Below are 72,089 nucleotides of genomic sequence, written 5' to 3' on the forward strand. Positions count from 1 at the left end.
TGACCCATACTGCCCTGCTTCTTTATTCTTTATCCCACAGATACCCCAAGCCCCTTGCCTTCGGGAAGGAGGATTTGACACATATTCTCACGTCAATTCCTCACTTGGCTGCACTGTGAATAAACCTCCTCTTTGCTTCAAACCTCAGCATCTCAGTGTTTTGGCTTGCTGCACCTCAGACGCAATGGTTGGGAGCAGTGGTAAAGGTCCCTTGCCTGTAAGGGAAGCTGGTGCCTAGTAGTCACTTTGCGGATGTTTTCTCCTCCCGGGGTGCAGACGTCCTGCTCTTCCAGAAAGGGAGAAATGCAGGAGCTGGACCCTTGCCCTCAGCATCACCATCACCTAGGAGCTTCTTAGAAGCACAAAATCCAGGCCCCACCCAGAACTACTGAATACCAGCCTGCATTTAACAAGATCCCCAAGAGAGGCACACCCATATGAAAGTTGGAGAGGCACCAAGCTGTCATCCTCTTCTCCGCAGCTAATGAAAACCAAGCAAAGATTCATCCCGAGCCTACTCTGCCTCAGTCACTTGGATATCACATGAGCTCATTTAATCCTACCCAGAACCTGCAAATGAGACTGCCCATGCCACGGAGCAATTAAGACCATGCACCACAACTATTGAGCCTGCGTTCTAGAGCCCGTGAACCACAACTACTGAAGCCCACACATATACACTCCATGCTCAGCAACAACGAGAAGCCACCCCAATGAGAAGCCTGTGCACTGCAACAAAGAGTAGCCCCCACTCACTGCAACTAGAGAAAGCCCGTGCACAGCAATGAAGAGCCTATGCAGCCAAAAATAAATAAATACATAAAGCTGTTAAAAATAAATAGTGTTTTAGTAACTTACTAAAAGGCACACAATCAGTAAATTTGAGCAAGAATTCAATCCCAAATCTGTCACACTGAAGTTTAAGCTAGTACTTGAGATTAATAAAAACAGCACTAAATTAAAAGTTCAGATATATATATATATATATATATATATATATATATATATATATATATATATATATATATATATATATATATATATATATATATTCATACTCTTTCACTAACACTCTTTGGAGATAAATCATTTCATTTATATGGGCCTTAGTTTTTACAACTATAATAGTTGGAAGTTTGACTAGATGATCTGTATGTAGTCTTCCAATTCTAAAATGTTCCACTAATTTGGATTCCTACAATAATTGCTCTTGCAATACATGCATGCGGCCACCAAGTAGCAGTAGAGACTACTAGTTCCTTTTTTATCCCTAGTGGGGAGTGCATTTTGACATCAGACTTATCCGTCAATAGTACAACCTGTTAGTATAACTATAAAATAACAGAATAATCTGGTATTCTTTCCTGCAAAGCAGAAGCTTTACATTGTGTCTGTGAGTCGTATCACAATCACTTGTAGGTTTTGAAACATAGAGGAAATCCAGAACCCATTGAATGAGAATCTTCAGAGACAGGATTTGGGCATCTGGATTGTTGGGCTCCCATCATTTATATATTTTATTTCATTATATTTTTTGCCTAGGTACAATATTAGTCACATCCTTTTGAATCTTTAAAAGTTTCTTTTTGTTTTAAAATTTAGAATATTCCATAATCTTCACCTACTTGTCCTAAGGTGTTATCTGTTATGTGTATTCGATCTTGTGCTTCTCCTGGTTAAGACTTCATTATTTACTTTTTTTTTCCAGGGCCCTGCCTCATGTCTTGCAGGATCTTAGTTCCCTGACCTGGGATTGGACTCAAGGGCCACAGCAGTGAAAGCGCCAAGTTCTAACCACTGGACCACCAGGGAATTCCCAAGGCTTCTGTTTTAAATGACTTTTTTCCCACTCTAATTCATTCCTGGGATGAATTTCATGCTTGAACATTAAAGCAACCTGGCATTACCAAAATAAAGCTACTTTGATTGGTGATAGATGTCACGGGGGCCGTGCCAACTGTGACAGTGCCCACGCTGACAAAGCCCATGGTGATACTTCCCATTGTGACAGAGCCCATGGTGACGGTGCCCAAGATCACAGTGCCCATGGTGAGAGTGCTAACGGTGACTGTGCCCATGGTGACAGTGCCCAGTGTGACAACGCCCATTGTGACAGTGCTCACAGTGTACGTGATGATGATGACAGTGCCGATGGTGATAGTCCCAACAGTGAGAGTGCTCACGGTGAAACTGCCCATGGAGACACTGCCCATGGTGATAGTGCTCATCGTGACAACCCCTCGGAGGCAGTGCCAATGGTGAGAGACCCCGTGGTGACTGTTCTCACAGTGAAAGTGACCCTGTTGAAATATCTCATGGTGACAGTGCTCATGGTGACAGTGCTCATAGTGACAGTGCTCAAGGTGATAGTCTCCATGTTGACAGTGCACATGCTGACTGTTCTCACGGTGACAGTGCCTATGGTGATAATGCTCTTAGTGACAGTGCTCATGGTGACAGTACCCATGGTGACAGTGACCACGGTGAATGTTCTCACCGTGATAGTGCCCCTGGTGACAGTGTTCATGGTGACAGTCCGCATTGAGGCTGTGCCCGTGGTGACAGTGCTCAGTGTGATAGTGCTCACGGTGATAGTACTCACGTTGACAGGGCCAAGGTGACAATACCCACGGTGACAGCAATCATGGTGAAAGTGCCCATGGTGGCAGTTCTCATAGTGACAGTTGTGACAGTGCTCGTGGTGAGAGTGCTCTCAGTGACAGTGCTCATGGTGGCAGTGCCCATGGTGAGACTACCCATGGTGACACTGCCCATGGTGACAGGGCACATGGTCATGGTGCATCTGGTGGCAATGCAAAATAGTGACAGTGCCCATGGTGATATTGCTCATGGTGATAGTGCCCATGGTGAGAGTGCCCATGGTTACAGTGCTCATGGTGACAGTGCCCATGGTGACAGTGCCCCTGGTGACAGTGCACACCATGAGAGTGCCCATGGTGGCCGTGCCCATGTTGACCGTTCTTATCATGATAGTGCTCACGGTAGCAGTGTTCATGGTAATAGTGCTGATGGTGGCAGTGCCCACAATGAGACTGCCAATGGTGAGAATACTGTGACAGTGCACATGGTGACTTTTCTCTCTGTGACAGTGCCCTTGGGGACAGTTAGCATGCTGAGATTTCTCACGGTGATAGTGTCTATTGTTTCAGTGCTCATGGTGACAAGAACCATGGCGCCAGTGCCCATCATGGCATTGCTCACAGTGATAGTTCTCTCTGTGACAGTGCCCATGGTGCTATTACCCATGGTGACAGTACTCAGTGATAAAGTGCTCATGGTGACAGTGCCTAAGGTGATACTGCACATGGTGGCAGTGCAAAATGGTGACAGTGCCCATGGTGACATTGCTTAATGTGATAGTCCTTGTGGTGATAGTTCGCATGGTGACACTGCCCACCGTAACACTGCTCACGGTGATAGTGCCAATGTTGGAAGTGCCCATCGTTAAAATGCCCATGGTGACAGTTCTTATGGTGAGAGTGGTCAGAGTGGCAGTGCTCATGGTGAAATTGCCCATGGTGACAGAGCTCACGGTGACAGTGCCCATAATTATAGTGTCCATGGTGACAGTACTAACAGTGAAATTGTCCATGGGGTCACTGCCCATGGTGACAGTGCCCATGGTCACAACCCTCAGGGTGATAGTGCTCACCGTGACAGTGCCCATGGTGACAGTGACCATGGTGACAGTTCTAACGGTAATAGTGCCCATGATGACAGTGCTCATGGTGACAGTCCACATATTGCCAGTGCCCAAGGTGACAGTGCTCATGGTGACAGTGCCCAAAGTCACAATACCCATGGTGACAGTTCCCAGGCTGACAGTTCTCATGTTGATAGTGCCCATGGTGACAGTGCACATGGTGATACTGAGAATGGTGACAGTGCTTATGTTGACAGTGGTCATCGTTGCAGTACCCATGGTGATAGTGCAGAAACTGACAGTGCCCTTGGTGATAGTGCCCATGGTGAGTGTGCTCATGTTAATAGTGACCATGGTGGCAGTACCCATTGTGAAAGTGCTCATGGTGACAGTGCCCATGTCGGTAGTTCCCATGGTGACAGTGCTCACGGTGATAGTGACCATGGTAACAGTGCACATGGTAGCTGTGCCCTTGGTGACAGTGCCCATGATGACAGTACTCATGGTGACAGTGCTCACGGTGATAGTGCCCATGGTGACAGTGCACATGGTGGTAGTGCACATTGTGGCAGTGAAAAATGGTGACAGTGCCCATGCTGACAGTTCTCATGTTGACAGTGCACACAGTCACAACCCATGCTGACAGTGCTCATGGTAGAAGTACCCGTGGTGACAGTGCTCACAGTGATAGTGCCCATGGTGGCAGTGCCCATGGAGACACTGCCAACAGTGACAATGCCCATGATGACAGTGCCCATGGTGAGAGTGCCCACAGTGCCATTTTCTTTGGTGACAGTGCTCACAGTGACAGTACCCATGGTAACAGTGACCACGGTGAGAGTGCTCATGGTGGTAGTGTCTATGGTGACAGGGCTCATTGTGACAGTCCGCATTGTGCCAGTCCCCAGAGTGAAAATACTCACGGTGAGAGTGCCCATGGTGAGAGTGCTCACACTGGTAGTGCTCACAGTAATAGTGCTCATGATGACAGTGCCGAAGTTGAAAGTGCTCACGGTGACAGTGCTCATGGTGATAGTGCCCATGGTAAGAGTCCGCACGTTTATAGTGCCCATGGTGGCAGTTCCCATTGTGAAAGTGCTCATGATGACATTGCCCATGTTGGTAGTTCCCATGGTGACAGTGCTCACGGTGATAGTGACCATGGTAACAGTGCAGATGGTGGCTGTGCCCTTGGTGACAGTGCCCATGATGACAGGACTCATGGTGAGTTCTTATTGTGATAGTGCCCACGGTGACATTGCATATGGTGGCAGTGAGAAATGGTGACAGTGCCCATGTTGACTGTTCTCATTGTGACAGTGCACATGGTGACAACCCATGCAGACAGTACTCACAGTGACAGTTCTCTTTGTTGCAGTACCCATGGTGACAGTGCTCACAGTCATATTGCCCATGATGACAGTGCCCATGGTGAGAGTGCCCACGGCGCCATTGCCTATGGTGAAAGTGCTCATGGTAACAGTTCCCATGGTGACAGTGACCAAGGAGACTGTGCTCACAGTGATAGTGCCCATGGTGTCAGGGCTTATGGTGCCAGTCCGCATTGTGCCACTACCCATGGCAACAGTGCTCATGGTGACAGTGACCACAGTGAGAGTGCTCACAGTGATAGTGCTCACGGTAATAGTGCTCATGGTGACAGTGCAAATGGTGACAATACCCATGGTGACAGTACTCATGTTGAAAATACCCATGGTGAACAGTTCTCATAGCGACAGTTTTCATGGTGACAGTACTCATAATAGCAGTGCCCAAGGTTGCAGTGTTCGTGGTGAGAGTGCTAATGCTGACACTGCACTTGGTGGCAGTTCCTATGGGGACAGTACCGTTGGGGACACTGCACATTGTTACAGTGCCCATGGTAACTGTGCTCACAGTGATAGTGCACATCGTGACAGTGCCCATGGTGGTAGTTCACCTGGTGACAGTGCTAAATAGTGACAGTGCACATGCTGACAGTGCTCATGGTGATAGTGCCCATGGTGACAGTGCAGACGGTGATAATGGACATTGTTACAGTGTTCATGGTGACAGAACCCAAGGTGGCAGTGGCCATGGTGACAGTGCCCACAATGAGAGTGCCCATGGTGACAGTGCCAACAGTGACAGTGCCCATGGTGACACTTCTCACGGTGACAGTGCCCATGGGGACAGTTAGCAAGGTGAGATTTCTCACGGTGATAGTGCCCGTTGTGATGGTGCTCACAGTGACCTTGCCCTTGGTGCCAGTTCCCATAGAGACATTCTGCAAGGTCACATTTCTCACGGTGAAAATGCTTATGGTGATATTACCCATGGTGACACTGCACATGGTGGCAATGCAAAATGGTGACAGTGCCCATGGTGACATTGCTCATGGTGACTTTTCTTACTGTGATAGTCCTTATGGTGACAGTGCACATGGGGACACTGCACACAGTGACAGTGTTCATGGTGACAGTGTTCACGGTAATAGTTCCCATGGTGAGAGTGTCCATGGTGACATTGCCCATAGTCACAAATCTCATAGTGTAGTGCTCACAGTGACAGTGCCCATGGTGAAAGTACCCTCGGTGACAGTACTCACGGTGACAGTGTTCATGGTGATAGTGCCCATGGTGACAGTGCCCATGTTCACAATTCTCACAGTGATAATGCCTATAATGAGAGTACCTAGGGTGACAATGCCCATGGTGACAGTGCCCATGGTGTCATGCACATGGTGACAGTGCTCATGGTGATAGTGCTCATGTTGGCAGTGCCATAGATAACAGTGCTCATTGTGGCAGTACTCATGGTGACCATGCTCATTGTGACAGTGCCCCTGTTTACAGTGTTTATGGTGATAGATGTCATGGTGGCAGTTCCCACGGCGAAAGTGCCCATGCTGACAAAGCCCATGCTCATTCTTCCCATTGTGACAGTGCCCACGGTGACATTGCCCATGGTGACAGTGCCCAGTGTGACAAGGCCCATGGTGACAGTCCTCACGTTGACCGTGCCCATGGTGACAGTGTTGATGGTGAGAGTGACAATAGTGACAGTGCTCATGGTGAAACTGCCCATGGAGATATTTTCCATGATGATAGTGCTCATGGTGACAACCCCATGGTGACAGTGCCAATGGTGATAGTCCCCGTGGTGACAGTTCTTACATTGAATGTGACCATGGTGACATTGATGATGGTGACAGTGCTCAAGGTGATGGTCTCCATGTTGACAGTGCCCATGGTGACATTTCTCACGGTGACAGTGCCTATGTTGAAAATTCTCATAGTGAGAGTGCTCATGGTGACAGTGCCCATGGTGATATTACCCATGGTGACAGTACTCATGGTAAAAGTGCCCATGGTGACACTGCACATGGTGGCAGTGCAAAATGGTGACAGTGCCCTTGGTGATATTGCTCATTGTGACATTGCTTATTGTGATAGTCCTTACAGTCATAGTGTGTATGGTGAAACTGCACACAGTGACAGAACTCATGGTGACAGTGTTCACGGCGATAGTGCCGATGGTGAATGTGCCCATGGTGACAGTGCCCATAGTCACAATTCTCACGGTGTAGTGCTCATGGTGACAGTGCCCATGGTGACAATACACAGGTTGAGAGTATTCATGGTGACATTGCTCATGGTGATAGTGTCCACGGTGAGAGTGCCAATGTTCACAACTCTCAAGGTGATAGTGCCCATGTTCACAACTCTCAAGTTGATAGTGCCCATGGTGATAATACCCAGGGTGACAGAGCTCATGGTAAAAGTGCTCAAGGTGACAGTGCCCATGGTGACAGTACCTAAGGTGAGAATTCCCATGGTGAGTGTGCTCATGGTGATATTGCCCATGGTGACAATACCCTGTGTGTCCTGCCCAAGGTGACAGTGATCATGGTGACACTACTCATGTGGACAGTGCCATAAGTGACAGTGCTCATTGTGGAAGTGCTCTTGGTGACCGTGCTCATGGTGACAGTGCCCATGGTTACAGTGCTTAAAGTGATACATGTCATGGTGGCCATGCCCACCGTGAAAGTGCCCATACTGACAAAGCCCATGGTGATACTTCCCATTGTGACAGCGCCCACGGTTACAGAGCCTATGGTGACAGTGCCCAAGATTACAGTGCCCATGGTGACTGTGCCCATGGTGACAGTGCTCAGTGTGACAACGCACATTGTGACAGTGCTCACGGTGACTGTGCCGATGCTGACAGTGCCAATGGTGATAATGCCAATAGTGAGTGCTCATGGTGAAACTGCCCATGGAGACACTGCCCATGTTGATAGTGCTCATCGTGACAAACCCTCGGAGGCAGTGCCAATGGTGAGAGTCCCCGTGGTAACAGTTCTCATGGTGAAAGTGACCCTGTTGAAATTGCTCATGGTGACTGTGCTCATGGTGACAGTGCTCAAGGTGATAGTCTCCATGTTGACAGTACCCATGGTGACTGTTCTAATGGTGACAGTGCCTATGGTGATAATTCCCTTAATGACAGTGCTCATGGTGACAGTGCCCATGGTGACAGTGACCATGGTGACTGTTCTCACCATGATAGTGCCCATGGTGACACTGTTCATGGTGACAGTCTGCATTGAGGCTGTGCCCGTGGTGACAGGGCTCAGGGTGATAGTGCTCACAGTGATAGTACTCACATTGACAGTGCCCAAGGTGACAATAACCACGGTGACATTAATCATGGTGAAAGTGCCCATGGTGGCAATTCTCATAGTGACAGTTCTTGTGACAGTGCTCATGGGAGCAGTGCTCGTGGTGAAAGTGCTTTTGGTGACAGTGCTCATGGTGGCAGTGCTCACGGTGAGACTACCGATGGTGACACTGCCCCTGGTGACACTGCACATGGTCATGGTGCATCTGGTGGCAGTGCAAAATTGTGAAAGTGCCGGTGGTGATATTGCTCATGGTGATAATGCCCATGGTGAGATTGACCATGGTTACAGTGCTCATGGTGACAGTGCCCATGGTGACATTGCTTAATGTGATAGTCCTTGAGGTGATTGTGTGCATGGTGATACTGCCCAGCATGACAGTGCTCTTGTTGACAGTGCTTACGGTGATAGTGCCATTGCTGGAAGGGCCCATCGTGAAAGTGCCCATGGTGACATTTCTTATGTTGAGAATGGTCACAGTGGCAGTGCTCATGATGAAAGTGTCCATTGTGACAGAGCTCATGGTGACAGTCCCCATAGTTATAGTGTCCATGGTGACAGTACTAACAGTGAAATGTTCCATGGGGACCCTGCCATGGTGACAGTGCATATGGTCACTACCCTCATGGTGATAGTGCTCACGGTGACAGTGCCCATGGTGACAGTGACCACGGTGACAGTTCTAACGGTAATAGTGCCCATGATGACAGTGCTCATGGTGACAGTCCACATATTGCCAGTGCCCAAGGTGACACTGCTCATGGTGACAGTGCCCTAAGTCACAATACCCATGGCAACAGTGCCCAGGCTGACAGTTCTCATGGTGATAGTGCCCATGGTGACAGTGCACATGGTGATACTGAGAATGGTGACAGTGCTTATGGTGACAATGGTCATGGTTGCAGTACCTATGGTGATAGTGCTGAAACTGACAGTGCCCTTGGTGATACTGCCCATGGTGAGTGTGCTCACGTTAATAGTGCCCATGGTGGAAGTGCTCATGGTGACCGTGCCCAAGTTGGTAGTTCCCATGGTGACAGTGCTCATGGTGATAGTGACCATGGTAACAGTGCACATGGTAGCTGTGCCCTTGGTGACAGTGCCCATGATGACAGTACTCATGGTGACAGTGCTCACAGTCAGAGTGCCCATGATGACAGTGCTCATGGTGGTAGTGCATATGGTGGCAGTGAAAAATGGTGACAGCACCCATGCTGACACTTCTCATTGTGACAGTGCACATGGTGACAACCCATGCTGGCAGTGCTCATGGTAGCAGTAAGCGTGGTGACAGTGCTCACAGTGACAGTGCTCATGGTAGCAGTACCCGTGGAGATACAGCTCACAGTGATAGTGCCCATGGTTGCAGTGCCCATGGTGACACTGCCCATGGTGACAATGCCCATGATGACAGTGCCCATGGTGACAGTGCCCACAGTGCCATTCCCTATGGTGACAGTGCTCACAGTGACAGTACCCATGGTAACAGTGACCACGGTGAGAGTGCTCATGATGATAGAGTCCATGGTGACAGGCCTCATTGTGATAGTCCGCATTGTGCCAGTACCCATAGTGAAAGTGGCCACGGTGACAGTGCCCATGTTGACAGTGACCATGGTGAGAGTGCTCACGGTGGTAGTACTCACAGTAATATTGCTCATGATGACAGTGCCGACAGTGACAGTGCTCACGGTGACAGTGCCCATGTTGGTAGTTCCCATGGTGAGAGTGCTCAAGGTGATAGTGACCATGGTAACAGTGCACATGGTGGCCATGCCCTTGGTGACAGTGCCCGTGATGACAGGACTCATGGTGACAGTTCTCATGGTGATAGTGCCCACGGTGACATTTCACATGGTGACAGTGAAAACTGGTGACAGTGCCCATGTTGACAGTTCTCATGGTGACAGTGCACACGGTGACAACCCATGCAGACAGTACTCACGGTGACAGTTATCTTTGTTGCAGTACCCATGGTGACAGTGCTCACAGTGATATTGCCCATGGTGGCAGTGCCCATGGTTACAGTTCCCATGGTGACACTGCCCATGATGACAGTGCCCATGGTGACCGTGCCCATGGCGCCATTGCCTATGGTGAAAGTACTCATGGTAACAGTGCCCATGGTGACAGTGACCACAGTGAGAGTGCTCACAGTGATAGTGCCCATGGTGACAGGGCTCATGGTGCCAGTCCACATTGCATCAGTACCCATGGCAACAGTGCTCATCGTGACAGTGACCACAGTGAGAGTGCTCATGGTGAGAGTGCTGACGGTAATAGTGCTCATGGTGACAGTGCAAATGGTGACAATACCCATGGTGACAGTACTCATGTTGAAAATACCCATGGTGGCAGTTCTCATATCGACAGTTTTCATGGTGACAGTGCTCATAATAGCAGTGCCCAAGGTGGCACTGCTCGTGGTGACAGTGTTCTTGGTGGCAGTTCCCATGGGGACAGTACCCATGGTGACACTGAGCATTGTTACATTGCCCATGGTAACCGTGCTCACGGTGATAGTGCACATTGTGACAGTGCCCATGGTGGTAGTTCACCTGGTGACAGTGCTAAGTAGTGACAGTGCACATGCTGACAGTGCTCATGGTGAGAGAGCCCATGGTGACAGTGCACACGGTGATAATGGGCATTGTTACAGTGTTCATGGTGACAGAGCCCAAGGTGGCAGTGGCCATGGTGACAGTGCCCACAATGACAGTGCCCATGGCGACACTTCTGACGGTGACAGTGCCCAAGGGGACAGTTAGCATGGTGAGATTTCTCATGGTGACAGTGCCCGTTGTGACAGTGCTCACAGTGACAATGCCCATGGTGCCACTGCCCATAGAGACATTCTGCACGGTCACATTTCTCACGGTGAAAGTGCCTATGGTGATATTACCCATGGTGACACTGCACATGGTGGCAGTGCAAAATGGTGACATTGCTCATGGTGACTTTTCTTAGGGTGATAGTCATTACAGTGAGAGTGCGCATGGTGACACTGCACACAGTGACAGTGTTCATGGTGACAGTGTTAACGGTGATAGTTCCCATGGTGAGAGTGTCCATGGTGACAGTGCCCATAGTCACAATTCTCATGGTGTAGTGCTAACACTGACAGTGCCAATGGTGAAAATACCCAGGGTGACATTAGTCATGGTGACAGTGCTCATGGTGACAGTGCCCATGTTCACAATTCTCACAGTGATAATGACTATGGTGAGAGTACCTAGGGTGACAATGCCCATGGTGACAGTGCCCCTTGTGTCATGCCTATCGTGACAGTGCTCATGGTGATAGTGCTCATGTTGGCAGTGCCATAAATAACAGTGATCATTGTGGCAGTGCTTATGGTGACCATGCTCATGGTGACAGTGCCCATGTTTACAGTGTTTATGGTGATAGATGTCACGGTGTCAGTGTCCATGGGGACAGTGCCCAGGGTGACAAAGCCCATGGTGATACTTCCCATTGTGACAGTGCACACGGTGACAGTGCCCATGGTGACAGCGCCCATTGTGACAAGGCCCATGGTGACAGTACTCATGGTGACCGTGCTCATTGTGACAGTGCCCACGTTTACAGTGTTTATGCTAATAGATGTCATGGTGTCAGTATCCACCGGGACAGTGCCCACACTGACAAAGCCCATGGTGATAATTCCCATTGTGAAAGTGCCCATGGTGAGAGCGCCCAGTGTGACAAGGCCCATGGTGACACTGCTCACGTTGACCGTGCCCATGGTGACAGTGCCAATGGTGAGAGTGCCAATAGTGACAGTGCTCATGGTGAAACTGCCCATGGAGATATTGCCCATGGTGATACTGCTCATGGTGACAACCCCACGGTGACAGTGCCAATGGTGATAGTCCCCGTGGTGACAGTTCTTACGTTGAATGTGACCATAGTGACAGTTCTCATGGTGTCAGTGCCTATGGTGAAAATTCTCATAGTGACAGTGCTCATGGTGAGAGTGCCCATGGTGATATTACCCATGGTGACAGTACTCATGGTAAAAGTGTCCATGGTGATACTGCACATGGTGGCAGTGCAAAATGGTGACAGTGCCCATGGTGATATTGCTCATGGTGACATTGCTTATGGTGATAGTGTGTATGGTGAAACTGCACAGTGACAGTGCTAATGGTGACAGTGCCCTTGGTGGCAGTTCCCATGGGAACAGTACCGATGGAGACACTTTGCATTGTTACAGTGCCCATGGTAAGCATGCTCACCGTGATAGTGCACATCATGACAGTGCCCATGGTGGTAGTTCACCTGGTGACAGTGCTAAATAGTGAGAGTGCACATGCTGACAGTGCTCATGGTGATAGTGCCCCTGGTGACAGTGCACACAGTGATAATGGGCATTGTAACAGTGTTCATGGTGACAGAGCCCAAGGTGGCAGTGGCCATGGTGACAGTGCCCAAAATGACAGTGCCCAAAGTGACAGTGCTGACAGTGACAGTACCCATGGTGAATCTTCTCCCGGTGACAGTGCCTATGGGGACAGTTAGCATGGTGAGATTTCTCACGGTGATTGTGCCCTTTTTGACAGTGCTCTCAGTGAGAAGGCCCATGGTGCCAGTGCCCATAGAGACATTCCCCACAGTCACATTTCTAATGGTGAAAGTGCCTATAGTGATATTACCCATGGTGACACTGCACATGGTGGCAGTGCAAGATTGTGACAGTGCCCATGGTGACATTGCTCATGGTGACTTTGCTTACAGTGATAGTCCTTATGGTGACAGTGTGCATGGTGACACTGCACACGGTGACAGTGTTCATGGTGACAGTGTTCACGGTGATAGTTGCCATGGTGAGAGTGTCCATAGTAACAGTGCCCATAGTCACAATTCTCATGGTGTAGTGCTCACAGCGACAGTGTCCATGGTGAAAATACCCAGGGTGACAGTACTCATGGTGACAGTGCTCATGGTGATAGTGCTTATGGTGACCATGCTCATGGTGACAGTGTGCATGGTGACACTGCCCACCGTGACAGTGCTCTTGATGACATTGCTCACAGTGATAGTGCCAATGTTGGAAGTGCCCATCATTAAAGTGCCCACGGTGACAGTTCTTAGGGTGAGAGTGCCCATGATGACAGTGCTCATGGTGACAGTCCACATTGTGCCACTGCCCAATGTGACAGTGCTCACGGTGACAGTGCACCAAGTCACAATACCCATGGTGACAGTGCCCAGGCTGACAGTTCTCATGGTGATAGTGCCCATGGTGACAGTGCCCATGGTGATACTGAGAATGGTAACAGTGCTAATGGTGACAGTGGTCATGGTTGCAGTACCCATGGTGATAGTCCTGAAACTGAGAGTGCCCTGGGTGATAGTGCCCATGGTGAGTGTGCTCACGTTAATAGTGCCGTGGTGGCAGTTCCCATTGTGAAAGTGCTCATGATGATAGTGCCCATGTTGGTAGTTCCCATGGTGATAGTGACCATGGTAACAGTGCACATGGTGGCTGTGCCCTTGGTGACGGTGCCCATGATGACAGTACTCATGGTGACAGTGCTCATGGTGACAGTGCCCATGGTGAGAGTGCACATGGTGGTAGTGCACATGGTGGCAGTGAAAAATGGTGACAGTGTCCATGCTGACAGTTCTCATGGTGACAGTGCACACGGTGACAACCCATGCTGACATTGCTCACAGTGACAGTGCACATGGTAGCAGTACCCATGGTGACAGTGCTCACAGTGCTAGTGCCCATGGTGGCCATGCCCATGGTGACAGCCCACAGTGACAATACCCATGATGACAGTGCCCATGGTGACAGTAACCACGGTGCCATTGCCTATGGTGACAGTGCTCACAGTGACGGTACCCATGGTAACAGTGACCACAGTGAGAGTGCTCATGGTGATAGTGTCCATGGTGATAAGGCTCATTGTGACAGCCCGCATTGTGCCAGTACACATAGTGACAGTGCTCAGAGTGACAGTTCCCATGGTGACAGTTACCACGGTAAGAGTGCTCATGGTGCTAGTGCTCACAGTAATAGTGCTCATGGTGACAGGGCCAACGGTGACAGTGCTCACAGTGATAGTGCCTATGTTGATAGTGCCAATGGTGAGAGTCTGCACGTTGATAGTGCCCATGGTGGCAGTTCCCACTGTGAAAGTGCTCATGATGACATTGCTCAAGTTGGTAGTTCCCATGGTGACAGTGCTCACTGAGAAAGTGACCATGGTAACAGTACACGTGGTGGCTGTGCCCTTGGTGACAGTGCCCATGATGACAGTACTCATGGTGACAGTGCTCATAATAGCAGTGTCCAGGGTGGCAGTGCTCATGGTGACAGTGCTAATGGTGACAGTGCTCTTGGTGGCAGTTCCCATGGGGACAGCCACCGATGATAACACTGCACATTGTTACAGTGCCAATGGTAACAGTGCTCACGGTGATAGTGTACATTGTGACAGTGCCCATGGTGGTAGTTCACCTGGTGACAGTGCTAAATAGTGACAGTGCACATGCTGACAGTGCTCATGGTGATAGTGCCCATGGTGACAATGCACATGGGGATAATGGGCATTGTTACAGTGTTCATGGTGACAGAGACCAAGGTGGCAGTAACCATGGTGACCGTTCCCAAAATGACAGTACCCATGGTGACAGTGCCGACAGTGACAGTGCCATGGTGACCCTTCTCATGATGACAGTGCCCATGGGGACACTTAGCATGGTGAGATTTCTCACGGTGATAGTGCCCGTTGTGACAGTACTCACAGTGACAAGGCCTATGTTGCCAGTGCCCATCGAGACATTCCGGACAGTCACATTTTTCACCATGAAAGTGCCTATGGTGATATTACCAATGGTGATACTGCACATGGTGGCAGTGAAAAATGTTGACAGCGCCCATGGTGACATTGCTCATGGTGACTTTGCTTACGGTGATAGTCCTTACGGTGACAGTGCACATGGTGACACTGCCCACAGTGACAGTGTTCATGGTGACAGTGTACACGGTGATAGTTCCCATGGTGAGAGTGTCCATGGTGACAGTGCCCATAGTCACAATTCTCATGGTTTAGTGCTCACAGTGACAGTGTCCATGGTGAAAATACCCAGGGTGACAGTACTCATGGTGACAGTGCTCATGTTGACAGTGCCATATATAACAGTGCTCATTGTGGCAGGGCTCATGGTGACCATACTCATGGTGACAGTGCCCATGTTTACAGTGTTTATGGTGATAGATGTCACGGTGTCATTGGCCATGGCGACAGTGCCCACACTGACAAAGCCCATGCTGATACTTCCCATTGTGACAGTGCCCATGGTGACAGTGCCCATGGTGACAGCACCTACTGTGACAAGGCCCCTGGTGACAGTGCTCATGGTGACCGTGCCCATGGTGACATTGCTGATGGTGATAGTGCTCATGGTGACAACCGCATGGTGACAGTGCCAATGGTGATAGTCCCTGTGGTGACACTACTTACGTTGAATGTGACCATGGTGATATTGATGATGGTGACAGTGCTCATGGTGACAGTGCTCAAGGTGATGGTCTCCATGTTGACAGTGCCTATGGGGAAAATTCTCATAGTGACAGTGCTCACAGTGACAATGCCTATGGTGATATTACCCATAGTGACAGTACTCACGGTAAAAGTGTCCATGGTGACACTGCACGTGGTGGCAGTGCAAAATGGTGACAGTGTACATGGTGATATTGCTCATGGTGACATTGCTTACAGTGATAATCCTTATGGTGATAGTGTGTATGGTGAAACTGCACACAGTGACAGTGCTCATGGTGACTGTGCTCATGGTGACAGTGTTCACGGCGATAGTGCCGACGGTGAATGTGCCCATGGTGACAGTGCCCATAGTCACAATTCTCACGGTGTAGTGCTCATGGTGACAGTGCCCATGGTGACAATACATAGGGTGACAGTATTCATGGTGACATTGCTCATGGTGATAGTGTCCACGGTAAGAGTGCCCATGTTCACAACTCTCAAGGTCATATTGCCCATGATGACAATACCCAGGGTGATAGACCTCATGGTAAAAGTGCTCACGGTGACAGTGCCCATGGTGACAGTACCTAAGGTGACAATACCCATGGTGACAGTGCTCATGGTGACAGTGCCCATGGTGACAATACCCAGTGTGTCCTGCCCATGGTGAGAGTGACCATCCTGACACTGCTCATGTGGACAGTGCCATAAGTGACAGTGCTCATTGTGGCAGTGCTCATGGTGACCGTGCTCATGCTGACAGTACCCATGGTTACAGTGCTTATGGTGATAGATGTCAGGGTGGCCGTGCCCACGGTGACAGTGCCCACGCTGACAAAGCCGATGGTGATACTTCCCATTGTGACAGTGCCCACGGTGACAGAGCCCATGGTGGCAGTGCCCAATATCACAGTGCCCATGATGAGAGTACTAATGGTGACTGTGCCCATAGTGACATCCCCCAGTGTGACAAAGCCCATTGTGACAGAGCTCATAGTGACCATGCCGATGCTGACAGTGCCGATGGTGATAGTGCCAATAGTAAGAGTGCTCAACGTGAAACTGCCCATGGAGACACTGCCCATGGTGATAGTGCTCATCATGACAAGACCTCGGAGGCATTGCCAATGGAGACAGTCCCCGTGGTGACAGTTCTCATGGTGAAAGTGACCCTGCTGAAATTGCTCATGGTGACAGTGCTCAAGGTGATATTCTCCATGTTGACAGTGCCCATGCTAACTGTTCTCACGGAGACAGTGCCTATCGTGATAATGCTCTTAGTGACAGTGCTCACGGTGACAGTGCCCATGGTGACAGTGACCATGGTGACTGTTCTCACTGTGATAGTGCCCATGGTGACAGTGTTCATTGTGACTGTCCGCATTGAGGCTGTGCCCATGGTGACAGTGCTCAGGGTGATAGTGCTCATGGTGATAGTACTCACGTTGACAGTGCATAAGGTGACGATACCCATGGTGACAGTAATCATGGTGAAAGTGTCCATGGTGGCAGTTCTCATAGTGACAGTTCTTGTGACAGTGCTCATGGTGGCAGTGCTCGTGGTGAAAGTGCTCTTGGTGACAGTGCTCATGGTGGCAGTGCCCATGGTGAGACTACCGATGGTGACACTGCCCATGGTGACAGTTCACATGGTGACAGTGACCATGGTGACATTTCTAACAGTGATAGTGCCCATGGTGACAATGCTCATGGTGACAGTCCACATTCTGCCATTGCTCAAGGTGACAGTGCTCACAGTGACAGCGCTCACGGTGACAGTGACCATGGTGAGAGTGCTCATGGTGGTAGTGTTCACAGTAATAGTGCTCATGGTGACAGTGCCGAAGGTAAGAGTGCTCACAGTGACAGTGCCCATGGTGATAGTGACCATGGTGAGAGTCCACACCTTGATAGTGCCCATGGTGGCATTTCCCATTGTGAAAGTGCTCATGATGACATTGTCCATTTTGGTAGTTCCCATGGTGACAGTACTCATAGTGACAGTTCTCACGGTGATAGTGCCCATGGTGGCATTGCACATGGTGGCAGTGAAAAATGGTGACCATGCCCATGTTGACAGTTCTCATGGTGACAGTGCACATGGTGACAACCCATGCAGAAAGTACTCACGGAGACACTTCTCATGGTTGCAGTACCCATGGTGACAGTGCTCACAGTGATAGTGCCATTGATGGCAGTGCCCATGGTAACAGTGCCCATGGTGACACTGCCCATGATGACAGTGCCCATGGTGACAGTGCCCACGGCGACATTACCTATGGTGAAAGTGCTCATGGTAACAGTGCCCATGGTGACAGTGACCAGAGTGAGAGTGCTCATGATGATAGTGCCCATGGTGACAGGGCTCATGGTGCCAGTCCGCATTGTGCCAGTATCCATGGCGACAGTGCTCATGGTGACAGTGACCACAGTGAGAGTGCTCATGGTGATAGTGCTCACGGTAATAGTGCTCATGGTGACAGTGCAAATGGTGACAATACCCATGGTGACAGTACTCAAGGTGAAAATACACATGGTGGCAGTTCTCATAGCGACAGTTCTCATGGTGACAGTGCTCATATTAGCAGTGCTCAAGGTGGCAGTGCTCGTGGTGACAGTGCTAATTGTGACAGTGTTATTGGTGGCAGTTCCCATGGGGACAGTACTGATGCTGACACTGCGCATTGTTACAGTGCCCATGGTAACTGTGCTCATGGTGATAGTGCACATCGTGACAGTGCCCATGGTGGTAGTTCACCTGGTGACAGTGTTAAATAGTGACAGTGCACATGCTGACAGTGCTCATGGTGATAGTGCCCATGGTGACAGTTCACACGGTGATAATGGGCATTGTTAAAGTGTTCATGGTGACAGAGACCAAAGTGGCAGTGGCCATGGTGACAGTGCCCACAATGACAGTGCCCATGGTGACAGTGCCGACAGTGACAGAGCCCATGGTGACCCTTCTCACGGTGACAGTGCCCATGGGGACAGTTAGCATGGTGAGATTTCTCACGGTGATAGTTCCCGTTGTGACAGTGCTCACAGTGACAATGCCCATGGTGCCAGTGCCCATAGACATTCTGCATGGTCACATTTCTCACGGTGAAAGTGTCTATGGTGATATTACCCATGGTGACACTGCACATGGTGGCAGTGCAGAATGGTGACAGTGCCCATGGTAACGTTCCTCATGGTGACTTTGCTTACGGTGATAGTCCTTACGGTGACAGTGCACATGGTGACACTGCACACAGTGACATTGTTCATGGTGACAGTGTTCACGGTGATAGTTCCCATGTTGAGAGTGTCCATGGTGACAGTGCCCATTGTCACAATTCTAATGGTGTAGTTCTCACAGTGACAGTGCCCGTGGTGAAAATACCCAGGGTGACAGTACTCATGGTGACAGTGCTCATTGTGATAATGCCCATGGACACAGTGCCCATGTTCACAATTCTCACAGTGATAATGCCTATGGTGAGAGTACCTGGGGTGACAATGCCCATGGTGACAGTGTCCATGGTGTCATGCCCATGGTGACAGTGCTCATGTTGACAGTGCCATAAATAACAGTGTTCATTGTGGCAGTGCTCATGGTGACCGTGCTCATGGTGACAGTGCCCATGTTTACAGTGTTTATGGTGACATATGTCATGGTGTCAATGCCACGGGGACAGTGCCCACGCTGAGAAAGCCCATGGTGATACTTCCCATTGTGACAGTGCCCACGGTGACAGTGCCCATGGTGACACCGCACAGTGTCACAAGGCCCATGGTGACAGTGCTCATGGTGACAGTGTTCATGGTGAAACTGTCCATGTAGACATTTCCCATGGTGATAGTGCTCATGGTGACAACCCCGCTGTGACATTGCCCATGGTGATAGTGCACATGGTGACAAACCCATAGTGACAGTGCCAATGGTGATAGTCCCCATGGTGACTGTTCTTACATTGAATGTAACCATGGTGACATTTCTCATGGTGACAGTGCTCAAGGTGATGGTCTCCATGTTGACAGTGCCCATGGTGACAGTTCTCACGGTGACAGTGCCTATGGTGAAAATTCTCATAGTGACAGTGCTCACAGTGACAGTGCCCATGGTGATATTACCCATGGTGACAATACTCATGGTAAAAGTGCCCATGGTGACACTGCACATGGTTGCAGTGCAAAATGGTGACAGTGCCCATGGTGATATTGCTCATTGTGACATTGCTTACGGTGATAGTCCTTACGGTGATCGTGTGTATGGTGAAACTGCACACAGTGACAGTGCTCATGGTGAAAGTGTTCACAGCTATAGAGCCGATGGTGAATGTGCCCATGGTGACAGTGCCCATAGTCACAATTCTCACGGTGACAGTGCCCATGGTGACAATATATAGGGTGACAGTATTCATGGTGACATTGCTCAGGGTGATAGTGCTCATGGTGATAGTACTCACGTTGACAGTGCATAAGGTGACGATACCCATGGTGACAGTAATCATGGTGAAAGTGTCCATGGTGGCAGTTCTCATAGTGACAGTTCTTGTGACAGTGCTCATGGTGGCAGTGCTCGTGGTGAAAGTGCTCTTGGTGACAGTGCTCATGGTGGCAGTGCCCATGGTGAGACTACCGATGGTGACACTGCCCATGGTGACAGTTCACATGGTGACAGTGACCATGGTGACATTTCTAACAGTGATAGTGCCCATGGTGACAATGCTCATGGTGACAGTCCACATTCTGCCATTGCTCAAGGTGACAGTGCTCACAGTGACAGCGCTCACGGTGACAGTGACCATGGTGAGAGTGCTCATGGTGGTAGTGTTCACAGTAATAGTGCTCATGGTGACAGTGCCGAAGGTAAGAGTGCTCACAGTGACAGTGCCCATGGTGATAGTGACCATGGTGAGAGTCCACACCTTGATAGTGCCCATGGTGGCATTTCCCATTGTGAAAGTGCTCATGATGACATTGTCCATTTTGGTAGTTCCCATGGTGACAGTACTCATAGTGACAGTTCTCACGGTGATAGTGCCCATGGTGGCATTGCACATGGTGGCAGTGAAAAATGGTGACCATGCCCATGTTGACAGTTCTCATGGTGACAGTGCACATGGTGACAACCCATGCAGAAAGTACTCACGGAGACACTTCTCATGGTTGCAGTACCCATGGTGACAGTGCTCACAGTGATAGTGCCATTGATGGCAGTGCCCATGGTAACAGTGCCCATGGTGACACTGCCCATGATGACAGTGCCCATGGTGACAGTGCCCACGGCGACATTACCTATGGTGAAAGTGCTCATGGTAACAGTGCCCATGGTGACAGTGACCAGAGTGAGAGTGCTCATGATGATAGTGCCCATGGTGACAGGGCTCATGGTGCCAGTCCGCATTGTGCCAGTATCCATGGCGACAGTGCTCATGGTGACAGTGACCACAGTGAGAGTGCTCATGGTGATAGTGCTCACGGTAATAGTGCTCATGGTGACAGTGCAAATGGTGACAATACCCATGGTGACAGTACTCAAGGTGAAAATACACATGGTGGCAGTTCTCATAGCGACAGTTCTCATGGTGACAGTGCTCATATTAGCAGTGCTCAAGGTGGCAGTGCTCGTGGTGACAGTGCTAATTGTGACAGTGTTATTGGTGGCAGTTCCCATGGGGACAGTACTGATGCTGACACTGCGCATTGTTACAGTGCCCATGGTAACTGTGCTCATGGTGATAGTGCACATCGTGACAGTGCCCATGGTGGTAGTTCACCTGGTGACAGTGTTAAATAGTGACAGTGCACATGCTGACAGTGCTCATGGTGATAGTGCCCATGGTGACAGTTCACACGGTGATAATGGGCATTGTTAAAGTGTTCATGGTGACAGAGACCAAAGTGGCAGTGGCCATGGTGACAGTGCCCACAATGACAGTGCCCATGGTGACAGTGCCGACAGTGACAGAGCCCATGGTGACCCTTCTCACGGTGACAGTGCCCATGGGGACAGTTAGCATGGTGAGATTTCTCACGGTGATAGTTCCCGTTGTGACAGTGCTCACAGTGACAATGCCCATGGTGCCAGTGCCCATAGACATTCTGCATGGTCACATTTCTCACGGTGAAAGTGTCTATGGTGATATTACCCATGGTGACACTGCACATGGTGGCAGTGCAGAATGGTGACAGTGCCCATGGTAACGTTCCTCATGGTGACTTTGCTTACGGTGATAGTCCTTACGGTGACAGTGCACATGGTGACACTGCACACAGTGACATTGTTCATGGTGACAGTGTTCACGGTGATAGTTCCCATGTTGAGAGTGTCCATGGTGACAGTGCCCATTGTCACAATTCTAATGGTGTAGTTCTCACAGTGACAGTGCCCGTGGTGAAAATACCCAGGGTGACAGTACTCATGGTGACAGTGCTCATTGTGATAATGCCCATGGACACAGTGCCCATGTTCACAATTCTCACAGTGATAATGCCTATGGTGAGAGTACCTGGGGTGACAATGCCCATGGTGACAGTGTCCATGGTGTCATGCCCATGGTGACAGTGCTCATGTTGACAGTGCCATAAATAACAGTGTTCATTGTGGCAGTGCTCATGGTGACCGTGCTCATGGTGACAGTGCCCATGTTTACAGTGTTTATGGTGACATATGTCATGGTGTCAATGCCACGGGGACAGTGCCCACGCTGAGAAAGCCCATGGTGATACTTCCCATTGTGACAGTGCCCACGGTGACAGTGCCCATGGTGACACCGCACAGTGTCACAAGGCCCATGGTGACAGTGCTCATGGTGACAGTGTTCATGGTGAAACTGTCCATGTAGACATTTCCCATGGTGATAGTGCTCATGGTGACAACCCCGCTGTGACATTGCCCATGGTGATAGTGCACATGGTGACAAACCCATAGTGACAGTGCCAATGGTGATAGTCCCCATGGTGACTGTTCTTACATTGAATGTAACCATGGTGACATTTCTCATGGTGACAGTGCTCAAGGTGATGGTCTCCATGTTGACAGTGCCCATGGTGACAGTTCTCACGGTGACAGTGCCTATGGTGAAAATTCTCATAGTGACAGTGCTCACAGTGACAGTGCCCATGGTGATATTACCCATGGTGACAATACTCATGGTAAAAGTGCCCATGGTGACACTGCACATGGTTGCAGTGCAAAATGGTGACAGTGCCCATGGTGATATTGCTCATTGTGACATTGCTTACGGTGATAGTCCTTACGGTGATCGTGTGTATGGTGAAACTGCACACAGTGACAGTGCTCATGGTGAAAGTGTTCACAGCTATAGAGCCGATGGTGAATGTGCCCATGGTGACAGTGCCCATAGTCACAATTCTCACGGTGACAGTGCCCATGGTGACAATATATAGGGTGACAGTATTCATGGTGACATTGCTCATGGTGATAGTGTCCATGGTGAGAGTGCCCATGTTCACAATTCTCATGGTGATAGTGCCCATGGTGACAATACCCAGGGTGACAGAGCTCATGGTAAAAGTGCTCACAGTGACACTGCCCATGGTGAAAGTACCTAAGGTGACAATTCCTATGGTGAGAGTGCTCATGGTGACAGTGCCCATGGTGACAATACCCAGGGTGTCCTGCCCATGGTGAGAGTGATCATGGTGACACTGCTCATGTGGACAGTGTCATAAGTGACAGTGCTCATTGTGGTGGTGCTCATGGTGACCGTGCTCATGGTGACAGTGCCCATGTTTACAGTGCTTATGGTGATAGATGTCAGGGTGGCATTGCCCACGGTGACAGTGCCCACGCTGATATAGCCCTTGGTGATATTTCCCATTGTGACAGTACCCACAGTGACAGAGCCCATGGTGACAGTGCCGAAGATCACAGTGTCCATGGTGAGACTACTAATGGTGACTGTGCCCATGGTGACAGTGCCCAGGGTGACAACACCCATTGTGAAAGTGCTCACGGTGACCGTGCCGATGTTGACAGTCCCAATGGTGATAGTGCCAATAGTGAGGGTGCTCGTGGTGAAACTGCCCATGGAGACACTGCCCATGGTGATAGTGCTCATCGTGACAACCTCTCGGAGTCAGTGACAATGGTGAGAGTCCCGGTGATGACAGTTCTCATGGTGAAAGTGACCCTGTTGAAATTGCTCAAGGTGACATTGCTCATGTTGACAGTGTTCAAGGTGATAGTCTCCATGTTCACACTACCCTTGGTGACTTTTCTCATGGTGACAATGCCTATGGTGATAATGTTCTTAGTGACAGTGCTCATGGTGACAGTGCCCATGGTGACAGTGACAATCGTGACTGTTTTCACCGTGATAGTGCCCATTGTGACAGTGTTCATGGTGACAGTCTGCATTGAGGCTGTGCCCGTGGTGACAGGGCTCAGGGTGATAGTGCTCACGGTGATAGTACTCACGTTGACAGTGCCCAAGGTGACTATACCCACGGTGACAGTAATCATGGTGAAAGTGCCCATGGTGGCAGTTCTCATAGTGACAGTTCTTGTGACAGTGCTCATGGTGGCAGTGCTCATGGTGACAGTGCTCTTGGTGACAGTGCTCATGGTGGCAGTGCCCATGGTGAGACTACCGATGGTGACACTGCCCATGGTGGCAGTGCACATGGTCATGGTGCATCTGGTGGCAGTGCAAAATAGTGACAGTGCCCATAGTGATATTGCTCATAGTTATAATGCACATGGTGAGAGTGCCCACGGTTACAGTGCTCATGGTGACAGTGCCCATGGTGACAGTGCCCATAGTGCCAGTGCCCCTTGTGACTGTGCACACCATGAGAGTTCCCTTGGTGGCTGTGCCCATGGTGACAGATCTTATCGTGAGAAATCTCACCATGCTAATTGTCCCCAAGGACAGTGTCACAGAGAGAAAAGTCACCATGTGCACTGTCACAGTCAGTATTCTCCCCTTTGGAACTCTCATTGTGGGCACTGCCACCGTGAGTACTATTACCATGAACACTGCTACGGTGAGCACTATCATGATAAAAACTGTCACCATGGGCACGGCCACCATGGGCACTCTCACGGTGTGCACTCTCAGCAGGGGCACTGTCACCATGAGGACTGTAACCATGGGCACTCTCACCATAGGCACTATTACCATGAGCAATATCACCATGGGCACTGTCACTATTTTGCACTGCCACCAGATGCACCATGACCATGTGCACTGTCACCATGGGCAGTGTCACCATCGGTAGTCTCACCATGGGCACTGCCACCATGAGCACTGTCACAAGAACTTCACTATGAGAGCTGCCACCATGGGCACTTTCACCATGATTACTGTCACCATGGGTATTGTCACCTTGGACACTGTCAACATGAGTACTATCACTGTGAGCACTATCACCCTGAGAACTGTCACCACGGGCACAGCCTCAATGAAGAGTGTCACCATGAACACTGTCACCATGGGCACTATCACGGTGAGAACAGTCACTGTGGTCACTGTCTACCATGGGCACTGTCACTGTGAGCACTGTCACTAAGAGCATTATCACCATAGGCACTGTCACCATGAGAACAGTCACCATGGGCACTGTCAACATGGAGACTATCACCTTGAGCACTGCCACCATGAGCACTGTTACCATGAGCAATTTCAACAGGGTCACTTTCACCGTGAGAACTGTCACCACGAGGACTCTCACCATTGGCACTGCCTCCGAGGGGTTGTCACGATGAGCACTATCAACATGGGCAGTGTCTCCATGGGCAGTTTCACCGTGAGCACTCTCACTATTGGCACTATCACCATCGGCACTGTCAGCATCGGCACAGCCACCGTGAGCACTGTCACAATGGGCATTGTCACACTGGGTGCTGTCACCATGGGCACAGTCACTGTTATCACTCTCACCATGGGCTCTCTTATCTTGGGCACTGTCACCATGGGCTCTGTCACCCTGGGCACTGTCACAATGGGAAATATCACCATGGGCTTTGTCATTGTTGGCACTGTCACTGTGGGCACAGCCACTGTGACATTGATCACCATAAACACTGTAACCATGGGCACTGTCAGCATGAGCACAGTCACCATGAGCACTGCCACAATGAGCACTGTCACTTATGGCACTGTCCACATGAGCAGTGTCACCATGATCACTGTCACCATGGGCAGGACACCCTGGGTATTGTCACCATGGGCACTATCACCATGAGAGTTGTGAACATGGGCACTCTCACCATGGGCACTATCACCGTGAGCAATGTCACCAAGAGCACTGTCACCACGAACACTGCCACCACGAACACTGTCACAAGAACTGTCACTATGAGAACTGCCACCATGGGCACTTTCACCATGATTGCTGTCACCGTGGGTATTGTTACCTTGGGCATTGTCAACGTGAGTACTATCACTGTGAGCACTATCACCCTGAGCACTGTCCACACGGGCACAGCCTCAATGCGGACTGTCACCATGAACACTGTCACCATGGGCACTATCATGGTGAGAACAGTCACCATGGTCACTGTCACCATGGGCACTGTCACCGTGAGCACTGTCACTAAGAACATTATCACCATAGGCAATGTCACCATGAGAAGAGTCACCATGAGTACTGTCAACATGGAAACTATCATCTTGAGCACTGTCACCATGAGCACTGTCACCATGAGCAATTTCAACAGGGTCACTTTCACCGTGAGAACTGTTACCACGGGGATTCTCACCATTGACACTGCCTCCGAGAGGTTGTCATGATGAGCACTATCACCATGGGCAGTGTCTCCATGGGCAGTTTCACCGTGAGCACTCTCACTATTGGCACTATCACCATTGGCACTGTCAGCATTGGCACGGCCACTGTGAGCACTGACACAATGGGCATTGTCACACTGGGTGCTGTCACCATGGGCACAGTCACCGTTAACACTCTCACCATGGGCACTGTGATCTTGGGCACTGTCACCATGGGCTCTGTCACCGTGGGCACTGCAACAATGGGAAGTATCACCATGGCCTTTTTCAGTGTGGGCACTGTCCCCGTGGACACGGCCACGTGACATCTATCACCACAAGCACTGTAACCATGGGTACTGTCACCAGTAGCATGATCACCATGAGCACTGCCACAATGAACACTGTCACTTATGGCTCTGTCCACATGAGCAGTGTCACCATGATCACTGTCACCATGGGCAGGACACCCTGGGTATTGTCACCATAGGCACTGTCACCATGAGCACTCTCACCACGGGAATTGGCACCTTAGGTACTGTCTCCATGGGCACTGTCACTGTGAGCACTTTTACCATGAGCTCTGTCACCCTGGGTATTGTCACCATGGTCATTATCACTGTGAGAGTTGTGAACATCAGCACTATCACCATGAGCAGTGTCACCATGAATACTGTCACCCTGCGTTTTGTCACCATGGGCACTGTCACCGTGAGCACTACACTGTGAGAATTGTGACTATGGTCACTGTCACCATGGGCACATTCACCATCAGCACTATCGCCATGAACACTGTCACCATGAGCACTGTCACTGTGTGCAGTTTCAGCGTACACACTATCACCGTAAGGACTATCACCATAAGAAATGTCACCATGAGCAAAATCACCATGGACACTGTCACCATTTTGCACTGCCACCATGTGCAGTGTCACCATTGGCACTTTTACCATGAGTACTGTCACCATGGGTAATATCACCATGGGCACTGTCACCGTGAGAACAGTCACTATGATAATTTTCACCATAGGCACTGTCACCGTGAGAACTGTCACCATGGTCACATTCAACATAAGAACTGTCACAATGGGTACTATCACCATTGGCACTCTCACCTTGGGGTTGTCACCATGAGCACTATCACCATGGGCAATGTCTCCATGGGTAGTTTCACCATAAGCACTGTCACTATTGGCACTGTCAGCATCGGCACTGTCACCATGGGCACGGTCACCATGAGGACTGTCACCGCGGGCCTTTTCACACTGGGCACTGTCACCATGGGCACTGTCACCATGGGCACAGTCACCATTAACACTCTCCCCATGGGCACTGTGATCTTGGGCAGTGTCACCATGGGCTCTGTCACCGTGGGCACTGTCACAAGGGGAAGTATCACCATGGGTTTTGTCAGCCTGGGCACTGTCACCATGTGCATGGCCACCATGATATCTATCACCATAAGCACTATAACCATGGACACTGTCACCATGAGCACGTTCACCATGAGCACTGCCACAATGAGCACTGTCACTTATAGCACTGTCCACATGAGCAGTGTCACCATGATCTCTGTCACCATGGGCAGGACACCCTGGGTATTGTCACCATGGTCACTGTCACCAGGAGAACTCTCACCATGGGAATTGTCACCTTAGGTACTGTCACCATGGGCACTGTCACCAGAAGCACTTTTACCATGAGCTCTGTCACCCTGGGTATTGTCACCATGGACATTATCACCATGAGAGTTGTGAACATGGGCACTCTCACCATGGGCACTATCACCATGAGCAATGTCACCATGAATACTGTCACCCTGGGCACTGTCACTGTGAGCACTACACCATAAGAATTGTGACTGTGGGCACTGTCACCATGGGCACATTCACCATCAGCACTATCACCGTGAACACTGTCACCATGAGCACTGTCACTGTGTGCATTTTCACCATACACACTATCACTGTAAGGATTATCACCATAAGCAATGTCACCGTGAGCAATATCACCATTGGAACTGTCACCATTTTGCACTGCCACCATGTGCAGTGTCACCATGGGCACGTTTACATGAGTACTGTCACCATGGGTAATATCACCATGGGCACTGTCACGTGAGCACTGTCACTATGAGAATTTTCGCCATAGGCACTGTCACCGTGGGAATTGTCACCATGGTCACATTCAACATAAGAACTGTCACCACGGGGACTATCACCATTGGCAGTGTCACCATGGTGTTGTCACCATGAGCACTATCACCATGGGCAATGTCTCCATGGGCAGTTTCACCATGAGCACTGTCACTATTGGCAATCTCACCCTCGGCACCGTCACCATGGGCACGGTAACTGTGAGCACTGTCACCATGGGCCTTGTCACACTGGGCGCTGTCACCATGGGCACTGTCTCCGTGGGAACTGTCACAATGGGAAGTATCACCATGTGCTTTTTCAGCCTGGGCACTGTCCCCGTGGGCACTGACACCGTGACATCTATCACCATAAACACTGTAAACATGGGCACTCTCACTATGAGCATGGTCATCATGAGAACTGCCACAATGAGCACTGTTATTTATGGCACTGCCAACATGAGCACTGCCACCATGGGCATGACACCATGGGCACGGTCACCATGGGCATTTTCAACCTAGGTACTCTCCCCATAGGCATTATCACTGTGAGAATTGTGAACATGGGCACTGTTACCATAGGTACTATCACCATGAGCACTGTCACCATGAGTACTGTCACCCTGGGTACTTTCACCATGTGCACTGTCACTGTGAGCACTACACCATTAGAATTGTGACTATGGGCACTGTCACCATGGACACTCTCACCATGGGAACTATCACCATGAACACTGTCACCATGAACACTGTCTCTGTGTGCAGTGTCCCCATGTGCACTGTCACCGTAAGGACTATCACCATAAGCAAAGTCACCATGAGCAATGTCAACATGGGCACGCTCACCATTTTGCACTGCCACCATGTGCAGTGTCACCATGGGTAATATCACCATAGGCAATTTCACCGTGAGAAATGTGACAGTGCGGAATGTCTCTATGGGCACTGGCACCATGGGCATTGTCACTGTGAGCACTGTCACAACGGGCACTATCACCGTGAGAAATCTCACCATGCTAAGTGACCCCATGGGCACTGTCACTGTGAGAAGTGTCACCATGGGCACTGTCACTGTCGGCACTGTCACCATGGGCACTCTCATTGTGGGCACTGTCAACATGGCCACTGTCACCTTGGTCTCTGTCACCATGAACACTTTAACAATGCCCATTATCACCGTGTGCACTGTCACCAAGGGCACTATCACCATGAGCACTGTCAGTATGTGCACTGTCACTACTTAGCACTGTCACCAGGTGAACTACCAACATGGGCACTGTAATGATGTGCACTATCACCATGAGCACGGTTACAATGGGCACTGTAACAATGCACAGAGTTACCATCGGTACTGTCGCCATGGGAACTGACACCAACAGCACTGTCACCATTAGCACTTTCACTACCTTGAGCACTGCTATTATGAGCAGTGTCACCATGAGAACTGCCACCATGGGTATTTTCACCATGAGTACAGTCACCATGGGTATTTTCACCATTTGCACTGTCACCATGAGCACTATTACTGTGAGCACTATCACCATGACCACTCTCACTGTGGTCACTGTCACCATGAGCACTGTTGCCATGGGTACTGTCACAATGCAGACTGGCACCATGAGCCTTCTCCCCATGGACACTATCACTGTGAGCACTCTCACCATGGTCACTGACACCATGGGCACCGTTACCATGAGCACTGTCACCATGGGCACTGCCACCATCGGTATTATAACTGTGAGCACTGTCACCATGTGTACTGCAAGCATGAGAACGGTCACCGTGAGTATTGTCTGCATGGTTGTCACCATGTGCACTGTCATCATGAGAACTGTCAACATGTGCACTGTCACCATTTTTCACTGCCACCATGTGCAATATCACCATGGGCACTATCACCGTAAGAACTGTCACCATGAGTACTGTCATCATGGGCACTGTCACCAAGGGCACAGCAACCATCTACACTCTTACCATGGTCACTATCACTGTGAGCACTGTCACCATGGGAACTACCAACATGGGCAATGTCATCGTGAGCAATTTCACAATAGGAACTGCCACCATGGGCACTATCAAGGTGCGGACTCTCACCATGGGCACTATCACCATGGGCACTGTCACCGTGAGCACTGTCATCATCGGCACTGTCACCATGAGCATTATTACTGTGAGCACTACCACCGTGAGCACTCTCACCGTGGTCACTGTCACCATGGGCACTGTCACCCTGAGCACTGTCTCTATGGTTACTGGCACAGTGCGGACTGTCACAATGAGCCCTGTCACCATGGACACTATCACCATGAGCACTCTTACCGTGGTCACTGTTACCATGGGTACTGTCACTGTGAGCACTGTCACCATAGGCAATGGCAACATGGGCACTGTCACCATGGGCACTGTCATCGTGGGCATTGTCACCATGGGCACTGCCACCATGGGCACTGTCACCATGAGCACTGTCACCACGGGTACTGCTACCATGAGCACTGTCACCATGTGCCCTACCACCATGTGAACTGTCACCATGGGCACTATCACCGTGAGCACTGTCACCATGAGTACTGTCATCACGGGCACTGTCACCAAGGGCATAGCCACCATGTGCACTTTTACCATGGTCACTATCACCGTGAGCACTGTCACCATGGGAACTACCAACATGAACACTGTCATCATGAGCACTTTCACAATGGGAACTGCCACCATGGGCACTATTAACGTGAGCACACTCACCATGGGCAGTATCACCATGGGCACTGTCAGTTTCAGCACTATCACCATGGGTACTGCAACCATGTCCACTGTCACCATAAGCACTGTCACCATTCTTAGTACCACCATGTGCACTGTCACCATGAGCACCTTCACCGTGAGGGTTGCTACCATGGGCACTGTCACCGTGAGCACTGTCACATTGCGCACTGGCACAATGTGGACTGTCACCATGAGCACTTTCATCATGGGCACTATCACCTGTAGAACAGTCACCGTGGTCACTGTCACCATGGGCAATGTCACCGTGAGCACTGTCACCTTGGGCACTGGCACAATGTGGACTGTCACTATGAGCACTGTCATCATGGGCACTATCACCTTTAGAACTGTCATCGTGGTCACTGTTACAATGAGCACTGTCACCGTGAGCACTATCACCCTGAGGGTTGTGACCATGGGCACTGTCACCCTGGGCAGTGTCCCCATGGACAATTTCACTGTTAGTACTGTCACCATGGACACTATAACTATGGACAATGTCACTGTGAGCTCTGTCACCATGGGCACTTTCACCATGAGCACTGCCACTCTGAGCACTCTCACCATAAGAACTGTCACCATGGGCACTTTCACGTTGGGCCCTTCCAACATTGGCACTATCACCGTGAGCACTGTCAACAAGAGCACTGTTACAGTGGGCAGTGTCACCATGCGCACTATCACCGCAAGGACTATCACATTAAGCAATGTCACCATGAGCACTGTCACCATTTTTCACTGTGACCCTGTGCACTATCACCTTGGGCACTGTCACCATGAGCACTTTATCACTGATTACTGTCACCATGGGTAATATCACCATGGGCACTGTCACTGTGAGAATTATTACCGTGAGCAATGCCATGATGGGCACTGACGTCATGCATCTTGTCACTATGAAAACTGAAACAATGGGCACTATCACTGTGAGAATTCTCACCATGCTAACTGTCCCCAAGGGCACTGTCACAGAGTGAAAAGTCACCATGGGCACTGTCAGAGTCAGTATTCGCACCATTGGCACTCTCATTGTGGGAATTGCTATCGTGAGCACTATTACCATGAACACTGGTACCTTGAGCACTATCATTCTAAGAACTGTCACCATGGGCTCAGCCACCATGGGCAGTCTCACAGTGTGCACTGTCACCAGGGGCACTGTCACCATGGGTAATGTCACCATGAGCACTGTAACCATGGGCAAACACCATGGGCACTGTCACTATTTGGAATTGCCACCAGATGCACGACGACCAAGTGCACTGTCACCATGGGCAGTGTCACCATCGGTAGTCTCACCATGGGCACTGCCACCATGAGCACTGTCACCAAGAACACTGTTACCAAGAGCACTGCCACCATGAGCACTGTCACAAGAACTGTCACTATGAGAACTGCCACCATGGGCACTTTCTCATTGATTACTGTCACCGTGGGTCTTGTAGCATTGTGATGACAAGGGTCATGGAGCCTTGTGATGACAAGGCCGTGGAACATTGTGATGGCAGTGGTCATGGAGCATTGTGATGACAAGGGCATGGAGCATTGTGATGAAAGGGGTCATGGAATAATGTGATGACAGGGGTGAGGGAGTATTGTGATGACTAGTGATGGAACATTGAGATATCAGTGGTGAGAGAGCATTTTGATGAGAAGTGCATGGAGCATTGTGATGACAAGTTTTATGGAGAATTGTGATGAAAAGGTTTTGGAGCATTGTGATGACAAGTGCATGGAACATTGTGATGACATGGTCCATGGAGCATTGTGCTGACAAACGCATGGAGCATTGTGATGACAAGGGTCATGGAACATTGTGATGAGAAGTTCATGGAGCATTGTGGTGAAAAAAGTCATAAAGCATTGTGATGAGTGGAGTCACGGAGCATTGGTCTGACAGGTTTCATGGATTATTTTGATGACAATGGGCATGGCGCATTGTGATGACAAGGGCATGGAGCATTGTGAGGATAAGGGCATGTAGCATTATGATGACAAGGTTTATGGATCTTTGTGATGACAAGGTTGTAGAGCATTGAGTTGACAAGCGCATGGCACATTGTGATGACATGTATAATGCAGCATTGCGCTGACAAGCGCATGGAGCATTGTGATGACAAGTGTCATGGAGCATTGTGCTGACAAAGGCATGGAGCATTGTGATGACAGGGGACACAGAGCATTGTGATGAAAAGTTCATGGAGAATTGTGGTGACAAAGATCACAGAGCCTTGTGATGACGAGGGCACGGACCATTGTGATGACAAAGGTCATGAAGTATTGTGATGACTAGAGTCACGGAGCATTGTGATGACAGGGGTCATGGAGCATAGTGATGACAAGGGCATGGATCATTGTGATGAAAGGGGCATGGAGCATTGCTCTGACAAGTTTCATGGATTATTGCGATGACAATGGGCATGGCACATTGTGATGACAAGGGCATGGAGGATTGAGATGACAAGGGCATGGAGTACTGTGAAGACAGGTGTCAGGGAGCATTGTGATGACATATGTCATGGTCCATTGTGATGACAATGACATGGAGCATTGGGATGCCAAATGTTATGGTGGATTGTGATGACAAAGGTAATGGAGCATTGTGATGACAAGGGCTTGGAGCATTGTGATGACAAGGGTCATGGAGCATTGTGATGACAAGGGCATGCAGCATTGTGATGACAAGGGCCATTGAGAATTTTGATGACAAGGTCGTGAAACATTGTGATGACAGGCGCATGGAGCTTGCTATGTCAGCGGTCATGGAGCATTGTGATGACAATTGCATCGCGAATTGTGATGACAAGAGCATGTAACATTGTGATGAGAAGTGTCATGGAACATTGTGATGACAACGACGTGAAGAAATGTGATGATAAGGGACATGGAGCACTGTGATGATAGGGCATGGAGCATTGTGATGGCAAGTCCGTGGAGCACTGTGATGAGAAGGCCATGGATAATTTTGATGACGAGCGTCATGGAACACTGTAATGACAAGGGGCATGAAGCATTGTGATGTCTGTTGTCATGGAGCATTGTGATGACAAGGGTCATGGAGCATTCGGATAACCAGCTTGTGGAGTATTGTGATGACAATGGCATGGAGCATTGTGATGAAAAGGGAATGGAGCATTGTGATGACAAGGTCCTGGAGCATTGAGATGAGAAGACCGTGGAGCCTTGTGATGACAAGTCTCATAAAGCATTCTGATGAAAAGGGGCAAGGAATATTGTGATTATAGGGGTCTTAGATCATTGTGATGACAAGGGCTTGAAGCATTGTGATGAGAAGGCCATGGAGCATACTGATGACATGCGTCATGGAGCTTTGTGATGAAAAGGGCATGGAGCAATGTGATAAGAGGGTTCCTGGAGCATTGCGATGACAATGGCATGGAGCATTGTGATGCCAAGGGTCATGGAGGTTTGTGATGACAAAGGTCATGGAGCATTTGGATGACAAGTGTGTGGTGCACTGTGATGAGAAGGGCAGGGAGCATTGTGATGACAGGTTCATGGAGCAATTTGATGAAAAGGGTCATGGAATATTTTGATGACAAGTGTCATGGAACATTGTGATGTCAGGAGTGATGGAGCATTGTGATGATAAGGGCATGTAGCATTGTGATGACAGGGGTCATGGAGCTTTGTGATCACAAGGGCATGGAGCATTGTCATTACAGGGGTCTTTGATCATTGTGATGAAAAGGGCATGGATCATTGTGATGAAATAACACGGAGCCTTGTCATGACAGGGTTCAAGGAGCATACTGATGACAAGTGTCAGGGAGCATTGTGATGACAAGTGTATTGAGCATTGTGATGACAAAAGTCATGGAGCCTTGTGCTGAGAAGACCATGGATAATTGTGATGACCAGCATCATGGGACATTGTGATGACAAGTGTTATGGAACATTGTGATCACAAAGTTTTGGAGCATTGTGATGACAGAGGTCATGGAGCATATTGATTTCATTGTGATGACAATAGCATGAAGCATTATTATGATGGGAATGGTGTATTTTGATTACAGGGTTCATGGAGCATTGAGATGAAAAGGGGCATGGAGCATTGTGATTACATGGGTCTTTGAGCATTGTGATGACAAGGACAAGGAGCATTATGATAAGAAGGCCATGGAACATTCTGATGACATGCCTCATGGAGCTTTGTGATGACAAGGGCATGGAGCATTGTGATTACAGGTGTTTTGGAGCATTGTGATGACAAGGGTCATGGAGCCTTGTGATAACAAGGCCGCAGAACATTGTGATGGCAAGGGTCATGGAGCATTGTGATGACACTGGCATGGAGCATTGGTCTGAAATGTTTCATGGTTATTGTGATGAGAGTGGGCATAGAGAATTGTGATGAAAAAGGCATGGAGCCTTTTGATGACAGGGTTCAAGGAGCATTCTGACGCCAAGTGTCAGGGAGCATTGTGATGACAAGTGTATTGAGCATTGTGATGACAAAGCTCATGGAGCATTGTGATGACAAGGGCATGGAGTATTGTGATGACAGGCATCATGGAGCGTTGTGATGACAAGTGATATGGGACAGTGTGATTACAAGGTTTTGGAGCATTGTGATGACAGAGGTCATGGATCATTTTGATTTCTAGGAGCAAGGAGCATTGTGATGACAAGGGCATGAAACAATGTGATCCCAACGTTCATGGAGGATTGTGATGACAAGCGCATGGAGCAATTTGATGAAAAGGTCATGTAGCAATTTGCTGACAAAGGCATGAAGCATTGTGATGACAAGGGTCATGGAGCACTGTGATAACAAGCGTCACGGAGCATTGTGATTACAGGGGTCATGGAGCATTGGGATGACAAGGGCATGGATCACTGTGATGACAATGGTCATGGAGCATTTTGATGACAGGAGTCCCGGTTCATTGTGTTGTCAGTGGTCATGGAGCATTGGGCTGAAAATGTTCATAGAGTATTCTGATGACAGGGGTCATGGAACATTGTGATGACGGGGGAGAGGGAGTATTGTGATGACTAGTGACGGAACATTGTGATATCAGTGGTGAGAGAGCATTTTGTTGAGAAGTGCATGGAGCATTGTGATGACAAGGCTTATGAAGCATTGTGATGACAATTTTGTGGAGCATTTTGATGACAAATGCATGGTGCATTGTGATGACATGGGTCATGGAGCATTGTGATGACAAGCGCATGGAGCATTGTGATGACAAAGATCATGGAGCTTTGTGCTGACAAAGGCATGGAGCATTATGATGACAAGGGTCACAGAGCATTGTGATGTAAAATTCATGGAAAATTGTGGTGACAAAGGTCACAGAGCCTTGTGATGACGAGAGCATGGACCATTGTGATTATAAAGGTCATGAAGCATTGTCATGACTGGAGTCACGAGCATTGTGATGACAGTGGTCATGGAGCATTGTGATGACAAGGTCCTGGAGCGTTGTGATGACAGGGGCATGGAACTTTGGTCTGACATGTTTCATGGATTATTGTGATGACAGGGGGCATGGCGCATTGTGATGACAAGGGCATGGAATATTGTGATGACAAGGTCAGGGACTATTGTGAAGACAGGTGTCAGGGAGCACTGTGATGACATATGTCATGGTCCATTGTGATGACAATGGCATGGAGCATTGTGATGACAAGGTCATGGAGCATTTTGATGACAAGTGCCATTGAGAATATTGATGACAAGGTCGTGAAGCATTGTGATGACAAGCGCATGGAGCTTCGTCTGACAGGTGTCATGGAGCACTGTGATGAAAGTTGCATGGTGAATTTTGATGGCAAGATCATGTAGCATTGTGATGAGAAGTGTCATGGAGCACTGTGATGACAATGACGTGGAGAATTGTGATGACAAGAGAAATGGAGCATTGTGGTGACCAGGGCATGGAGCATTGTGATGGCAAGATCGTGAGGCATTGTGATGAGAAGACCATGGATAACTGTGATGACAAACGTCATGGAGCACTGTAATGACAAGGGGCATGGAGCACTGTGATGACAGGTGTCATGGAGCATTGTGAAGACAGAGGTCATGGAGCATTGTGAGGAAAAGCGTCATGGAGAATTCTGATGACAAGCTTGTGGAGTATTATGATAATGGCATGGAGCATTGTGAAGAAAATGGAATGGAGCATTGTGATGAAAAAGGCATCGAGCCTTTTCATGACAGGGTTCAAGGAGCAATCTGACGACAAGTGTCAGGGAGCAATGTGATGACAAGTGTATTGAGCATTGTGATTACAAACGTCATGGAGCATTGTGATGACAAGGGCATGGTGTATTATGATGACAGGCATCATGGAGCGTTGTGATGACAAGTGTTATGGAACCTTGTGATCACAATAGTTTGGAGCATTGTGATGAAAGAGGTCATGGATCATTTTGATTTCAAGGAGCATGGAGCATTGTGATGACAAGGGCATGGAGCATTTTGATGATAAGTTCATGGATTATTGCAAAGACAGGTGTCAGGGAGCATTGTGATGACATATGTCATTGTCCATTGTGAAGACAATGGAATGGAGCATCGTGATGAGAAGACCATGCAGCCTTGTGATGACAAGTGCATGAAGCAATGTGATCCCAAGTTTCATGGAGGAATGTGATGACAATGGTAATGGAGTATTGTGATGACAAGCGCATAGATCATTGTGATGACTGGTGTCAGGGAGCACTGTTATGACAAGTGTCACGGAGCATTGTGATTACAGAGGTCATGGGGCACTGGGATGACAGACGCATGGATCATTGTGATGACAAGGGTCATGGAGCATTTTGATGACAAGAGTCCCGGATCATTGTGTTGTCAGGGGTCATGGAGCATTGTGGTGACTGTGGTCATGGAGCTTTGTGATGAGAAAGTCATGGAGCATTGGGCTGAAAATATTCATGGAGTATTGTGATGACAGGCGTCATGGAGCATTGTCATGACAGGGGAATGGAGCATTGTGATGACACGGTCCTGGAGCATTGTGATGGGAAGACCATGGAGCCTTGTGATGACAAGTCTCATTGAGCATTCTGATGAAAATGAGCATGGAGCATTGTGATTACAGGGTTCTTGGAGCATTGTGATGACAAGGGCATGGAGCATTTTGATGAGAAGGCCAAGGAGCATTCTGATGACATGTGTCATGGAGCTTTGTGAAAACAAGGGCATGGAGCATTGTGATTAAAGGGATCTTGGAGCATTGTGATGTAAAGGGCATGGATCATTCTGATGAAAAAGGCATGGAGCCTTGTCATGACAGGATTCAAGGGGAATACTGACGACAAGTGTCAGGGAGCATTGTGATGACAAGTGTATTGAGCATTGTGATGACAAAGATCATGGAGCATTGTGATGAGAAGACCATGGATAATTGTGATGACGAACATCATGGGGCATTGTGATGACAAGTGTTATAGAACATTGTGATCACAAGGGTTTGGAACATTGTGATGACAGAGGTCATGGAGCATTTTAATTTCATTGTGATGACAATTGCCTGAAGCATTATGATGATGGGCATAGTGAATTGTGATGACTGCGCTCATGGAGCATCGAGATGAAATGGGGCCTGGAGTACTGTGATTACAGGGGTCTTGGAGCACTGTGATGACAAGGGAATAGAGCATTTTGATGAGAAGTCCATAGAGCATTCTGATGACATGTGTCATGGAGCTTTGTGATGACAAGGACATGGAGCATTGTGATTAGAGGGGTCTTGGAGCATTGTGATGACAAGAGTCATGGAGCCTTGTGATGACAAGGCCGTGGAATATTGTGATGGCAGGGGTCATGGAGGATTTTTATGACAGGTGTAATGGAGCATTGTGATGACAAGGGCATGGAGCTTTGGTCTGAAATATTTCATGGATTATTGTGATGAGAGTGGGCATAGAGCATTGTGATGACAAGGGCACAGATTACTGTGATACATGAGTGATGGAGGATTGTAATGACAAGGGCATGGAGCATTGTGATGGCAAGACCGTGGAGCATTGTGATGAAAAGACCATGGATAATTGTGATGACAAGCGTCATGGAGCTGTGTGATGACAAGGGCATGGAGCAATGTGATGAGATTGTTCATGGAGCATTTTGATGACAATGGCATGGAGCATTTTGATGTCCAGGGTCATGGAGGTTTGTGATGACAAAGGTCATGGAGCATTTTGATGACAAAGGCGTGGTGTATTGTGATGTGGAGGGCAGGGAGCATTGTGATGACAGGGTCATGGAGCAATTTGATGAAAACTGTCATGGAATATTTTGATGACAGGGGTTATGTAGCATAGTGATGTTATGGGTCATGGAGCATTGTGATGATAAGGGCATGTAGTATTGTGATGACAGAGGTCATGGAACATTGTGATGAAACGGGTGAGGGAGTATTGTGATGATTATTGATGGAACATTATGGTATCAGTGATGAGAGAGCATTTTGATGAGAAGTGCATGAAGCATTGTGATGAGAAATTTTATGGAGCTTTGTGATGACAAGGTTGTCGAGCATTGTGATGAGAAGCGCATGGCACATTGTGATGACATGGGTCATGGAGCATTGTGCTGACAAAGGCATTGAGCATTGTGATGACAAGGGTCACAGAGCATTGTGATGAAAAGTTCATGGAGCATTTTGGTGACAAATGTCACAAAGCCTTGTGATGACGAAGACATGGACCATTGTGATGACAAACGTCATGAAGCATTGTGATGACAGGAGTTACAGAGCACTGTGATGACACTGCGTCATGGAGCATTGTGATGACAGAGGTCATGGATCATTTTGATTTCAAGGAGCATGGAGCATTGTGATGACAAGGGCATGAAGCAATGTGATCCCAAGTTTCATGGAGGATTGTGATGACAATGGTAATGGAGTATTGTGATGACAAGCACATGGAGCATTGTGATGACAAGGTCATGTAACATTTTGCTGGCAAAGGCATGGAGCATTGTGATGACAAGTGTCATGGAGTATTTTGAGGACAAGAATCCCGAATCATTGTGTTGTCAAGGGTCATGTAGCATTGTGATAACAGGTGTCATGGAGCATTTTGTTGAACAGGTCATGGAGCATTGGGCTGAAAATGTTCATGGAGTATTGTGATGACAGAAGTCATGGAGCATTGTGATGACAAGGGAATGGACCATTGTGATAACAAGTTCCTGGAGCATTGTGATGAGAAGACCATGGAGCCTTGTGATGACAAGTCTCATGGAGCATTCTGATAAAAGGGGGCATGGAGCATTGTGATACCAGGGGTCTTGGAACATTGTGATGACAAGGGCATGGAGCATTGTGATGAGAAGGCCATGGAGCATTCTGATGACATGTGTCATGGAGCTTTGTGATGACAAAGGCATGGAACATTGTGATTAAAGGGGTCTTGGAGCATTGTGATGAAAAGGGCATGGATCATTCTGATGAAAAAGGCATGAAGCCTTGTCATGACAGGGTTCAAGGAACATACTGATGACAATTTTCAGGGAGCATTGTGATGACAAGTGTATTGAGCATTGTGATGACAAATGTCAAGGAGCATTGTGATGAGAAGACCATGGATAATTGTGATGATGAGCGTCATGGGGCGTTGTGATGAAAAGTGTTATGGAACATTGTGATCACAAGTGTTTGGAGCATTGTGATGACTGAGGACATGGAGCATTTTGATTTCATTTTGATGACAATAGCATGAAGCATTATGATGATGGGCATGGTGCATTTTGATTACAGGGTTCTTGGGGCACTGAGATGAAAAGGGGCATGTGGCATTGTGATTACAGGGGTCTTCGAGCATTGTGATGACAAGAACATGGAACAATGTGATGAGAATGCCATGGAGCATTCTGATTACATGTGGCATGGTGCCTTGTGATGACAAGCCGTGGAACATTTTGATGGCAGTGTTCATGGAGCATTGTTATTACAGGTGTAATGGAGCATTGTGATGACAAGGGCAAGAAGGATTGATCTAAAAATTTTCATGCATCATTGTGATGAGAGTGGGCATGGAGCATTGTGATGACAAGGGCACGGGACACTGTGATACATGGGTCATGGAGGATTGTAATGACAAGGGCATGGAGCATTGTGAGGAGAAGGGCATCGAGCATTGTGATGACAAGTGTCAGGGAGCTTTGTGATGACAAGGGCGTGGAGCAATGTGATGAGAGGGTTCATGGAGCATTGTGATGACAATGGCATGGAGCATTGTGATGCCAACGTTCATGGATCTTTGTGATGACAAAGGTCATGGAGCATTTTGATGACAAGGGCGTGGTTCATTGTGATGCAAAGGGCAGGGAGCATGGTGAATACATGGTCATGGAGCAATTTGATGAAAAGGGTTATGGAACATTTTGATGAAAGGGGTTATGAACATTGTGATGTCAGGGATCATGGAGCATTGTGATGACAGGGGTTATGGAACTTTGTGATGTCAGGGGTCATGGAGCATTGTGATGATAAGGGCATGTAGCATTGTGATGACTAGTGTCATGGAATATTTTGATGACAGGGTTGAGGGACTATTGTGAATACTAGTGATGGAACATTGTGATATCAGTGGTGAGAGAGCATTTTGATGAGAAGTCCCTGGATCATTGTGATGACAATGTTTATGAAGCATTGTGATGACAATGTTTATGGAGCATTGTGATGACAAAGTTGTGGAACATTGTGATAACAAGCGAATGGCACATTGTGATGACATGGGTCATGGAGCATTGTGCTGACAAGCGAATGGATCATTGTGGTGACAAGGGTCATGGTGCATTGTGCTGGCAAAGGCATGGAGCTTTGTGATGACAAGGGTCAAGGAGCATTGTGATGAAATGTTCATGCAGCATTGTGGTGAAAAAATCACAGAGGTTTGTGATGACGAGGGCATGGATCATTGTGATGACAAAGGTCATGAAGCATTGTTATGACTGGAGTCAAGGAGCTTTGTGATAACAGGGGTCATGGAGCATTGTGATGACAAGGGCATGGAGCATTTTCATGACAGGGGCATGGAGTATTGGTCTGACTAGTTTCATGAATTATTGTGATGATAGTGGGCATGGTGCATTGTGATGACAAGGGCATGGAGCATTGTGATGAAAAGGTCATGGAGTATTTTGAAGACAGGTGTCAGGGAGCACTGTGATGACATATGTCAAGGTCCATTGTGTGACAATGGCATGGAGCATATTGATGCCAAGTGTCATGGAGGATTGTGATGGCAAAGGTAATGGAGCATTGTGATGACAAGGGCTTGGAGCATTGTGATGGCAAGGGTCATGTAGCATTGTGATGATAAGGGCATGGAGCATTGTGATGACAAGGGCCATTGAGAATTTTGATGACAAGTTCGTGAAGCATTGTGATGACAACCGCATGGAGCTTGCTATGACAGGGGTCTTGGAGCATTGCAATGACAAGTGCATGGAGAATTGTGATGACAAGAGCATGTAACATTGTGATGAGAAGTATCAAGAACCATTGTGATGACAAGGATGTAGAGAATTGTGATGACAAGGGACATGGAGCATTGTGATGACCAGGGCATGGGGCTTTGTGATGGCAAGACTGTGGAGCATTGTGATGAGAAGTCCATGGATAATTGTGATGACGAGCAGCATAGAGCACTGTAATGACAAGTGTCATGGAGCATTCTGATGACAAGCTTGTGGAATATTGTGATGACAATGGCATGGAGCATTGTGATGAAAAGGGCATGGAGCATTGTGATGCAAAAGGCATGGAGTCTTTTCATGACAGGGTTCAAGGAGCATTCTGACGACAAGTGTCAAGGAGCATTGTGATGACATGTGTATTGAGTATTGTGATGAAAAAGGTCATGGAGTATTGTGATGACAAGTGTTATGTAACATTATGATCACAAGGGTTTGGAGAATTGTGATGACAGTGGTCATGGATCATTCTGATTTCAAGGAGCATGGAACATTGTGATGAAAAGGGCATGAAGCAATGTGATACCAAGTTTCATGGAGGATTGTGATGACAGTGGGAATGTAGTATTTTGATGACAAGCGAAAGGAGCATTGTGATGACCAGGTCATGTAGCATTTTGCTGACAAAGGCATGGAGCATTGTTATGAAAGGGTCATGGAGCAGTGTGATGACAAGTGTCATGGAGCATTGTGATTACAGGGGTCATGAAGCATTGCGATGACAAGGGTAGGATCATTGTGCTGTCTGGGGTCATGGAGCATTGTGTTGACAGTTTTCATGGAGCATTGTGATGGCAGGGGTCAAGGAGCATTGTGATGAGAAGGTCATGGAGCATTGGGCTGAAAATATTCATAGAATATGGTGATGACAGTGGTCATGGAGCATTGTGCTGACAAGGGAATGGAGCCTTGTGATGACACGGTCCTGGAGCATTGTGATGAGAAGGGCATGAAGCAATGTGAACCCAAGATTCATTGAGGATTGTGATGATAATGGGAATGGAGTATTGTGATGACAGGTGAATGGAGCATTGTGATGACAAGGTCATGTAGAATTTTGCTGACAAAATTATGGACCAATGTGATGACAAGTGTCATGGAGCATTCTGATGACAAGCTTGTGGAGTATTGTGATGACAGTGGCATGGAGCATTGTGATGAAAAGGGCATGGAGCATGGTGATGAAAAAGGCATGGAGCCTTTTCATGACAGGGTTCAAGGAGCATTCGGATGACAAGTGTCAGGGAGCATTGTGATGACAAGTGTATTGTGCATTGTGATGAAGAAGCTCATTGAGGATTATGATGACAAGGGCATGGAGTATTGTGATTGCAGGCGTCATGGAGCGTGGTGATGACAAGCGTTATGGCACATTCTCACCACAAGGGTTTGGAGCATTTTGATGACAGACGTCATGGATCATTGTGATTTCAAGGAGCATGGTGCATTGTGATGAGAAGGGCATGAAGCAATGTGAACCCAAGATTCATTGAGGATTGTGATGATAATGGGAATGGAGTATTGTGATGACAGGTGAATGGAGCATTGTGATGACAAGGTCATGTAGAATTTTGCTGACAAAGGCATGGAGCATTGTGATGACAAGGATCATGGAGCACTGGGGTGACAAGCGTCATGGACCATTGTGAGTACAGTGGTCATGGAGCATTTGGATGACAAGAGCATGGATCATTTTGATGACAAGGTTCATGGAGAATTTTGATGACATGAGTCCCGGATCATTCTGTTCTCATGGGTCATGGAGGTTTGTGATGACAGTGGTCATGGAGCATTTTGATGACAGGGGTAATGGAGCATTGTGATGAGAAGGTTATGGAGCTTTGGGCTGAAAATATTTATGGAGTATTGGGACGACAGGAGTCATGGAGCATTGTGATGACAAGGGAATGGAGCATTGTGATGACAAGGTCCTGGAGCATTGTGATTAGAAGACCATGGAGCCCTATGATGACAAGTCTCATGGAGCATTCTGATGAAAGGTGCATGGAGAATTGTGATTACAGGGGTCTTGTAGCATTGTGATGACAAGGGAATGAAGCATTGTAATGAGAAGGCCATGGAGCATTCTGATGACATGCGTCATGGAGCTTTGTGAATGACAAGGGCATGGAGAATTGTGATTACATGGTTCTTGGAGCATTGTGATGAAAAGGGCATGGGTCACTGTGATGAAAAAGGCATGGAGCCTTGTCATGACAGGGTTCAAGGAGAATACTGACGACAAGTGTCAGGGAGCATTGTGATGACAAGTGTATTGAGCATTGTGATGAAAAAGGTCATGGAGCATTGTGATGAGAAGACCATGGATAATTGTGATGACAAGCGTCATGGGGTGTTGTGATGACAAGTGTTATGGAACATTGTGATCACAAGGGTTTGGAGCATTGTGATGACAGAGGTCATGGAACATTTTGATTTCAAGGAGCATGGAGCATTGTGAGGACAAAGGCATGAATCAATGTGATACCAAGTTTCATGGACGATTGTGATGACAATGGAAATGTAGTGTTTTGATGACAAGCGAAAGGAGCATTGTGATGACAAGGTCATGTAGCATTTTGCTGACAAAGGCAGGGAGCACTGTAATGGCAATGGTCATGGAGCACTGTGATGACAAGCGTCACGGAGCATTGTGATTACAGTTGTCATGGAGCATTGCGATGACAAGGGTAGGATCATTGTGATGACATGTGTCATGGAGCATTTCGATGACAAGATTCCCAGATCACTGTGTTGTCAGGGGTCATGGAGCATTGTGATGACAGTGGTCATGGAGCTATTTGATGACAGGGGTCATGGAGCATTGTGATGAGAAGGTCATGGAGCATTGGGCTGAAAATATTCATTGAGTATTGTGGTGACACGTGTCATGGAGCATTGTGATGACAAGGAAGTGGAGCATTTTGATGACACTGTCCTGGAGCACTGTGATGAGAAGACCATGAAGCCATTTGATGACAAGTCTCATGGAACATTCTGAAGAAAAGGGGCATGGAGCATTGTGATTACTGTGGTCTTGGAGCATTGTGATGACAAGGGCATGGAGCTTTGTGATCAGAAGGCCATAGAGCATTCTTATGACATGCGTCATGGAGTTTTGTGAATGACAGGGGCATGGAGCATTGCAATGACAGGGGTCTTGGAGCATTGTGATGAAAAGGGCATGGATCATTGTGATGAAAATGGCATGGATCCTTGTCATGACATGGTTGAAGGGGCATACTGACGACAAGTGTCAGGGAACATTGTGATGACAAAAGTCATGGAGCATTGTGATGAGAAGACCATGGATAATTGTGATGACGAGCGTCATGGGGCATTGTGATAACCAGTGTTATGGAACATTGTGATCAGAAGGGTTTGGAGCATTGTGATGACAGAGGTCATGGAACATTTTGATTTCAAGAAGCATGGAGCATTGTGATGACAAGTGCATGAAGCAATGTTATCCCAAGTTTCATGGAGGATTGTAAAGAAAATGGTAATGGAGTATTGTGATGACAAGGTCATGTAGCATATTGCTGACAAAAGCATTGTGATGGCAACACCGTGGATCATTGTGATGAGAAGACCATAGATAATTGTGATGACTAGCTTCATGGAGCCCTGTAATGAGAAGGGGCATGGAGCATTGTGATGACAGGTGTCATGGATCATTGTGATGACAAGCGCATGGAGCATTTGTCTGAAAAATTTCATGGATTATTGTGATAAGAGTGGGCAAGGAGCATTGTGATGACAAGGACACGGAACACTGTGATACATGGGTCATAGAGGCCTGTAATGACAAGGGCATGGAGCATAGTGATGAGAAGGGCATTGAGCATTGTGATGACAAGCGTCATGGAGCAATATGATCAGAGGGTTCATGGAGCATTTTGATGAGAAGTGCATGTAGCATTGTGATGACAGTGGTCATGGAATATCGTGATGACACGGTTAAGGGAGTATTATGATGACTAGTGATGGAACATTGTGATATCAGTAGTGCCAGAGCATTTTAATGAGAAGTGCATGGAGCGTTGTGATGACAAGGTTGTGGAGCATTGTGATGACAAGTGCATGGCGCATTGTGATGACAAGGGTCATGGAGAATTGTGATGCCAAGTGTCATGGAGGATTGTGATGACAAAGGTAATGGAGCATTGTGATGACAAGGGCTTGGAGCATTATGATGAAAAGGATCATGGAGCATTGTGATGATAAGAGCCATTGAGGATTTTGGTGGCAATGTCGTGAAGCATTGTGATGACAAGTGCATGGAGCTTGCTATGACAGGGGTCATGGAGCATTGTGATGACAAGTGCATGGAGAATTGTGATGACAAGAGCATGTAACATTGTGATGAGGAGTGTCATGGAACATTGTGATGACAAGGACGGGGAGAATTGTGATGAAAAGGGACATGGAACATTTTGATGACCAGGGCATGGAGCTTTGGGATGGCAAAACCGTGGAGCATTGTGATGAGAAAACCATGGATAATTGTGATGACGAGCATCATGGGGCACTCTAATGACAAGGGGTATGGAGCATTGTGATGACAGGTGTCATGAAGCATTGTGATGACAGGGGTCATGCAGCACTGTGATGACAATGGTCATGGAGCATTGTGATGACAAGCTTTTGGAGTATTGTGATGACAATGGAATGGAGCATTGTGATGAAAAGGGTATGGAGCATTGTGATGAAAAAGGCATGAAGCCTTTTCAACACAGGTTGCAAGGAGCATTCTGACGACAAGTGTCAGGGAGCATTGTGGTGACATGTGTATTGAGCATTGTGATGACAAAGTTCATGGAGCATTGTGATGACAAGGGCATGGAGTATTGTGATGACAGGCATCATGGAGCGTGGTGATGACAAGTGTTAGGGAGCATTGTGATCTCAAGGGTTTGGAGCATTGTGATGACAGAGGTCATGGATCATTTTGATTTCAAGGAGCATGGAGCATTGTGATGACAAGGGCATGAAGAAATGTGATCCCAAGCTTCATGGAGGATTGTGATGACAATGGTAATGAGTATTGTGATGACAAGGGCATGGAGCACTGTGATGAAGAGGTCACGTAGCATTTTGCTGACAAATGCATGGAGCATTGTGATGACAAGAGTCATGGAGCACTGTGATGACAAGCGTCATGGAACAGTGTGATTACAGGGGTCATGGAGCACTGGGATGACAAGGGCATTGATCATAGTGATGACAAGTGTCATGGAGCTTTTTGATGACCAGAGTCACGGATCATTGTGTTGTCTGGGGTCATGGATCGTTGTGATGACATTGGTCATGGAGCATTGTGATGACAGCTGTCCTGGAGCATTGTGATGAGAACGTCATGGAGCATTGTGCAGAAAATGTTATGGAGTATTGTGATGACAGGGGTCATGGAACATTGTGATGACAAGGGCATGGAGCATTGTCATGAGAAGGCCATGGAGCATTCTGATGACATGCATCATGGAGCTTTGTGATGACAAGGGCATGGATCATTGTGATTACAGGGGTCTTGGTGCATTGTGATGACAAGGGTCATGGAGCATTTTGATGACAAGGGCGTGGTGCATTTTGATGAAAAGGGCAGGGAGTAATGTGATGACAGGGTCATGGAGTTATTTGAAGAAGAGGGTCATGGAATAATTTGTTGACAGGGGTTATGCAACATTGTGATATCAGGGTTCATGGAGCATTGTGATGATAAGGTCATGTAGCACTGTGATGACAGGGGTCATGGAACATTGTGATGACAGGGGTGAGGGAGTATTGTGAGGACTAGTGATGGAACATTGTGATATCAGTTGTGAGACACCATTTTGATGAGAAGTGCATGGAGCATTGTGATGAAAAGATTTATGGAGCATTGTGATGACAATGTTCTAGAGCTTTTTGCTGACAAGCGCATGGCACATTGTGATAATATGGGTCATGGAGCATTTTGCTGACAAGCGCATGGAGCATTGTGATGACAAGGGTCACGGAGCATTGTGCTGACAAAGGCATAGAGCATTGTGATGACAATGGCATGGAGCATTGTGATGACAAGTGGCATGGAGTATTGTGATGACCAGGTCATGGAGCACTGGAATGGCAAGACAGTGGAACATTGTGATGAGAAGACCATGGATAGTTGTGATGACGACTGTCATGGAGCACTGTAATGACAAGGGGAATGGAGCATTGTGATGACAAGTGTCATGGAGCATTCTGATGACAAGCTTGTGGAGTATTGTGATGACAGTGGTATGGAGCTTTGTGATGACAAGGTCCTGGAGAATTGTGATGAGAAGACCATGGAGCGTTGTGATGAAAATTCTCATGGAGCATTCTGATGAAAAGGGGCCTGGAGCATTGTGATGAGAAGGCCAAGGAGCATTCTGATGACGTGCGTCATTGATCTTTGTGATGAGAAGAGCATGGAGCATTGTGATTACAGGGGTCTGGGAGCATAGTGATGAAAGTGGCATGGATCATTGTGATGAAAAAGGCATGAAGACTTGTCATGACAGGGATCAAAGAGCATACTGATGACAAGTGTCAGGGAGCATTGTGATGACAAGTGTATTGAGCATTGTGATGACAAAGGTCATAGAGCATTGTGATGAGAAGACCATGGATAATTGTGATGACGAGCGTCATGGGGCGTTGTGATGACAAGTGTTATGGAATACTGTGATCACAAGGGTTTGGAGCATTGTGATGACAGATCATGGAGTATTTAATTTCATTGTGATGACAATAGCATGAAGCATTATGATGATGGGCATGGTGCATTGTGATGACAGGTTTCATGGAGCATTGAGATGAAAAGGGGCATGGACCATTGTGATTACAGTGGTGTTGGAGCATTGTGATGACAAGAGAATGGAGCATTGTGATAAGAAGGCCATGGAACATTCTGATGACATGCATCATGGAGCTGCGTGATGACAAGGGCATGGAGCATTGTGATTACAGGGGTCTTGGAACATTGTGATGACAAGGATCATGGAGCCTTGTGATGAAAAGGCCGTGGAACATGGTGATGGCAGGGGTCATGGAGCATTGTTATGACAGGGGTAATGGAGCATTGTGATGACAAGGGCATGGAGCATTGGTCTGAAAATTTTCATGTATTATTGTAATGAGAGTGGGCATGGAGCATTGTGATAACAAGGGCACGGAACACTGTGATACATGGGTCATGGAGGATTGTAATGACAAGGGCATGGAGCATTGTGAAGAGAAGGGCGTCTAGCATTGTGATGACAAGCGTCTTGGAGCTTTGTGATGACAAGGGCATGGAGAATTGTGATGAGAGGCTTCATGGAGCATTTTGATGACAATGGCATGGAGCATTTTTATGCCAAGGGTCACTGAGCTTTGTGATGACAAAGGTCATGGAGCATTTTGATGACAAGGGCGTGGTGCATTGTGATGAGAATTGCAGGGCACATTGTGATGACAGGGTTATGGAGCATTTTGCTGAAAAGGGTCTTGGTACATTTTGATGATAGGGTTTATGGAACATTGTTTTGTCAGGGGTCATGGAGCATTGTGATGAAAAGTGTCATGGAGCATTTTGATGACAGGGGTTATTGAACATTGTGATGTCAGGGCTCGCTGAGCATTGTGATGATAAGGGCATGTAGCATTGTGATGACAGGGGTCATGGAACATTGTGATGACATGGGTGAGGGCGTATTGTGATGACTAGTGATGGCACATTGTGATATCAGTTGTGAGAGAGCATTTTGTTGAGAAGTGCATGGAGCATTGTGATGACAAGGTTTATGGAGCATTGTGATGACAAGCTTGTGGAGCATTGTGATGACAAGTGCAAGGCGCATTGTGATGACATGGGTCAAGGAGCATTGTGCTGACAAATGCATGGAACATTGTGATGACAAGTGTCTTTGATCATCGTGATGAAAAGTTCATAGAACATTGTGGTGACAAATGTCTAAGAGCCTTGTGATTACGAGGGCATGGACCATTGTGATGACAAAGTTCATGAATCATTGTGATGACTGGAGTCACGGAGCATTGTGATGACAGGGTTCATGGAGCATTGTGATGACAGGGGCATGGAGCATTGGTCTGACAAGTTTCAAGGATTTTTGTGATGACAGTGGGCATGGCGCATTGTGATGACAAGGGCATGGAGCATTGTGATGACAAGGTCATGTAGTATTGTGAAGACAGGTGTCAGGGAGCATTGTGATGACATATGTCATGTTCTATTGTGAGGACAATTCTATGGAGCATTGTGATTACAAAGGCCATTGAGAATTTTGATGAAAAGTTCGTGAAGCATTGTGATGACAAGTGCATGGATCTTGCTATGACAGGGGTCATGGACAATTGTGATGACAAGTGCATGGAGAATTGTGATGACAAGAGCATGTAACATTGCAATGAGAAGTGTCATGGAGCATTGTGATGACAAGGATGTGGAGAATTGTGATGACAAGGGACATGGAGCATTGTCATGATCAGGGCATGGAGCTTTGTGATGGCAAGACCGTGGAGCATTGTGATGAGGAGACCATGGATAATTGTGATGACGGACATCATGGAGCACTGTAATGGCAAGGGGTATGGAGCATTGTGATGACAGGTGTCATGGAACATTGTGATGACAGGGGTCATGGAGCATGGTGATGACAATGGTCATGGAGCATTCTGATGACAAGCTTGTGGAGTATTGTCATGACAATGGCATGGAGCATTGTGATGAAAAAGCATGGAGCCTTCTCTTGACAGTGTTCAAGGGAGCATTCTGACGACAAGTGTCAGAAGCATTGTGATGACAAATGTATTGAGCATTGTTATGAAAAAGGTCATGGAGCATTGTGATGACAAGGGCATGGAGTATTGTGATGACAGGCATCGTGGAGGGTTGTGATGACAAGTGTTTTGGAACATTGTGATCAGAAGTGTTTGGAGCATTGTGATGACAGTGGTCATGAATCATTTTGATTTCAAGGAGCATGTAGCATTGTGATGACAAGAGCATGAAGCAATGTGATTCCAAGGTTCTTGGGGGATGGTGATGACAACGGTAATGGAGTATTGTGATTATAAGCGCATGGAGCTTTTTGATGACAAAGTCATGTAACATTTTACTGACAAAGGCATGGAGAACTGTGATGAAAAGCGTCACGGAGCTTTGTGATAACAGTGGTCATGGAGCATTTGCATGACAAGGGCATGGATCATTGTGATGACAAGGGTCATGGAGCATTTTGATGACAAGAGTCCCGGATCATTGTGTTGTCAGGGGTCATGGAGAGTAGTGATGACAGTGGTCATTGAGCATTGTGATTACTGGGGTCATGGAGCATTGTGATGATAAGGGAATGGCTCATTGTGATTACAAGTTCGTGGAGCATTGTGATGAGAAGACCATGGAGACTTGTGATGACAAGTCTCATGGAGCATTCTGATGAAAACAGGCATGGAGCATTGTGATTACTGCGGTCTTGGAGCATTGTGATGACAAGGGCAAGGAACATTGGGATGAGAATACCATGGAGCATTCTGATGACATGCGTCATGGAGCTTTGTGATGACAAGGGCATGGAGAATTGTGATTACAGGCGTCTTGGAGCATTGTGATGACAAGGGTCATGGAGTCTTTTGATGACAAGGCCTTGGAACATTGTGATGGCAGGGGTCATGGAGTATTGTTATGACAGGGGTCATGGAGCATTGTGATGACAAGGGCATGGAGCAATGGTCTGAAAAATTTCATGTATTATTGTGATGAGAGTGTGCATGGAGCATTGGAATGACAAGGGCACGGAACACTGTGATACATGGGTCATGGAAGATTGTAATGACAAGGGCATGGATCATTGTGATGAGAATGGCATCAAGCATTGTGATGACAAGCGTCATGGAGCTTTGTGATGGCAATGGCATGGAGCAATGTGATGAGAGGGTTCTTGGAGCATTGTGATGACAATGGCATGGAACATTGTGTTGCCAAGGGTCATGGCGCTTTGTGATGAAAAAGTCATGGAGCATTTTGATGACAAGTGTGTGTTTCATTGTGATGAGAAGGGCAGGGAGCATTGTGATGAGAGGGTCATGGAGCAATTTGATGAAAAGTGTCATGGAACATTGTGATGACAGGGGTTATGGAACATTGTGATGTCAGGTGTCATGGACCATTGTGATGAAAAGGGTTATGGAGCAGTTTGATGACAGGGGTTATGGAATATTGTGATGACGGGGATGAGGGAGTATTTGTGATGACTAGTGATGGAACATTGTGATATCAGTGGTGAGAAAGCATTTTCATGAGAATTGAATGGAGCATTGTGATGACAATGTTTATGGAGCATTGTGGTGACAAGGGTGTGGAGCATTGTGATAACAAGCGCATGGCACATTGTGATGACATGGGTCATGGAGCATTGTGCTGACAAGCGCATGGAGCATTGTGATGGCAAGGGTCATGGAACATTGTGCTGACAAAGGCATGGAGCATTGTGATGACAAGGGTCACAGGGTTTTGTGATGAAATGTTCATGGAGCATTGTTGTGACAGAAGTCACAGAGCCTTGTGATGACGAGGGCATGGACCATGGTGATGACAAAGTCAAGAAGCATTGTGATGACTGGAGTCACGGAGCATTGTGATGACAGGGGTCAAGGACCATTGTGATGAGAGGGGCATGGCACATTGGTCTGACAAATTTCATGGATTATTGTGATGACTGTGGGCATGGCACATTTTGATGACAAGGGCATGGAGCATTGTGATGACAATGTCATGGATTATTGTGAAGACAGGTGTCAGGGAGCATTGTGATGACACTTGTCATGGTCCATTGTGATGAAAATGCCATCGAGGATTGTGATGTCAAGTGTCATGGAGGATTGGGATGACAAAGGTAATGGAGCATTGTGATGACAAGGGTCATGTAGCTTTGTGATGACAAGGACATGGAGCATTGTGATGACAAGGGCCATTGAGAATTTTGATTAGAAAATCGTGAAGCATTGTGATTTCAAGCGCATGGAGCTTGCTATGACAGGGGCCATGGAGCTTTGCGATTACAAGTGCATGGAGAATTGTGATGAAAACAGCATGTAACATTGTGATGAGAAGTGTCATGGAGCATTGTGATGACCAGGGCATGGAGCATTGTGATGGCAAGACCGTGGAGCATTATGAGGAGAAGACCATGGATAATTGTGATAACCAGCATCATAGAGCACTGTAGTGATAAGGGGCAAGGAGCATGGTGATGACAGGTGTCATATAGCATTGTGATGACAGGGGTCATGGAACATTTTGATGAGAAGTCCATGGAGCATTCTAATGACATGCATCATGGAGCTTTGTGATGACAAGGGCATGGAGCATTGTGATTACAGTGGTCTTGGAGCATTGTGATGAGAACGACATGGAGTATTGTGATGACAGGCATCATGGAGCGTGGTGATGACAAGTGTTATGGAACATTGTGATCAAAAGGTTTGGAGCATTGTGAATGACAGAGGTCATGGAGCATTTTGATTTCAAGGAGCAAGGAGCATTGTGATGACAAGTGTATGGAGCATTGTGATGACAAAGGTCATATAGCATTTTGCTGACAAAGGCATGGAGCATTGTGATTACATGGGTCATAGAGTTTTGGGATGACCAGGGCATGGAGCATTGGGCTGAAAATATTCATGGAGTATTGTGATGAGCGGGGACATGGAGCATTGTGATGACAAGCCCATGGAGCATTGTGATGAGAAGGCCATGGAGAATTGTGATGACAAGCGTCATGGAGCTTTGTGATGACAAGGGCATGGAGCATTGTAATTACAGGGGTCTTGGAGCACTGTGATGACAAGGGTCATGGAGTCTTGTGATGACTAGGGCATGGAAAACTATGATGACAAGTGTCATGGAGCATTGTGATGAAAAGTGTCATGGAGCATGTGATGACAAGGTCATGCAGCATTGTGAATTCAGTGGCGTGGAGAACCATTGTGATGATAAGGGGCAATGTTTTTGTGATTAAAATGGCATGAAGCATTATGAAGATAGGCATGGAGCATTGTGATTACAGGGTTCTTGGAGCATTTTGATGAAAAGTTTCATGGAGCATTGTGATGAGAGGTGTCCTGGAGCATTGTGGTGACAAGTGTCTTGGAACATTGTGTTTGACAAGGGCACTGAACATTGTGATACAAGGGTCATGGAGCATTGTAATGACAGGGCATGGAGAATTGTGATGAGAAGGGCATGGATCATTGAGATGACAAGCGTCATGGAGCATTGTGATGACAGGGGTAATGGAGCATTGTGATGAGAAGGTCATGGAACATTTGGCTGAAATTTTTCATTGAGTATTGTGATGACAGGGGTCATGGAGCATTGTGATGACAAGGGAATGGAACATTCTGATGACAAGGTCCTGGAGCATTGTGATGAGAAGACCATGGAGCCCTGTGATGACAAGTCTCATGGAGCATTCTGATGAAAAGGGGCATGGAGCATTGTGATTACAGGGGTCGTGGAGCATTGTGATGACAAGGGCATGGAGCATTGTGATGAGAAGGCCATGGAGCATTCTGATGACATGCGTCATAGAGATTTGTGATGAAAACGACATGGAGCATTGTGATAACAAAGGTCATGGAGCCTTGTGATAACAAGGCCGTGGAACATTGTGATGGCAGGGGTCATGGAGTATTGTTATGAGAGCGATAATGGAGCATTGTGATGACAAGGGCATGGAGCAATAGTCTGAAAAGTTTCATGGATTATTGTGATGAGAGTGGGCATGGAGCTTCTTGATGACAAGGGCAAGGAACACTGTGATACATGTGTCATGGAGGATTGTCATGACAAGTGCATGGAGCATTGTGATGAGAAGGGCATGGAGCATTGTGATGAGAAGCGTCATGGAGCTTTGTGGTGACAATGGCATGGAGCAATGTGATGAGAGGTTTCATGGAGCATTGTTATGACAATGGCATGGAGCATTTTAATGAAAAGGCAATGGACCATAGTGATAAAAAAGGCATGGAACCTGTTCATGACAGGGTTCAAGGAGCATTCTGATGACAAGTGTCAGGGAGCATTGTGATTACAAGTGCATTGAGCATTGTGATGACAAAGGTCATGGAGCATTTTGATGACAAGGACATGGATTATTGTGATGACAGGCATCATGGAGCGTTGTGATGACAAGTGATATGGCACATTGAGATCACAAGGGTTTGCAGCATTGTGGTGACAGAGGTGATGGATCATTTTGATTTCAAGGAGCATGGAGCATTGTGATGACAACGGCAGGAAGCAATGTGATCCAAATGTTCATGGTGGATTGTGATGACAATGGTAATGGAGTATAGTGATGACAAGCACATGGAGCATTGTGATGAAAATGTCCTGTAGCATTTTGCTGACAAAGCATGGGACATTGTGATGACAAGTGTCATGGAACATTTTGATGACAAGTGTCCCGGATCATTGTGTTGTCAGGGGTCAAGGAGCATTTTGATGACAGTGGTCATGGAACATTTTGATGACAGGGGTCATGGAGCATTGTGATGAGAAGTTCATGGAGCATTGGGCTGAAAATATTCATGGAGTATTGTGATGAAAGTGGTCATGGAGCACTGTGATGACAAGGGAATGGAGCATAGTGATGACAATGTCCTGGAGCATTTTGATGAGAAGACCATGGAGCCTTGTGATGAAAATTCTCATGGAGCATTCTGATGTAAAGGGCCATGGAACATTGTGATTACAGGGGTCTTGGAGCATTGTGATGACAAGGCCATGGAGCATTGTGATGAGAAGTCTATGGAGCATTCTGATGACATGCATCATGGAACATTGTGATGACAAGGAAATGGAGCATTTTGATGTCAAGGGCATGGAGCATTGTGATGAGAAGTGCATGGAGCATTCTGATGACATACATCATGGAGCTTTGTGATGACAAGGGCATGGAGCTTTGTGATTACAGTGTTCTCGGAGCATTGTGATGAAAAGGGCATGGATCATTGTGATGAAAAATGCATGGAGCCTTGTCATGACAGGGTTCAAGGAGCATACTGACGACAAGTGTCAGGGAGCATTGTGATGACAAGTGTATTGAGCATTGTGATGACAAACGTCATGGAGCATTGTGATGAGAAGACCATGGATAATTGTGATGACGAGCGTCATGGGGCGTTGTGATGGCAAGTGTTATGGAATATTGTGATCACAAGGGTTTGTAGCATTGTTATGACAGAGGTCATGGAGCATTTTGATTTCATTGTGAGGACAATAGCATGAAGCACTATGATGATGGGCATGGTGCATTGTGATGACAGGGTTCATGGAGCATTGAGATGAAAAGGGGCATGGAGCATTGTGATTACAGGGTTCTAGGAGCATTGTGATGACAAGGGCATGAAGCATTGTGATCAGAAGGCCATTGAGCATTCTGATGACATGCGTCATGGAGCTTTGTGATGACAAGGGCATGGAGCATTGTGATTAGCGGGGTCATGGAGCATTGTGATGACAAGGGTCATGGAGCCTTGTGAAGACAAGGCCGAACAACATTGTCATGGCAGGGTTCATGGAGCATTGTTATGACAGGGGTAATGGAGCATTGTGATGACAAGGGCATGGAGCATTGGTTTGAAAATTTTTATGGATTATAGTGAGGAGAGTGTGCATGTAGCATTGTGATGACAAGTGCACGGAACACTGTGATACATGGGTCATGAAGGATTGTACTGACAAAGGCCTGGAACATTGTGATGAGAACGGCATCGAGCATTGTGATGACAAGCATCATGGAGCTTTGTGATGACAATGTCATGGAGCAATGTGATGAGAGGGTTCATGGAGCATTATGATGACAGTGGCATGAAGCATTGTGATGACATGGGTCATGGAGCTTTGTGATGACAAAGGTCATGGAGCATTTTGATGAGAAGGGTGTGGTGTATTATAATGAGAAGGGCAGGGAGCATTGTGATGACAGGGTCATGGACCAATTTGATGAAAAGGCTCATGATCCATATTGATGACAGGGGTTATGGAACATTGTGATGTCAGGGGTCATGGAGCATTGTGATGATAAGCGGATGTAGCATTTTGTTGAGAGGGGTCATTGAGCATTGTGATGACCGGGGTGAGGGAGTATTGTTATGACTAGTGATGGAACATTGTGATATCAGTTGTGTGAGAGCCTTTTGATGAGATGTGCATGGAGCATTGTGATGACAAGGTTTATGGAGCATTGTGATAACAAGGTTGTGGAGCATTGTGATGACAAGGTTTATGGAGCATTGTGACAACAAGGTGGTGGAGCATTGTGATGACAACGGAATGTCACATGGTGATGACATGGGTCATGGAGCATTGTGCTTGCAAGCGCATGGAGCATTGTGATGACAAGGGTCACGGAGCATTTTGATGAAAAGTTCATGGAGCATTGTGGTGGAAAATTTCACAGAGCCTTGTGATGACGAGGGCATGGACCATTGTGATAACAAATGTCATTAAGCATTGTGATGACTGGAGTCACAGAACATTGTGATGACAAGGTTCATGGAGCATTGTGATGACAAGGGCATGGAGCCTTGTGAAGACAAGGCCGTAGAACATTGTGATGGCAGGGTACAGGGAGCATTGTTATGACAGGGGTAATGGAGCATTGCAATGACAAGGGCATGGAGCATTGGTTTGAAAATTTTCATGGATTATTGTGAGGAGAGTGGGCATGTAGCATTGTGATGACAAGGGCACGAAACACTGTGATACATGGGTCATGGAGGACTGTAATGACAAGGGCCTGGAACATTGTGATGAGAAGGGCATCGAGCATTGTGATGACAAGCATCATGGAGCTTTTTGATGACAATGTCATGGAGCAATGTGATGAGAGGGTTCATGGAGCATTGTGATGAAAATGGCATGGAGCATTATGATGCCAAGGGTAATGGAGCATTGTGATGACAAAGGACATGGAGCATTTTGATGACAAGGGTGTGGTGTATTATAATGAGTAGGGCAGGGAGCATTGTGGTGACAGGGTCATGGAACAATTTGATGAAAAGTGTCATGATACATATTGATGACAGGGGTTATGGAACATTGTGATGTCAGGGGTCATGGAGCATTGTGATGATAAGCTGATGTAGCATTTTGTTGAGAGGGGTCATTGAGCATTGTGATGACCGGGGTGAGGGAGTATTGTCATGACTAGTGATGGAACATTGTGATATCAGTGGTGTGAGAGCCTTTTGATGAGATGTGCATGGAGCATTGTGATGACAAGGTTTATGGAGCATTGTGATAACAAGGTTGTGGAGCATTGTGATGACAACGGAATGGCACATGGTGTTGACATGGGTGATGGAGCATTGTGCTGACAAGCGCATGGAGCATTGTGATGACAAGGGTCACGGAGCATTGTGCTGACAAAGGCATGGAGCATTGTGATGAGAAGGGTCATGGAGCATTGTGATGAAATGTTCATGGAGCATTGTGGTGACAAAGGTCACAGAGCCTTGTGATGACAAGCGCATGGACCATTGTGATAACAAAGGTCATTAAGCATTGTGATGACTGGAGTCACGGAGCATTGTGATGACAGGTGTCATGGAGCATTGTGATGACAAGGGCATGGAGCATTGTGATGACAGGGGCATGGAGCATTGGTCTGACAAGTTTCATGGATTATTTTGATGACAGTGGGCATGGTGCATTGTGATGACAAGGGCATGGAATATTGTGATGACAAGGGCATGGAGTATTGTGAACACAGGTGTCAGGGAGCATTGTGATGACATATATCATGATCCATTGTGATGATAATGGCATGGAGCATTGTGATGCCAAGTGTCATGGAGGATTGTGATGACAAATGTAATGGAGCATTGTGATGACAAGGGCATGGAGCATTGTGATGACAGGGGCATGGAGCATTGGTCTGACAATTTTCATGGATTATTTTGATGACAGTGGGCATGGCGCATTGTGATGACAAGGTCATGGAATATTGTAATGACAAGGTCATGGAGTATTGTGAACACAGGTGTCAGGGAGCATTGTGATGACATATATCATGGTCCATTGTGATGACAAGGGCTTGGAGCATTGTAATGACAAGGGTAATGGAGCATTGTTATGAGAAGGGCATGGAGCATTGTGATGACAGGGTCCATTGAGAATTTTGATGACAAAGTCGTGAAGTTTTGTGATGACAAGCAAATGGAGCTTGCTATGACAGGGGTCCTGGATCATTGCGATGACAAGTGCATGGAGAATTGTGAAGAGAGGAGCATGTCACATTGTGATGAGAAGTGTCTTGGAGCATTGTGATGACAAGGACGTGGAGAATTGTGATGACAAGGGACATGGAGGAATGTGATGACCAGGGCATGGAGCATTGTGATGGCAAGACCGTGGAGCATTGTGATGAGAAGACCATGGATAATTGAAATGATGAGCATCAGGGAGCACTGTAATGGCAAGGGGCATGGAGCTTTGTGATCACAGGTGTCATGGAGCATTGTGATGATAAGTTTGTGTAGTATTGTGATGACAATGGCATAGAGCAATGTGATGAAAAGGGCATGGATCATTGTGATGAAAAAATCATGGAGCCTTGTCCTGAAATGGTTCAAGGAGCATACTGACGACAAGTGTCAGGGTGAATTGTGGTGACAAGTGTATTGAGCATTGTGATGAGAAAGGTCATGGAGCATTGTGATGAGAAGACCATGGATAATTGTGATGACGAGTGTCATGGGGCGTTGTGATGACAAGTATTATGGAACATTCTGATCTCAAGGATTTGGAGCATTGTTATGATAGAGGTCATGGAGCATTTTGATTTCATTGTGATGACAATAGCATGAAGCATTATGATGATGGGCATGGTGCATTGTGATTACACGGTTCATGGAGCATTGTGATGACAAGAGCATGGAACATTGTTATGAGAAGGCCATGGAGCATTCTGATGACATGCGTCATGGAGCTTTGTGATGACAAGGGCATGGAGCATTGTGATGACAAGTGTCATGGAGCCTTGTGATGAATAGGCCATGGAACATTGTGCTGGCAGGGGTCATGGAGCATTGTTATGACAGCGGTAATGGAGCATTGTGATGACAAGTGCATGGAGCATTGGTCTGAAAAATTTCATGGATTATTGTGATGAGGGTGGGCATGGAGCATTGTGATGACAAAATCACGGAACACTGTGATACATGGGTCATGGAGAAGTGTAATGACAAGGGCATTGAGCATTGTGAAGAGAAGGGCATCAAACATTGTGATGACAATGTCATGGAGCAATGTGATGAGAGTGTTCATGGAGAATTGTGATGACATTGACATGGAGCATTGTGATGCCAAGTGTCATGGAGCATTGTGATGACAAAGGTCATGGAGGATTTTGATGACACGGGCGTGGTGCATTGTGATGAGTAGGGCAGGGAGCATTGTGATGACAGGGTCATGGAGCAATTAGATGAAAACGGTCATGGAACATTTTGATGACAGGAGTAATTGAACATTGTGATATCAGGGTTCAGTGAGCATTGTGATGACAAGGGCATGGAGCACTGTGATGAAAAGGGCCATTAAGAATTTTGATGACAAGGTCGTGAAGCATTGTGGTGACAAGCGCATAGAGATTGCTATGACAGGCGTCATGGAGAATTGTGATGACAAGTGAATGGAGAATTGTGATGACAAGAGCATGTAACTTTGTGATGAGAAGTGTCATGGAGCATTGTCAGGGAAAGGACGTGGAGAATTGTGATGACAAGGGTCATGGAGCATTCTGGTGACAAGCTTGTGGAGTATTGTGATGACAATGGCATGGAGCATTTTGATGAAAAAGCCATGGAGCATTGTGATGACTAGTGCATGGATTATTGTGATGACACACATGGAGCATTGTGATGACAAGTGTTATGGAACATTGTGATCACAAGGGTTTTGAACATTGTAATGACAGAGGTCATGGATCATTCTGATTTCAAGGAGCATGGAGCATTGTGATGACAATGGAATGAATCAACGTGATCCCATGGTTCATGGAGGATTGTGATGACAAGCGCATGGAGCATTGTGATGACAATGTCATGGAGCATTTTGCTGACAAAGGCATGGAGAATTGTGATGACAAGAATCCCAGTTCATTGTGTTTTCAGTGGTTATGGAGCGTTGTGATGACCGTGGTCATGGAGTATTGTGATGACAGGTGTCATAGAGCATTGTGATGACAAGGGAATTGAGCATTGTGATGAAAAGGTCCTGGAACATTGTGATGAGAAGACCATGGAGCCTTGTGTTGACAAGTCTCATGGAGCATTCTGATGACAAGGGGCATGGATCATTGTGATTACAGGGGTCTTGGAGCATTGTGATGACAAGGGCATGGATCATTGTGATGAAAACGGCATGGAGCCTTTTCATGACAGGGTTCAAGGAGCATAATGACGACAAGTGTCATGGAGCATTGTGATGACAAGTGTATTTAGCATTGTGATGACAAAGGTTATGGAGCATTGTGATGAGAAGACCTTGGATAATTGTGATGACAAGCATCATGGGGCGTTGTGATGACAAGTGTTATGGAACATTGTGATCACAAGGGTTTGGAGCATTGTGATGACAGAAGTCATGGAGCATATTGATTTCATTGTGATGACAATAGCATGAAGCATTATGATGATGGGCATGCTGCATTGTGATGACAGGGTTCATGGTGCATTGAAATGAAAAGGGGCATGGAGCATTGTGATTACAGGGTTCTTGGAGCATTGTGATGACAAGGGCATGGAGCATTGTGCTTACAGGGGTCGGAGCACTGTGATGACAAGGGTCATGGAGCCTTGTGATGACAAGTCCGTGGAATATTTTGATGGCTGGGGTCATGGAGCATTGTTATGACAGGTGTATTGGAGCATTGTGATGATAAGGGCATGGAACATAGGTCTGAAAATTTTCATGAATTATTGTGATGAGAGTGGACATGGAGCATTGTGAAGACAAGGGCATGGAACACTGTGATACGTGGGTCATGGAGGATTGTAATGACAAGGGCATGGAGCATTTTGATGAGAATTGCATCGAACATTGTGATGACAAGCGTCATGGAGCATTGTGATGCCAAGGGTCATGGAGCTTTGTGATGACAAAGGTCATGGAGCATTTTGATGACAAGGGCATGGTGCATTGTGAAGAGAAGGGCAGGAAGCATTGTGATGACAGGTTCAAAGAGCAATTTGATGAAAAGTGTCATGGAACATTTTGATGACAGCGGTTATGGAACATTGTGATGTCAGGGGTCATGGAGCATTGTGATGAAATGTGTCATGGAGCATTTTGATGGCAGGGGTTATGGAACATTTTGATGTCAGGGGTCATGGAGCATTGTGATGATATGGGCATGTAGCATTTTGATGACGGGGTCATGGAACGTTGTGATGACAGGTTTGAGGGAGTATTGTGATGACTAGTGGTGGAACATTGTGACATCTGTGGTGAGAGAGAATTTTGATGAGAAGTGCATGGAGCCTTGTGATGACAAGGTTTAAAGAGCATTGTGATGAAAAGTTTGTGGAACATTGTGATGATAAGCGCATGGCACACTGTGATGACAAGGGTCATGGAGCATTGTGCTGACAAAGGCATGGAGCATTGTGATGACAAAAGTCACGTTGCATTGTGATGAAAAATTCAGGGAACATTGTGGTGACAAAGGTCAAAGAGTCTTGTGATGACGAAGGCATGGACCATTGTGATGACAAAGGTCATGAAGCATTGTGATGACTGGAGTCACGGAGCATTGTGATGACAGGGGTCATGGAACATTGTGAAGACAGGGGCATGGAAAATTGGTCTGACAAGTTTCATGGATTATTGTGATGACAGTGGGCATGGCACATTGTGATGACAAGGGCATCGAGCATTTTGATGACAAGGTCATAGAGTATTGTGAAGACTAGTGTCAGGGAGCATTGTGATGACATATGTCATGGTCCATTGTTATGATAAGGCTTGGAGCATTGTGATGCAAAGTGTCATGGAGGATTGTGATGACAAAGGTAATGGAGCATTGTGATGACAAGGGCTTGGAGGATTGTGATGACAAGGGCCATTGAGAATATTGATGACAAGGTCGTGAAGCATTGTGATGACAAGGGCATGGAGCATTGTGATGAGAAGGCTATGGAGCATTCTGATGACAGGCGTCATGGAGCTTTGTGATGACAAGGGCATGGAGCATTGTGATTACAGGGGTCTTGGAGCATTGTGATGAAAGTGGCATGGATCATTGTGATGAAAAATGCATGGAGCCTAGTCATGACAGGTTTCAAAGAGCATACTGGCGGTAAGTGTCAGGGAGCATTGTGATGACAAGTTTATTGAGCATTGTGATGACAAAGGTCATGGAGCATTGTGATGAGAAGACCATGGATATTTGTGATGACGAGCGACATGGGGCGTTGTGATGACAAGTGTTATGGAACATTGTGTTCACAAGGGTTTGGAGCATTGTGATGACAGAGGTCATGGATCAATTTGATTTCAAGGAGCAAGGAACATTTTGATGACAAGGGCATGAAGCAATGTGAACCCAAATTTCAAGGAGGATTGTGATGACAAGCGCATGGAGCAATGTGATGACAAGGTCATGCAGCATTTTGTTGACAAAGGCATGGAGCATTGTGATGACGAGGGTCATGGAGCACTGTGATGACAGGCGTCATGGAGCATTGTGATTACATGGAATATGGAACATTGGGATGACAAGGGCATGGATCATAGAAATGACAAGAGTCATGGAGCATTTTGATGACAAGAATCCCGGATATTTGTGTTTTCAGGGGTCATGGAGGTTTGTGATGGGTTTGGTCATGGAGCACCATGATGACAGGGGCAATGGAGCATTGTGATGAGAAGTTCATGGAGCATTGGGCTGAAAATGTTCATGGAGTATTGTTAAGACAGGAGTCATGGAGCACTGTGATGACAAGGGAATGGAGCATTGTGATGATAAGGTCCTGGAACATTGTGATGAGAAAACCATGGAGCTTTGTGATGACAAGTCCCATGGAGCATTCTGATGAAAATGGCATGAGGCACTGTGATTACAGGGGTCTTGGAGCATTGTGATGACAAGGGCAGGGAGCATTGTGATGAGAAGGCCTTGGAGCATTCTGATGACATGGGTCATGGAGCTTTGTGATGACAAGGGCATGGAGCATTGTGATTACAGGGGTCTTGGAGCATTGTGATGAAAAGAGCATGGATCATTCTGATGAAAAAGACATGGAGCCTTGTCATGACAAGATTCATAGAGCATACTGGCAAAAAGGGTCTGGGAACATTGTGATGACAAGTGTATTGAGCATTGTGATGACAATGGTCATGGAGCATTGTGATGAGAAAACCATGGATAATTGTGATGATGAGCGTCATGGGGCATTGTGATGACAAGTGTTATGGAACATTGTGATCACAAGGGTTTGGAGCATTGTGATGACAGAGGTCATGGAGCATTTTGATTTCATTGTGATGACAATAGCTTGAAGCATTATGATGATGGGCATGGTGCATTGTGATGACAGGGTTCATGGAGCATTGAGATGAAAAGGGGCATGGAGCATTGTGATTACAGGGTTCTTGGAGCATTATGATGACAAGGGCATGGAGCATTGTGATGAGAAGGCCTTGGAGCATTCTGATGACTTGCGTCATGGAGCTTTGTGATGACAAAGGCATGGAGAATTTTGATTACAGGGGTCTTGGAGCATTGTGATGACAAGGGTCATGGAGCGTTGTGAAGAAAAGGCCTTCGAAAATTGTGATGGAAGTGGTCATGGAGCATTGTTATGACAGGGTTAATGGAGCATTGTGATGACAAGATCATGGAGCATTGGTCTGAAATGTTTCATGGTTTATTTTGATGAGCGTGGGCATGGAGCATTGTGATGAAAAGGGCACGGAAAACTGTGATACATGGGTCATTGAGAATTGTAATGACCAGGGCATGATGAGAAGGGCATCGAGCATTGTGATGACAAGCGTCATGGAGCTTTGTGATGACAAGGGCATGGAGCAATGTGATGAGAGGTTTCATGGAGGACTGTGATGACAATGGCATGGAGCATTGTGATGTCAAGTGTCATTGAGCTTTGTCATGACAAAGGCCATGGAGCATTTTGATGACAAGTGTGTGGTGCATTGTGATGAAAAGGGCAGGGAGCATTGTGATGACAGGGTCATGGAGCAATTTGATGAAAAGTGTCATGGATCATTTTGATGACAGTTGTTATGGAACATTGTGATATCAGGGGTCATGGAGCATTGTGATGGAAAGGGTCAAGGAGAATTTTGATGTCAGGGATTATGGAACATTGTGATGTCAGGTGTCATGGAGCATTGTGATGATAAGGGCATATAGAATTGTGATGACAGGGGTCATGGAACATTGTGATAAAAGGGGTGAGGGAGTATTGTGATGACTAGTGATGGAACATTGTGATATAAATGTTGAAGGGCATTTTGATGAGAAGTGCATGGAGCATTGTGATCACAAGTTTTATGGAGCATTGTGATGACAAAGTTGTGGAGCATTGTGATGACAAGCGCATGGCGGATTGTGATGACATGGGTCATGGAGCATTGTGCTGACAAGTGCATGGAGCATTGTGATGACAAGGGTCATGGAGCAGTGTGCTGACAAATGCATGGATCATTGTGATGACAAGGGTCAAGGAGCATTGTGATGAAAAGTTCATAGAGCATTGTGGTGACAAATGTCACAGAGCCTTGTGATGAAGAGGGCATGGACCATTCTGATGACAAAGGTCATGAAGCATTGTGATGACTGGAGTCACGGAGCATTTTGATGACAAGGGCATGGAGCATTGTAATGACAGGGGCATGGAACATTGGTCTGACAAGTTTAATGAATTATTGTGATGACAGTGGGCATGGCTCTTGTGATGACAAGGGCATGGAGCATTGTGATGAGAAGGTCATGGATTATTGTGAAGACAGTTGTCAGGGAACATTGTGATGACATATATCATGGTCCATGGTGATGACAATGGCATGGAGAATTGTGATGCCAAGTGTCTTGGAGGATTGTGATGAGAAATGAAATGGAACATTGGGATGGTAAGGGCTTGGAGCATTGTGATGACAGGTTCAAAGGGCAATTTGATGAAAAGTATCAACTAACCTTTTGATGAAATGGGTTATGGAACATTGTGATGTCAGGGGTCATGGAGCATTGTGATGAAAAGGGTCATGGAGCATTTTGATGACAGGGGTTATGGAACATTGTGATGTCAGGGGCCATGGAGCATTGTGAAGTTAAGGGCATGTAGCATTGTGATGACAGGCGTCATGGATCATTGTGATGACAGGGGTGAGGGAGTATTGTGATGACTAGTGATGGAACATTGTGATATCAATGGTGAGAGAGCATTTTGATGAGAAGTGCATGGAGCATTTTGATGACAATATTTATGGAGCATTGTGATGACAACGTTGCGGAGCACTGTGAGGACAAGTGCATGGCGCATTGTGATGACAAGTGTCATGGAGCATTTTGCTGACAAAGCATGGAGCATTGTGATGACAAGGGTCACGGAGCATTGTGATGAAAAATTCAGGGAGCATTGTGGTGAAAAAGGTCACAGAGCCTTGTGATGACGAGGGCATGGACCATTGTGATGACAAAGGTCATGACTCAATGTGTTGACTGGAGTCACAGAGCATTGTGATGACAGGGGTCATGGAGCTTTGTGATGACATGGGCATGGAGCATTGTGATGAAAGGGGCATGGAATATTGGTCTGACTAATTTCATGGATTATTCTGATGAGAGTGGTCATGACGCATTGTCATGACAAGGGCATCAAGTATTGTGATGACAAGGGCATCAAGTATTGTGATGACAAGGTCATGGAGTATTGTGAAGACAGTTGACAGGGAGCATTGTGATGACATATGTCATGGTCCATTGTGATGACAATGGCATAGAGCATTGTGATGCCAAGTGTCATGGAGGATTGTGATGAAAAAGATAATGGAGCATTGTGATGAGAAGGGCCATTGAGAATTTTGATGACAAGGTCGTGAAGCATTGTGATGAAAAGTACATGGAGCTTGCTAGGACAGGGGTCATGGAGCATTGTCATGACAAGTGCACAGAGAATTGTGATGACAAGTGCATGTAATATTGTGATGAGTAGTGTCATGGAGCATTGTGATGACAAGGACATGGAGAATTGTGATGACAAGGGACATGCAGCACTGTGATGACCAGGGCATGGGACATTGTGATGGCATTTCCGTGGAGCATTGTGATGAGAAGAACGTGGAGCACTGTGATGAGAACACCATGGAAAATTGTGATGATGAGTGTCATGGAGCACTGTAATGACAAGGAGCATGGAGCATTGTGATGACTGGTGTCATGGAGCATTGTGATGACAGTGGTCATGGAGCAATGTGATGACAAGGGTCATGGAGCATTCTGATGACAAGCTTGTGGAGTATTTTGATGACAATGGCATGGAGCATTGTGATGAAAATTGCATGGATCATTGTGATGAAAAAGGCATGGAGCCTTTTCATGACAGTTTTCAAGGAGTATTCTGACGACAAGTGTCAGGGAGCATTGTGATGACATGTGTATTGAGTATTGTGATGACAAAGGTCATGGAGCTCTGTGAAGACAAGGGCATGGACTATTGTGGTGACAGGCATCATGGAGCGTTGTGATGACAAGTGTTATGGAACATTGTGATCACAAGGGTTTGGAGCATTGTGATGACAGAGGTCATGGATCATTTTGATTTCAAGGAGCATGGAGCATTGTGATGACAAGGGCATGAAGCAATGTGATCCCAAGGTTCATGGAGTATTGTGATGACAATGGTAATGGAGTATTGTGATGACAAGTGCATGGAGCATTGTGATGACAAGGTCATGTAGCATTTTGCTGACAAAGGCATGGAGCATTGCGATGACAAGTGTCATGGTACACTGATGACAAGCGTCATGGAGCATTTTGATTACAGGGGTCATGGAGCATTGGGATGACAAGGGGATGGATCATTGCGATGACAAGTGTTATGGAGATTTTTGATGACAAGAGTCACGGATCATTGTGTTTTCAGGTGTCAGGTAGTGTTGTGATGACAATGGTCATGGAGCATTGTGATGACAGGGGTCATGTAGCATTGTGATGAGAAGATCATGGATCATTGGGCTGAAAATGTTCGTGGAGTATTGTGATGACAGGGTCATGGATCATTGTGATGACAAGGGAATGGAACATTGTGATTACAAGGGAATGGAGCATTGTGATGAGAAGACTATGGAGCCTTGTGATGACTAGTCTCATGGAGCATTCTGATGAAAAGTGGCATGGATCATTGTGATTACAGGGGTCTTGGAGCATTGTGATGACAAGGGCATAGAGCATTTTGATGAGAAGGCCATGGAGCATTCTGATGACATGCGTCATGGAGCTTTGTGATGACAAGTGCATGGAACATTGTGATTACAGTGGTATTGGAGCATTGTGATAAAAAGGGCATGGAGACTTGTCATGACAGTGTTCAAGGGGCATACTGACGACAAGGGTCGGGGAGCATTGTGATGATATGTGTATTGAGCATTGTGATGACAAAGGTAATGGAGCATTGTGATGAGAAGTCCATAGATATTTGTGATGACAAGCGTCAAGGAGCGTTGTGACAACAAGTGTTATGGAACATTGTGATCACAAGGGTTTGGAGCATTGTGATGACAGAGGTCATGGAGCATTTTGCTGTCATTGTGATGACAATAGCATGAAGCATTATGATGATGGGCATGGTGCATTTTGACGACAGGGTTCATAGTGCATTGAGATGAAAAGGGGCATGGAGCATTGTGATTACAGGTTTCTTGGAGCATTGTGATGACAAGGGCATGGAGCACTGTGATGAGAAGGTCATAGAGCATTCTGATGACATTCATCATGGAGCTTTGTGATGACAAGGGCATTGAGCATTGTGATTACAGGGGTCTTCGAGCACTGTTATGACAAGGGTCATGGAAACTTGTGATGACAAGGCCGTGTAATATTTTGATGGCTTGTGTCATGGAACATTGTTATTTCAGGGGTAATGGAGCATTGGGATGACAAGGGCATGGAGCTTAGGTCTGAACAATTTCATGGATTATTGTGATGAGAGTGCACATGGAGCATTGTGATGACAAGGGCAAGGAACACTGTGATATATGGGTCATGCAGGATTGTAATGAGAAGGGCATGGAGCATTGTGATGAGAAGGGCATCGAGCATTGTGATGACAAGCGTAATGCAGCATTGTGATGCCAAGGGTCATAGATCTTTGTGATGACAAAGGTCATGGAGTATATTGATGACAATGGCGTGGTGCACTGTGATGAGAAGGGCAAGGAACACTGTGATATATGGGTCATGGAGGATTGTAATGAGAAGGGCATGGAACATTGTGATGAGAAGGGCATCGATCATTGTGATGACAAGCGTAATGCAGCATTGTGATGCCAATGGTCATAGATCTTTGTGATGACAAAGGTCATGGAGTACATTGATGACAATGGCGTGGTGCATTGTGATGAGAAGGGCAGGAAGCATTTTTATGACAGGGTCAAGGAGCAATTTGATTACAAGGGCAGGGAGCATTGTGATGACAAGTGCTTGTGGAATTGTGATGACAAGTGTCATGGAGCACTGTGATGACAAGGGCATGGAGCATTGTGGTGACAAGGGCTATTGAGAACTTTGGTGATAAGGTCGTGAAGAATTGTGATGACAAGCGCATGGAACTTGCTATGAAAGGGGTCAAGGAGCATTGCGATGACAAGTGCATGGAGCATTGTGATGAAAAAGGAATATTTTCAAAGAATATTCTTTTGACTAGCTAAATCACCTCAATTTTATATGTTTTCTGTTTTATTAAGCTCTGCTCATATCTTTTTTTATATATTTTATAGGTTCTCAGGGTTTATTGTTTTGATCTTCTGATGTCAAATAAAACACTTGGATATTAATTTTAATAAATCTTTTTAATTATATAGACTTGAAAAGTTTGAAGGATCCAACTTACTTGTAAGTATCTAAAGGTCACGTCCAGCACATTGTTGTAGGCCTAAGGCTTAGTTCACCATATATCAATGTATATATTGACATATTTTCCCCTCGACTTTCTGTGATTCCCTACATCTCACCTTTCTTTGCAGACAAGCCATTTGAAATACCCTCAACTTATTTCACAGCCAATAACTCTTTGAAATCATGTGTATTTTTAGATAAATCTTCTTATATAATTAGGCAGAAAATCACACCTGCCATATTTTTCAAAACAGCATAATTTCACTCTTCTCAATGATTAATCTGTTGTATTACACAAGCTGTGAGTATTTAGCTTTATCAATGACATGTACTTTAAAAATGTCTTAAAGATCCTACCAGTCTTTGAAAACATCCTTGTTCCTTGTTTCAGTTCCAGTTTTATGTATATTTTCTGCCTTGCACCTGATTATTCCAACATCTGATGGATGGCCTTGGGAATCTAATTCTGGTATTGATTGTTTTTGCTGATTGTCTCACTTGTAGCTGATTTCTTCATTATTGTGTAAATTTAGATCATGAGCTCATGTTTAGCTAAACAGCTGACCTTGTAAGAAGCTTAGGTGTGAACGTTTGTGAGTTTGAGCAGAAAGTTGGCAAAGATTTTTTTGTGTCCCTACACTGAATTGACCGCAAGGATCCCGTTAACTAGAAGTGTTGGGCCAATACTCCCTCTGGTGGCAGGGCACTCAGACAGGGCTGTGTTGGGGCCCCCGCTCTGCGTCAGGGGAACTGAGTGGGCAGGGGCCCAGCAGGAGCCTCTCCGCATATGCCCCATGTTCCCAACAGCCTGTGACCTTCGGTCACCTGGTAGGAATCTACAAAGCCCAGACCTATGGTAACCTGTGCAGGGAGGTGTACCTCGCGGATATGTTCCACACACACTTCAAGTAGGATGGCGGCCTGTGTGGAAAGTTGAGCGGCCGGGCTGCCACGAAGACCAAGAATGCGCTGTTTGGCATTTGCCTAAATGCTAGTGCCACACCCGTCGTCCTGCCGGGATATG

The sequence above is a fragment of the Mesoplodon mirus genome (assembly GCF_964341445.2).
Source record: "Mesoplodon mirus genome assembly, chromosome: 1".
NCBI classification, from domain to species: Eukaryota; Metazoa; Chordata; class Mammalia; order Artiodactyla; family Ziphiidae; genus Mesoplodon; species Mesoplodon mirus.